This window comes from Anolis carolinensis, chromosome 1 (genome assembly GCF_035594765.1).
Source record: "Anolis carolinensis isolate JA03-04 chromosome 1, rAnoCar3.1.pri, whole genome shotgun sequence".
In the NCBI taxonomy this organism is placed as follows: Eukaryota; Metazoa; Chordata; class Lepidosauria; order Squamata; family Dactyloidae; genus Anolis; species Anolis carolinensis.
Genome location: NC_085841.1, coordinates 291,799,300 through 291,871,388, shown reverse-complemented (window position 1 = coordinate 291,871,388; position 72,089 = coordinate 291,799,300). Strand labels below are relative to the sequence as shown.

General features: G+C 38.5%; 3 protein-coding genes and 1 long non-coding RNA gene across 4 annotated transcripts in view; 2 read left to right on the top strand and 2 right to left on the bottom strand.

Annotated features, from left to right (window-relative positions):
• Nucleotides 1-7,857: 7,857 nt before the first annotated feature.
• Nucleotides 7,858-24,694, top strand: elf5 (E74 like ETS transcription factor 5). The gene is made up of 7 exons (XM_003225167.4): nucleotides 7,858-8,635; nucleotides 11,876-12,003; nucleotides 15,979-16,212; nucleotides 16,588-16,638; nucleotides 18,894-18,962; nucleotides 20,674-20,869; nucleotides 21,546-24,694. The coding sequence occupies exons 2-7, from the start codon at nucleotides 11,877-11,879 to the stop codon at nucleotides 21,640-21,642; spliced, it is 774 nt and encodes a 257-aa protein (XP_003225215.2). The 5' UTR covers nucleotides 7,858-8,635; nucleotide 11,876; the 3' UTR covers nucleotides 21,643-24,694.
• Nucleotides 24,695-31,075: 6,381 nt separating this feature from the next.
• Nucleotides 31,076-45,989, top strand: LOC107983265 (uncharacterized). Its single transcript, XR_010001991.1, has 3 exons — nucleotides 31,076-31,262; nucleotides 39,980-40,082; nucleotides 45,785-45,989. It is a non-coding gene; the product is annotated as an uncharacterized LOC107983265 (long non-coding RNA).
• LOC103279986 (catalase) lies at nucleotides 31,822-60,825 on the bottom strand. Its single transcript, XM_062967864.1, has 13 exons — nucleotides 60,593-60,825; nucleotides 52,767-52,938; nucleotides 51,031-51,141; nucleotides 50,051-50,181; nucleotides 45,986-46,090; nucleotides 44,336-44,461; nucleotides 43,258-43,449; nucleotides 42,977-43,129; nucleotides 40,299-40,437; nucleotides 39,297-39,427; nucleotides 37,332-37,439; nucleotides 36,432-36,518; nucleotides 31,822-33,464 (listed from the first exon to the last, which is right to left on the bottom strand). Exons 1-13 carry the CDS (start codon nucleotides 60,656-60,658, stop codon nucleotides 33,447-33,449), a joined length of 1,539 nt encoding a protein of 512 aa, XP_062823934.1. The 5' UTR covers nucleotides 60,659-60,825; the 3' UTR covers nucleotides 31,822-33,446.
• Nucleotides 60,826-66,631: 5,806 nt separating this feature from the next.
• The window catches only part of LOC100564467 (catalase), a 22,145-nt gene continuing 16,687 nt past the window's right edge, over nucleotides 66,632-72,089 (bottom strand). Inside the window, exons 10-13 of the mRNA XM_062967865.1 lie at nucleotides 71,044-71,174; nucleotides 69,312-69,419; nucleotides 68,520-68,606; nucleotides 66,632-67,144 (exon numbers count right to left, since the gene is read on the bottom strand). Coding sequence (XP_062823935.1) covers nucleotides 67,094-67,144; nucleotides 68,520-68,606; nucleotides 69,312-69,419; nucleotides 71,044-71,174 — 377 coding nt within the window. The 3' untranslated portion in view covers nucleotides 66,632-67,093. The remainder of the gene's footprint in view (nucleotides 67,145-68,519; nucleotides 68,607-69,311; nucleotides 69,420-71,043; nucleotides 71,175-72,089) is intronic.

Genomic DNA, 72,089 nt, shown 5'->3' with positions numbered 1-72,089 from the left:
AATACTTATCACTGACTCCTTGGAGCCACTTAGATGACTTGAAAAGATAAAAAGTAATAGTGGGCCATAAACTGAGAAAATAACAGATGAACCTGATTTTGTACACATGGAACATCTGGTTGAGTCAGTTGAAATCTGACCTATATTTTAATTAGGTCAGAAACCTGGTAATACAGAATTGTAATTGTGTATGTGTATGTGAATACGTATAAACACATAGATATTTCAGCTTTACAGACTCTTGCTTTAGGGATGTGCATTCTGGATTATTTCATACTTCCATGCAATTACGGAACTTTCTCCCCACTTCAGGAGAACAAATATTTTTGTGCAGTGATCTTTCCATAACTGAGCATCTCAAGGTGTACTGGGGGATTTTCTGCTTAGAAAAACATATGGGGCTGGAGGATACACAGCTTCTGTGCAGAAACAGAAAATGTGGTGTTTGTGCAATCAATGTATTTCTCTATTCAGAACTTTTCAGGATGCTAGGATACTTAGCAAAAATGGTCTTGCTGCTTTGTTAGGCTGACTGATAGAATTCCTGATAATGAATAATACAGATTAATAAAGGATACTCTTTCCATTATATTGGCTGGCGTCCCGGTCAATAATTATGTCATATGTTTTCATGTGATACCACAATTTACTATCTGCACTATTGAAAAGGTAGTTTTGGGTCAGGGAACCAGTGAGAGGCATAGTTACAGCAACATAACTTTCTTGCCATGGCTACATATTGACGCAGGATCTCAGTCATCATCTTATTTTAATTCACCATGACTTGCGTAGTCTGGATACCTTTGGTGCAGCTAAAATTAACCACTACTAATTTTCAATGATTACACCAATTGAAAGAACAACCAGGATCAAACCTTTACCACACTGAAATAATAAAGACCCAAAAGTATTTATTTTGGATTTTATCTTAATATTTTGCGTCTTTTTTATTTCAAAACATTGGGATAATTATGGAGCCTCCTGAACCTCCAAACTACATCTTGGTTCATCTTGAGTCACATTAAGGGCTGGATGCAGCGTTTCTGCTGTTAAAGGCTCCACCCTAAACTACAAACCCCAGAATTCTGCAGGAGGCAGAAACCGGATTTTAAGTGGATTTTTTCTCTAGTGCGATGAGGCCCTAAGTCAATTTTATTTGGGCAGTGTAGAAACAACCACAAAGTCCTAGTCCAACATTCAAACCACTGCACCACATTGGCTAAAATACAATATAATAAATCAGCATAGTAAAACAATTTCTACTTTTTCCCTGTATGATGATGGCCTAATTTGAATCACTGCTGCTTTCTCATATGGCTCCAATCAAAGTTTGTAATAATCAAAGACGCTAAGTTTGTAATACTTTTTTCCATCCAAATATATTGAGTCTCTCAGTTGCTGAATTTTCAATTTCTCTAAAGGAAGCACAGAACGGAAAGATCAACTGCTTGCAAAGTTTATAAACAAGGGAGTAAAACAAGTACAACTTGAAACAGTCTCGATTTTGATCCTAATTTCAGCATGCCATCTATTCAACTCCTGAATTCTTGGGAATCTTTTTTCAGATTTATGTGGCATGTTCAAACACAGGCAAGATTAGTGATAGGGACAAGGTTGAAAAGACATTCTTGGAGATATATTTAGCAGTAGGGAGATGGTAGAGGAAAATTCACTTGACTATATTCTCTAGTAGAAGAATCCCCCAAAATCAAAAGCTCTTAATAGTTGGACAACCACAACAAAACTTTCCTAAAAATTATCAAAATAATTGTAAAACATTTTAGAGAGGGGTCATACTTTTCTTTGTCTTCTGCATACTTTACCAATGAATGAATATATATATTGTCAGATTGATTGTTTGTCTTCTTCAACTAATTAACTAAATATAAATATATACCGACTATTAATCCCTCAGTGCTTAAATATTAGGAAAAGTGTCAGGACATATTTAATTAACAAACTCTAACACATGCTAATAACATTATCACATGAAGGCATTATTCCATGACAGTTGTGTGATCATAGATAGTGGCTACATATCAGGATTAGCAACTTTGATATTACATCTCCCTTCATTCACACAATTCAACCAATTCACCAATCCATAATCCTATGATCAATCTTCTGGACACCATCATAATTCTACATTCCCATACTTTCATTGTTCTGAAAAAAAATAGTTCTAATTTTCTTTAAGCAATTTCACAGATTTAGCTACGAAAAATAAACAAACAAACAAAAAGCAAATATCCCTGTGATATATTAAATACATTGAAAACAGATGCCTTGGGAATTGCAGGAGAAAGGGGGAGAGAAGGAGAATCCTGCTCCAGACATTAAACAAAAGCAGAACAGATCCATTACACTGAGATAGGTAACGGGAATGTTGCAGAATTGTGAAAACACAATTTGGGGTGCCTTTAAAATTGTGATCAGAAGAAGATGTATTACAATGGAAAAGGTTATTTTAAAAGAGAGAAGTGAGGGGCTAAAAGAGAAAGAAGACAAATTATTCCAAAATTTCCACACACAAAAAACACCCATCAAATCTAAAAAAGAAAGATGGAAACAGAATAAGACATTATTAGAAAAATTAGAGGAAACTGAAGTAACAAAAATATTTGTTTGCAAAAAAAATGGCTTTTGGATTAACTCTATAAATAATGTAAAGAGACAAGCAAGTTATCTTGAAAAAAGAAAAGGGGTAATACAATAGCAAAATTAGAAGATGGAAAAGGACAAATAAAAACTAAGGAGAAGGATCTGACAAGTGATTATGAAAAACTCTACACAATTAAAAAAATTTGGAAGATCAGAAGGAATAGTTCCAAGACAATTAGACTCACAGGCACAAGCAGGAATGAACAAAACTATTACCATAAGGAAATTGAAGAGGTTATTAATAATCTTAAACCAAATTCTTCCCCAGTCCCGAGAGTTTTACCTCTAACTTTTATAAAATATTCCAATCTGAAATTATTCTAATTTAAAAGTTTTGTTTAATGATATATTAAAGAATAGACCCATCCCTGAAACATAGAAAAGGTATGAAATAATTACAATTTTAAAGCCCAATAAAAGAGACCAACCCCAACTCTTACAGGCCAATTACATTATATAACATAAATTACAAAAATTTTACAAAAATCCTTACTAATAGATTGATAGACATAATCCCAAAGTTAATAGGGGAGGGCCAATACGGTTTTATTAAAAACAGAATATTGAATTGAATATTGAATATTATGGGTCTGCTGTATAATAAATGATATATAACAAATGTTTTAATATTTTAATAAATATTACAAAAACAGAAGACTAGCAGATCCAATTAGAAATATACTTCATGTAATTAACCAAGCCATGAGAGAAAAAAGAGAAACTCCTATTATTAAAACTGGACATTTACAAAATGTTTGACATGGTAAACCACCAATATCTCTCCCAAGTCTGTGAAGATTCTAATTTGGGGAGGGAATTCAGAGAAGTAATTAAGGAACTTTATAAACATAATGAGGCTCAATTACTCATCAAAGGGACTGGAACAAGAACAATTAAGATTAAAAAATGGGACTAAACAAGGCTGCCACCTCACCCCCACCCTCTTTCCATTGGCAATAAAACCATTTGCGAATTTCATTAGAAATGATAACAAAATTTTAAAATTGGGATGGATTTAATCAAAGTCAATTTATATGCTGATGCTGCCATGGTTCTATTGGTTTGTGTCACTATCTCAATAACCCGTGTCAGGGTTGTTGAACTCGTTTTCACATCAGTTTTATGACTGCATTCAAAGGTCCATTTGTAACTGTAAGACTGTATAAATGTAACTATGTTGCCCTGGCGTTGAAAGCTTCATGGGCCACATAAAATCACATGGTGGACCAGATTCAGTACACAGACAAGTGTGACCCAAGTGGAAAATTTCAGATTTTGGAGTATTTCAGATTTCAGAATTCGAGATAAGGGATGCTCCACTCGTAATGCCCAGAAATGTCTACCATTTTGATTTCTATCTTACAGAAATGTTTCTGCATAACTAGTATCCAGGCTTGAATTATCCTTTTCAACATAAAAAAGTCTTTTAATTAGTTTTCCTGGAGCTGCAACCAAGAGTACATCTAAACTATAAAATGAATGCAGTCTGACACCATTTTAACTGCCATTGCTCAATGCTCTAGAATCCTGGGAGTTGTAGTTTGATGAGGCATCAGAACTCTTTGGCCAAGAAAGCTAAAGATCTTCTACAATTACAACTTCCATAGCATGGAGTGAAGGCAGTTGAAATTGTGTCAAACTGCATTAATTCTACAGTGTAGATTCATCACGGGACTCCTTTTTTGATTGAGTCATCAATTTCTAAAACTTCTCATCCTTGCTTCATGTTACCTGGGAAATTGTAAGCCATCACCTATTAGTCATAGAAACAGGCCTAATAAAAATGATATCAGAACAATCTTTTCTCCGGGGCTATGCAACTCTATTAAGGTAAAATTGATACAATTGGAGGCAAGAAACATATTTCTCACTGTTGTTTACATTAACCTGGACAGGTTTGGAGATGCTTTGCCGAGTAAATTATAAGCTTTCAAGGGATTAAGAATTTCTAGTTCCAAGAAAATGTCTATGTTGTGGACTGGTTTCTTCTTTTTCCCATTGACAAAAGATGCCAAGTCCTGGCAAAAGAGGACTTGGAGAAGATGTTTTGCCTTAATGATTTAAGTGCAGGGTTTTTGTTCAAAGATAATGTGTACTCTGCGACTGGCAGTGCACATTTAAAATACTAAGCTTCTTAGCTATTTGAAAATATATTTTTAGGAAAATATTTGGAGCCTCGTGGCTAGGAAACAAAATATGCCAATATATATGTAGAAAGGCAAAATTACCACCTTCAGGCAGCTTCAGGCTTCAGGCAGCTTCAGGCTTGGGGAAAGGGGAGAAAGAGATGAAAGCGAGGAAAACTGGTGTCTTTAATGGTACAACACATTTTATCAGGTCATGCCTTTTGGGTTCTATCTCAGGTAGCAAAATACCATGTAGTAGCATTTAAAATATATACCTGGTTGTTGCTTTTTTGTTGTTTTTTAAAATTATTTTTATTGATTATTTTGCACAAAATAGTGATAGACAAAAACATAAAAAAGAAAAACATACAATAAAATTAAAGTAAAATATAACAAGGAAGAGACAAACAAACCCTTAATACAAAGTATAAACTATGAAGAAAAAGATTAAGAAAAGAAAGCAATCAACATAAACATCTGGTCATAGAATGGACCTCTACATCACCGTGAAGTTTTACAATCCAAAGTAAAGAAAAGATAAGAAAAAAGAAAAAGAGAAAAGAAAAAAAGCTAAAAATATAATGACTTCCATTTCTTTGAATGGTGTATTTGATAGAATTCTTTTTACAGTTGGTTGAACTTTTATCCTTGATGTCTCGGGGTCTCTGTTCTTTATTATCTGGGGAAGTTCTATATTTTCTGTTTCCTTAGCTTATATGGATTATTTACGAGAGAGTAGGAGAAACTATCCATATTCCTAATCTCTAAAATCTTATTAAACCAAATATTGATTTCTGGGATTCCTATTTCTCTCCACTGTTTCGCATAGGTCATTCTGGTCGCTGTTACTAGATAGTTGAACAGCACCTCCTTATTCTTATCGTTTTCAATATCAAACATACCCAAAAGAAAGTATTTAGGGTTTAGGTCAATTTTAATTTGTAGCATATTTTGTATTCTAGAGTGGATACCTTTCCAAAAAAATTTGGCTTTCCCACAGGTCCATCAACTATGGAAAAAGGTTCCTTTGTGGATTTCACACTTCCAGCATCTATTGGACATATTTTTAAAGTATTTTGACAATTTTGGGGGTGTTAAATACCACCTATAAAACATTTTGATCCAATTCTCCTTCACATCCGTTGCATATGTTAATTTTAGTCTGCCTTCTCCAACTCATCAATTTTTATTGGTTTGCCTAAATTTTTAGCCCATTTAATCATGCAGTCTTTTATTAGTTCTATTTCAGTTGCCCATTCTAATAGTTTCTTGTAAATTTTTGTTATAATTTTGTTTTCTGACTTCATTATTTTGTCCCAATCCAATTATTTGTCCTCAAAGCCTAATTTACTATCTATTTTAAATTGTTCTTTTAATTGCATGTATTGCAGCCAGCTAATTTTTTTTTGAATTTTTGGCTAATTTCCTCATGATTTCTAAGGGTATATGCTCCCTTTTCTTTTATTAATATCTCCTTGTACCTCGGCCATCCTTCACCCCCCTCTTCTCTCCTCTGATTTGCCTCTAAGGAGGAAATCCATAATGGAGTTTTAGTATAGAATTTACTTAAAGATGATCGGATAAAATGATTCTCAAAAGTTTTTGTTGTTGTTGTTGTTGTTGCCTTTGCCTACTAGTTTAGCCTTACAAATGTGCAGAACTCGTTATTCTGAACAGATGAAAGTAGGCTGGGGTACATGAAATCCTTCTTCTTGGCTCTCACAGTCTTGATTTCTGAATGTTCATACAATAATAGATTTCCACATAAAAGCCCTGTGGTTTTCCTCACTAGCCTTCATTAATGTTTAGGCTGTCTGACATTCTGTTTCCAGTGTTTTAGAGAATTTCACAGGGAAGACAGAATTACAATGTTCATCACAAACCAGTTGCTGTCCAACCATGTGGTGCTAAGAAATATACTGCCTGCAAACAAAATAGTTTCATGGAGTTGCTGTGGTGTGCCATGAATAAAGTAGAACATTATTTTGTCAATCCTAAATCAATATCCTATGAATGTTAATAAGTGGACTAATCCAGAAGTAAATTTTAACTCTGCTCATTAGAGGGGTGGAACTATGGGGGCATTGCCCCCCAAATAAGAAATCTGCCATCTCCTCCTTGAAATGGTCCTTCAGTCTTCAAATCTCTAGCACTGCAATAACTTACAACTTCATTTTAGCATTTAGAAATACAATTTAGGCATCCAAACTAAGGCACAGGCAACATTACCAAGGGGATATTAATATGGCAAATATGAGTTCTATCTGTGAACAACTTTCCATGTCTCATGCTTTTACAATGCTCAAAATTCAGGGACTGAAGGACAATTTCATGTTGGTGCAGATGTCTTAAGGGAACACTGCCTTCATCTTGCCTCTATACCACTGATAACTGTTGCCCTGCAGCAAAATCCCATATCCTCATGGATTCTCAGGAAGTCCTGGGAGCCGCCTACACACAAGTCTTCTATTTTTTCATGTTCAGCCTTAATTGATTAGCTGTCATTCAGCCCACTACTGCATCCAGTACTGGTCCAGGTTTTGCAAAGCCACACCTATACAATGGAGAAATAAAACTGAGCAGCATCTCGTATACTGATAGTGCTCCACCCCAATTCCCAGGCTTTGTATAGCAGTGAAAATTATTCCTAATAACTTAAACATGTTCAAAGTCAGCAAATATACATGACAGGTTGCCCTAGTTGATAAGGACAAAATGGAGATGCTATCTTCAAAGTTATAAGATGTAACACAAAAGATAACAGTGCAAGTGAGTTCCTTGGAAACACTTTGCGAGTGGGCCTCTACTCATAAGCTTGTCTTACTTTTAGAACTCAACCAACTTTTCCCAGGTTCAGCTGCAGAAGTTCAGTTAGCATGTTTCTTTATCCTTCACAATCTACAAACTTTATTCTGTCTGTCAACTACAAAACATTTCAGCTGTGGGAAACCCTTCAGAATATCTAACAATGCTCATTTACAGCAGCAGCAGCAGCAACAACAACAACAACAACAGAAGGAAACGTAGAAGCAAAGCAGTTCATAGGGATGCTGTGTTGATTAGAGCTTGGTGGCCAAAGCCAAGATTGTTTTGTTTTGTAGTTCACATTTCTCTGTTCCTCAAGTCACTCAGATAATTAAAAGCAAGTGTCTATTAAAGCTACAAAACAAACCTTGCTTACTCCAATTACATTTCTTATTCTTTATACCACACCTTGAAAATCGTGTCTCTTTCTTACACTTTTTGTTCAGTATTGTTCTCAGAGCTAATGGTCTGAGAATATTCTACAAGCAAGTGAATAATATCTTAGGTCTTACAAATTGGGAAAAGTTTTTTCCTATCCTTCACTTTAATAATAAATAGCTAGCATTTTAACAGGTGAATTATTTCTAGGCCTACTGATGACGTATAAATTTTACTTTCTCCAAAAAACAAAAAGACCAGCAACTCCCTTGTTTTTATGTTTCAGATAAATACAGTAGAGAGAGAGAGGACTGACTTGCTAATTACTCTAACTTCCCTCCCCATGCTTACTTTCTGTGAGATTATTTTTTTAAAAAAAAATTGACACAATAGATTTTAAAACTTCTCAGAATTTAAGAGCATTACCCCCTCCCATTCTCCCTTTAGCTGTGTCGCACTGTATATTATCATTGTCATCAAAGGGGGTGTGTATAAGAACCAGAAAAACCAAACAGACCTGTCTGGAAACTGTTCCATATATCGCAGAACCTCGAGTAGCCCTCCTTTCACTGTAAACCTCACAGAGCCAGAAAACGTCTTGACTTTGAAGACTGACTTGTGGATCTACCAGTCCCTTGAGAAGCCAATAAGCTTTCCAGCTTCACGTAAGGTCAATTTACTTATTTAGTCACTGTCTGAAAGTAGGCTCCAGATTGCCAACAGAGTCTGGTGCTAGCAGTGCAAAAATTCAGCACCTGCCTTAATGTTTCTTTCGTAAAACTGCCATGCTTCAGGGAAGGGCAGGAGGTTACCAGATTTGGGACAATACAATTTTGAACAATTAACCTATCAGATAACTACAATATGTCATGACACCAAATCTCATTTGTATAGAACAAGTCTAAGCATTTGCATAGACATGGTATCAAAAACAATAAAGTTGTAATTTGTACCATGTACATTTTCTTGGATATCCATTCCACTGGCATGGTGGGGTGACCTCTCAAGGTAATAGGGACAGAATCAGGGTAGTAAATAATTTTCTAAGGACATATTGCCTTTGCAACTGGACGCTCAAAATAAATTTATCATTCATTAATAAATTACAATACAAGTTGAAGCTGGAAATATCCATCTGATGGATCTGCTTCTTATGGTGATAGGGTACAGCATATTCAAAACGTTTCTTCCTGAAACAGCAGAAATCAATACAGATGAATGAGTGCTTTTGCCTTGGACTATAAATCACTTATCAATTTAAAGTGAACAGTGGGCATTTTGTGACATTTTGTACTGTGGAGACCTCTGGTGGTGGTTAATAGTATGAAACAGATCTGAATGCACAACTTAAGAAATATATAAAGACTTATCTAAAAGCAATAGGAATTGAATTTCCTAAAACAGACTGACTTGATACGCCAGGGTTTCAACAATATCTAGGCAAACAATATTTCAACAATATTCCTATAAACATTTTGACCGGCAAGACAATTGCAGTGTAGGTTAGGATGCCACTGAATTGAGCAGAGAGTATTCTTGACCTCAATACCAAAGATCTGGTGCTGTTAAACCTTGATTGGGTCATGCTATTTCTCCCTTAATCAAATAAAGCCAGCTTTCCAGCAAGCAATACGTTATTACTGATCACTCAGTGACTATGACAATCCATTAGAATTCCAGTTTACATTCATGGATTAAGATTATTTCAGGAAAATAATTTCAGTTTAGAAGAACACCAAGAGCAATGTTTAAGTACATCATTGGCATAATTTAAACTAGTTCAAATGAATTAATTCTTCAATTTTTAAAAACTGTGCTCATTTATTTTTCATGGCTTCATTGTTCATTGATATAATCTTTTCCACTAATTTTTCAAAGCAATGATTTTCAAAGATATATTTAGATTTAGACTTCAAGAGAAAATGTAGTTTAAAAAGGAATTAAATCAGTTTTCATATCTTTACTCCCCAAACTATTATATTTATCTATATTGGCTTTCTCCAAACATTACTTTGTTAGATATAGAAATAAGATTTTGGAATGGAGAAGAAGAAACAGTATACTTAAGCTTAGGGCAGTCAAGAAGAAATCCAATTTTAAAACTGCACATTCTGATGTCTAGTATTAGCTTACCTGAGCAACTGATTTTGTGTTTATCAATGTATTCCTTAAATGCAACCAGGCCACCCATTAGTATGAGAAGAATCCCCCAATCACCACAGTTCCCTGAGTACCCAAAACTCTCCTTTTAATTCACTGAATACTAGACAATATTTTATTCTATACTGAGTTTACTTGGCAGCTGGAGAGCATAAAATTAGATATAGAAATGTTACAAATAACATATTGCAATATACTCAGTTACTTATATTCTCAGAGGGCAGTTTTGTTGTGTTCAGTGGGACGTATTTCTAAACAAGTGTGCAAGCATATATAAAGTAGCAGGCTCACGTTTGTTAATGCTGATTATCTTTTCTTAATGTACTCTTGAGGTATAAATAAATCAAAATCAATCTGTGGTAATTACAAAAAAGATAATAATAACATGATATGAATTATTCCATACCGTGTTTCCCCAAAAATAAGACAGTGCCTTATATTAATTTTTGCTCCCAAAGATGTGCAAGGTCTTATTTTCAGGGGAGGTCTTATTTTTCTATGAAGAAGAATTCACATTTATTGTTGAACAAAAAATTAACATTTATTATATACTGTACAGTAGTTATCACAAACCAACATAACCAGACAAACTGTGAATCCTATCAGAATTTCTTGTTACTACAATTATTTCCATGTACAACTGGTATGTACATTTACCAATCCTGCATGCTCTGGTGTTCTGTTTTGCAGGTGCTGGGCATGCTTCCAAACAAAAACTTTGCTAGGTCTTACTTTCGGGGGAGGTCTTATATTTAGCAATTCAGCAAAACTTCTACTAGGTCTTATTTTTCGGGGATGTCTTATTTTCAGGGAAACAGGGTATATAACATTATTCCCTAGATTGTGCAATACTTTATACAATTCATCTTGTGTATTGGCTGCTTACAACCCTTACAACACTTTGGGAAAAATGTTTTTTTATTTCAGAAAAGCTAGCTCACTGTTGAAATACTGATTAAATAGTACATGCATTAAAATGCTAATTTGGTGAATTCCCTTGTGATTAGAAACTTATTTAGTACTTGACGTTCTGCATCAATTTCATCCACGAGGATGTGTCAGGATGTAAATGCAGCATCTTTTTAATATGGACAGTTTTAGTCTTGATTAATCTCCAGAAGTGAAACAAAATAATTATAGTACTTTTCCACTGAAATTGCATGAATTCATATTCTTTTGCTTTGATCCAGTATTCATTCTTGTATGCGATATATTTTGGAACTGCAATAGTATAGATTCAGTGCAAGAAAGTCAAACATTTGTTACTGACATTTGCAATTAATTCCTATTTTCTTGTTTTTTTTAATCACAAAATTTAATGGGACACACTCATGCTTTGAAACAGACATATCAACATAAATAATTACTACTCTTAAGAACAAACCAGCATATGATAAGGTAGATCATTTCATCCCACCCAACTGCACACCAGAAAAGACCAGAAGAGACTCTTCCACTGAACATTTTGTGAACACCTTGAACAATGTTAGCTAGAACAGATTCATCTTGTCAGTGGCATTTACCTTTTAGCACTAAACCTCCTTCTCTCTATCACTTATTAAATCAACAGATAATAAATCACTTTATGCCAGTTTACCCCAGTTTTGTGTTCTCTAGATTCCCATTGTAATTCCCTCTAGCAGGTTATCAATGTAATGAGAACCTATTTTATTTTTGTTACAGTGTGTATATAAATTAGAAGAGAATACTGTTAATAACATATGCATAATAACATATTATTTTAGAATGATGCTGGATTCTGTAAGCCACAATGCCTACCTCCCAAACACAATGATATGCGAACCTCTGGTATCTTGGTCAGAACTCTTTGGAACAACAGAAGAAAACTACTATTCATTTGATCATCAAATAGGTGGGTACATAAATGCTTTCTTAATGTGCTCCCAACAAAGTAAACAGCATCTAATGTTTTTGATTCAGATTTTTGTCACATTGCGAGTGATTTTCTTTTACCTTTATGGTTTGCATCCTTTCTTCTCTTTCTTAATCACCATGTTGCCTTTTCTTTCGCTCTCATTGTTATCTACAGTGTTTTAACACCACCCAACAAATGTAAATGTTTGCTTTTTCATAACCATATCTCTCTGCTTTGTTTAAATTGTATGCATTTCTTCTTCATACTTCACATTCAGTCTATATCCACATACAATGCAGTCTTTTTACAAATATTGAAGGACAATGATAATATAGATCCTTTTGACAGGAAACCTGAAATTAGTCACAGTTTCCTGTATACAATGAACACTATGCACTGCCAATGCAGTCTGTGACCCATACGTAGGCCACGTGAAAATGATGGAGTATTTGTAAAACTGCTGTTGTTTTTTGCTTTAGGATGGGCTTAGAGACAATTGAACTCCTGTAAGAGAAGACAGAGGTTGGATAGCCACGTGTCGGGAGTGCTTTGTTGTATATTCTTGTATTACAGAGGGCTCAGTAGGACTCAGTAGACCCTTGTAGTCTCTTCCCGTTCTCCTTGTATAATGTTCACTTCCTGTTCTCCAAAGGTCTGATTGAGAATGCCTATGATTAGCAGGAGGGAGTATCCTGCTCTTCACTGTATTAGCTGGGCCAGTATAGAGCTTTTTCACCTAACCCTTTGATCACATTACAGGAGTGGCTGAAACATACATGAACTATTCCAAACACCAAGTACTTAGACTACCATTTGTCTAAGATATTTTTGCAGTTGTGTTGTAACTACAATTAGGACACATTCTTGCATAAATAAAAATACTATTAATCTAACCGTTTGGCATATCTTTGGAACAAAGGGAGTGATCCATTAAATCTGTGTTCACCCTCCTCTGTACTGCAGCAAAAAGTTATGATGCAAAAAAAAAATCTGGTAAGAAACCAGCATTGGATCTATTTCCCCATGTAACCCAGTTGTGTCATGTCAGCCTAACAACATGTAGTGGCATAGCCTTGACACATTGGTAGCATTGATATCATAAATCACACCACGCCAGGATTCTGAGAAAAGCTAGATCATTTTCCCATGAAACAATGGTGAGTGAATAGAGTTATGCCATGCCAATTAAAATAACTAAGTTCATTCTAAAATGCACTGAATACATGGGTCCTATGTTACTGGGCAGGGCTTCAATGCATTAAACAATTGTGTTGAAGGTGCTAGTTTTCACCTTTAAAAGCTTTTAGAATCTGCAATATACATCCCTTGGAAGCTGCCTCTCCCTATAAAAGCCCAGAGTCCAATTCCATTCCACGGAGCAGTCACCAGCTTGAAGTAACCGTAACACAAGGACCAGTCTTATTGTGTCCTCCTTAACCACAGTTGACCTCCCTGTGTGGTTCATAGTTTCTCTTTTTTTCAGTTTCTCAAAGAGGGTTTTGGAAATCTCTTCCAAAAATGTGTTCGGCATGACCATAGAGAATACATTTCTGAACTGGTTGATAACAACAGACTCTACTGAAATGAGCAACCTCCATCTGAAGTTAATATAGAGTCATGCTGGATGACCTAAAAATTCCATGAGGGATATCATATCTAGAAATTTTCTAGGTCTTCCAGAGTGATTCCAGTCCAAGTTGACCAAAGAGTCACCTTAGAGGAACTAGAAATTCCTAAAGAGAACATATTAATTAAATCCACAAATAATCAAATCCACAAAAGATAAAGTCACAAATGTGAAGGGCTGACTTTATTCCGCATTTCCATGGCAGCATTGTATGAAATTTGCAATTTAGGAAGGGGCATTTATATTACTCAACCAGACACTCTTGGGCATCATTAAACTACAAAATGCAGAATTCCACAGAATTCCACAGAATGTTGTCATAGCACTTACAGTGGACCAATAGCTCTTTGACAGTGTAACATAATAGGATAGGACTTTTATTACATATCTCAAAAGGTTGTATTGGGTTCCTTTATGTCATTTCATACAGTGCTTAGTTCATATCAGGTTGTAACACTCTGTTTTTGTTTCTTTGTCATCTCTTCTGACTTTGTGATCCTATGAGTTTTAATGAGAAGGCTGGACATATTTTAATATGTATTTGTAAGCACAATGCTTTATGTGTGTGTTTCCCAAATGTACATGCTAGATGAATTCAAGCTAGGTATACTGTATGTTATTCTGTTTTCTGTGTTTCTTTTTGTTTTCTTTATTTTTTTAAAAAAATATTACTTTTGTGGTACCTATTCATATTTACTTGTTGAGAATATCATGCCAGGAAAACATATACTTGTATTAGTTATGAACTATTTTGTTTCTCATCCAGAAAGTGAGCATTGTCTTCTAGTATAGGAATCTGTGGGGAGTCTCCTATCACGGGAATGGGAGTGTGGTGGCAGACTTATCATAAACAGTTGCCTTAGTACCTCTGTGTAAAGGATGATGGTGCAGGAGCATTTCAGTCTCATGGTATTCAGAAAAGTAAACCATAGGCATATTGTTTCAGATCATAGAATCATATAATAGTAGAGTTGGAAGAGACCTCATGGGCCATCCAGTCCAACCCCCTGCCAAGAAGCAGGAAATCACATTCAAAGCACCCCCGACAGATGGCCATCCAGCCTCCAAAGAAGGAGCCTCCACCACAGTCTGGGGGAGAGAGAGTTCCACTGCCGAACAGCCCTCACAGTGAGGAAGTTCTTCCTAATGTTCAGGTGGAATCTCCTTTCCTGTAGTTTGAAGCCATTGTTCCGTGTCCTAGTCTGCAGGGCAGCAGAAAACAAGCCTGCTCCCTCCTCCCTTTGACTTCCCTTCACGTATTTGTACATGGCTATCATGTCTCCTCTCAGCCTTCTCTTCTGCAGGCTAAACATGCCCAGCTCTTTAAGCCGCTCCTCATAGGGCTTGTTCTCCAGACTCTTGATCATTTTAGTTGCCTTCCTCTGGACGCTTTCCAGTTTGTCAACATCTCCCTTCAACTGCGATGCCCAGAATCAGACACAGTATTCCAGGTGTGGTCTGACCAAGGCAGAATAGAGGGGGAGCATGACTTCCCTGGATCTAGATGCTATACCCCTATTTATGCAGGCCAGAATTCCATTGGTGTTTTTAGCAGCCACATCACATTGTTGGCTCATGTCCACAAGGACTCCAAGATCTTTTTCACACTTACTGCTGTCGAGCCAGGCATCCCCCATTCTGTATTTTTGCATTCCATTTTTTCTGCCGAAGTGAAGTATCTTACATTTGTCCCTGTTGATTATCCAGTATTAATAATAACCAAGAATGTGACATATTTCAAAAATATGAGGAGGGTGAAATATGAATAGAATAGAAACTTGAAACAGAATCTACCCAACATAATGAAAATATGGCTACATTTTGAGGGGGGTCAATTGTTTTACAATATGATAGATATTGCATACATAGGACTAGGGAGGAAATTAATATGTTAATGGTCATTAGAGCTTCTTGCCCCATCATGTGAATAGTTATACTAAATATGGATTCAGAAGCAAATGAATCTCAATATTTGGAGCTCATTTTGATCTCCTTTAAAGGTATGCATAAATGTATTATTTTTCTAAAACAAATAGTACACGCCTCACATATCAATTCCCCAGGCAAAATGGATTTTAAGTGATATGTGTATTGAAGTTCTTTCCAACTAATGGCAACCCTAAGATAAACCAAAATGGGGGTTTCCTGGCAAGTTCAAAGAGGGTTATCTAATGTTGGCTGAGGCTGAGGGGCTCTATTGTCCACCACATCCAGAGGGTACTGGGATTAGAGATGCTACTCTAAACATTATTGGGTTGTATTTCTTTGCAATACTTTGTTCTTTTTTTAAAAAAAATGTAAAATGTAACTATGGATTCCTTTTCCCCCTTATTCCATTGTGGCAGGTTGTAATTCCATCTGGACAGCAATTCACCCAGAGTACTGGACAAGACACAATGTCTGTGAGTGGCTACAGTTTTGCTGTGATCAATACAAATTGGATGCCAATTGCATTTCCTTTTCCCACTTTAACATAAATGGGCAACAACTGTGCTGCATGAGCCAAGAGGAATTTTTAAATGCTGCAGGTGTTTGTGGCGAATACTTGTACTTCATCCTACAGAATATCAAGGCTCATGGTGAGTGTGCAAAAGCTTTCATCAAAATAATTGTCTTGTTCTGGATCTGTCTAATGTGTTTGTGATTTCAGCAGACAGCCACAGAAATCCTTTTGTACTATAAGTACAAAATCCAATCTAGTATTATGGATAGGTGGATAAATCTGGGACATAAATGCAAGTACCAATAGGAACTCCTTATTTAAAATATATATTGGGAAGATGGAAGGAGTAGAAGCTGAATGACTGAATAAATTAATGTACATTTTAAATGCTGTAGTTGCCAACTAGAAAATTAGTTTTAGAAGTCTCTTTTTGATCGAGGTTTTAGATTTTTTACATGCACTTCACTTATTAAACACTGAAATATTGCATTTAATTTTTTCTTCTCTACAGGAATCTCCTTTTTTCAGGACAATGAATATATAAAATCATCTGAAAAAGAATGTAAGTCAACTTTTAAAATGGAGCATATTTCTATTACTACTACTACTATTTGTTTATTTAGTGCCATCAAAGAATACATTGCACTTTACAATATCCATAAGGGAAATCAACTCTTATAATAACTTGATATTTATTCTGTGGCTCTCCAACAAGGGTCCTCCAGATTACATGTTCCAAGTGTCTTGTGCTTACACTTAATTATCTTAGCCAAAAGGCCAAGAAGTGACTCACTATGCTTGGCTGATGGTCTTGCACTTTATTTCTCAAAACCACCAACCAAGCATACTGAATTCTAAGTATTCCAAAAGATCTGGAAGGGCAAAAGCTGGTGACCATTCAATTAGAATTATTCTCCATTCTGGTTTAACAGTATCTGTTTTATGGAGATGGAAGCTGTTTGAATCTAGGCAGACTAGTATCAGCATTGCTTGGTTTTAAGAGCCAGTTCATACTTCTGCTTTTTGAAAATTACATCTGCTATACAGATATGCAGCCTTGGTGGACAGGAACTTTGCCACATTAAAGATATCTTCCAGGCTTGATTTATATAAGATACTTCAAATAGGGTTAGTTTTGAAGATGACCCAAATGGCATTTTATTGTAGCATAACTCTTCGATTCCAAGTGATGGAAGTCTATGCAGCCTTTGCTGTTGTACTTGGTGCAGATCCAGTTCAATAAGGCCAGGGCTGGGAAATACATGGTCCACCAGATATTGTTGGACCTCATCTTTGACTAACCCCTATCATTGGTTATCTTGACTAGGGTTGCTAGACTTGCAATCCAACACTGAACACATTCATCAGTTTTGGATAACAATAGGCCCTCCACTTCTTTACCTGGGAGAATACCTTTCTAGGCATTGCTATGTCCTCCAATTCACCTCTATGGTTATGTTCTGCTGGAAGGTGACATGCTAGAGGACCTACAAATGCCTAGAGTAGAATTATATCTAAGAATCTCTAGGTCCACCAGCGCAACTCTATACTCAAATTCCCTCCGAACCTGACCATAGAGTCCAATGGAGGACCTGAAAATTCCTTGATCTAACATATTAATCAAATCTGCAAATAGCACTATGTAACAAAATTTGGGGAAAAAATTATGCTCCTGATTTGAAAGTGTTATTCCTGTTTAATTGTATAGTAATACTTTGAAAGTAGTTGTTATACTCCAAAAATTTTAATCAGTTTAATCAACCTTTTCCATGTTTTTATGATAGAACCAATTAGGAAATGACATTTATAACCCAGGAACAAAAACCATGTTACATAGTGCAATCAAATCCAGAACATTTAAATACGCAATTTGACATAATAAGAAATCTGGTGCTAGAAACAGAACCTTCATGGTCATGGCCCTGAGGCTATGGAACTACATCTTGGAATTAAGCAGTATTTGAACCCTTTTAGGGAAAGGTAGAGAGGGCAAGTTCTTTTTAAATCCAGAACAGGATCTGGGGATTTCCCTCCTTCTGAATGCTTGAAGCACTTTTTAATTTATCTGGTTTATTATTGTGGCTTTACGTATTCTCTTTATGTTGCTGACATTCACTCTGAACAAACACTGGGAATGTTATTTATGAATGGGACCTACTTTGCGTGCAATTGATATAGCTTTGGTACTACGCAAATCTGACTCAGCCCCAAACCCCCCTGTAATTATAACCCAATTTTACACAGGTTGTGTAAGTTGTCAGCTAGTCAGACCTGTATGTTTACAAAATGTTTGGGTGCAAGTTGTGAAGTAAGACCCACACATGCAAGGAAAGAAAAGTCTTTGCTGAATTTAAGGAAGGGAAACAGGGTAGTACAGAGGTCACAAATTAACCAACTGCAGAAACCCGCACGCAACGTCTTTTCTACAAGCCGTTACCCTCCATGACAATGGCTTTGAGGTCATACTGGAGGCAGAAGTACTATTTACAGATAGATTTAATCAGGACACTTTGTGTTTACAGATTACTATGTTTGTAAAATAATTCAAGTTCAGCCACTGCTGATCCATTCTTTTAATTCTTCATGTTTCTGAATCCAGTTCAGCTAATGAACTAAGTTGTTGGTTAATCATTCACTTTGGTTTATCTTGATGGTAAAGTTGAATTTTAATTCAGAGATAAATTTCAGACTCATGGTGATTCAGTATTGCATGAAATTTCATTAGGTGAACATAGTGACTCCTTCAAATCACATTATCACCAGACCTTGAAATCCATCCATATTTATTTATATCAATTAAAACATTTTTTTTTTCAGATAATGATAAGGCATGTTTGAGAACAGGCAGCATCAAGAGTCAAGAGTTTCAAAGCCATAATAGAACAAGTAGGTATACTTCTGCCATCTAAAGTTTGTGCATGGAAATGCGGCTCTGTTTGCAATCTGTTACCAAAGAACTAGTTATCTGGCTTATATGATTTTTACTTTTAAAAACAAGAATCTAATCCTCATAATTTTACCATGGGGCTTACAAATGAAACAGTTTCTTCAGGCAGCCACTGCACCAGCACACAATTCCCAGGTGATATATAAAACAAACATTTGCTTAAGGTAGCTATTGCAGTGCTATCCTGAAAAGCAGGCTTTGACTGTCCAATAAATAAACTGAAGAATGGACTACCTCTAATGTGGTTTTTAATGTATTTACAAGTTGTTAAACATCTGCACAGTTGATACAAATTCAATAGATTTTTTTCCATAATTGCAGTTGAAAAAGCTTCAGGTGCTGAATTAGTGTCACAGAGGGTTCATGTCGTTACAAAATAAATTGTTATTTTATCATAGAAAAGCTAGAATGAACAAAGGAAGAAAAGGAATATCACGGTGCATTTGAGATGCAGAATCACTTTATACTCGTAACTGGGTAAAAACAGAGTAATGGAGCCAAAGGAGGTTTTGGTGGGCTTTCAGACAAAGAGGAATGAATAGCACATAGAATCAAGAATGGCTACTCAGTCTGACCCCCCCCCCCCCCCACACACACACACACACACATATATCATGGAGGAACACATAATCAAAGCATTTCTGACAGGTAGCTTCTGTTTGAAAACTTCCAAAGGAGACTCCACCGCACTCTGAGGCAGTATATCCCATTGTCAAATTATTCTAGTATTTATTGTGTGACCACATATCTTCATGAATAAGTTTGACATATCAATGACATCCAGAAGATCTGAAGCAGGGCCATTGCTGAATATCTTCTGCTATATGAATATCTTACTCTCCTACCTCTTCACAGTTAAATCCCAAAGGCATGCCTGAATTTCATCTGATGCTCATTCATGTCAGACTCAAAAATCAAAAGGGTCAGACAGACATCATCTGATAGTTAGCATGTAATGTCACTCACCATTTACTTCCTGCAATTCCTAACCTGAAGGAACTCAGAAGCAATGACTCAGGCACATTCATTCTTGTAATCTATTTGTCTAGCAGCATTATGCTAGTTTTCTTCAGATGTTTCAAAACTCAAGCTTCCTGGAAATCAAGTTTTATACTATGGGAATATTATCATATATAAAATGACATAATGCACTTACACAAAGATAGCGAGTGATGGCATTGAGTTCCTTCCATGTCCTTTTTGCAAAAATAAAATAAAATCTAATGATACATGTCACTGTAACCTACCTTAGCAAGTACCAACAGGCTTATCTCCCTTGTGATGTTGATAATAATCACTTGATATATTGTTGTATTTTCCCTACTTGTAAATTAACTTAGGAGAGAAAGAGAAGAGTATGCATGCAATCTGAGGCCACTTTGGACTACTGTCTGGCATGAGATGAAAACAGATTAGATATAGCCATGTCTCCCCTCCAAATTATGTCACAGCAGAGATCAGTTTCAGTATTAAAGAGGCAACATCTCCCAGTTACCTCTAAGTATAGCACCATGGTTATAAATGTCCCCTATAGTGTGTAGGTCTTGTTGTCTTGCTTTCAAAATAACCGTTTTATAAACTTGGTAACTTGCTAATAAAAGGAACTTCTAACAAAGGAAGATCATTAATGTGCTCCGTTTATGTTTGAAGGTCTACAGAGCTCTCACTTGTGGGAATTTGTAAGAGACCTTCTCCTGTCTCCTGAAGAGAACGGTGGTATCCTTGAATGGGAAGACAGGGACCAAGGCATATTTCGTGTCATTAAATCAGATGCTCTGGCCAAAATGTGGGGGCAGAGGAAGAAAAATGACAGAATGACCTATGAAAAACTAAGCAGAGCACTCAGGTAAGTTAATACATAACATAGCATTACCCAAGGTAACCAATTTCTTATATTGCATAACACAAAGATCACAAGAGGGACTTGTGGCTTTTTGTTAGATATTGCGAGGCCATTCCTATGGATCAAGTATACAGACAGAATTACACATATAAATTTATTTATTTATTTATTTATTTATTTATTTATTTATTTCCGATATTTATATCCTACCCTTCTCACTCGAAGAGACTCAGGGCGGTTTACAACACTGGAACAATTAGATGCCTATACAAAATCAATCCACAATACATAAAATCAATTAAAAACTATTAAATACAATATAAAATTACAGTATATAAATTTAAATCAACAGATTATAACCTGTTGGCTAATCTAATAATTATGTGCCAATCTGTCTACATTACATTTGTTTTAGCAAATGTGCTAGAACTTTACTCTGTTCTATCAGAAAAAGAAATGTCCCCTCAGAAATACATTTTCTTATTTTAAAGGGGGAGTAGCATTTCAATTTGGGAAAGATTTCAGGCTCTGACAAGTTTACTGATCTTTGTACTGTAGGTTTGTAAGCTTTCCCCCTTTTCCTCTCTGAAGGAAACTGTTATGATGATTGCTACATATACCTATTACACAATATATGCTAAAGGTAACTCTGAGTCCAACCTCAATTTTGTTGTTGCAGGTACTATTACAAAACTGGCATTTTGGAACGAGTGGACAGACGGTTAGTGTACAAGTTTGGGAAGAATGCACACGGATGGCAAGACAGCAAATTATGAAATGCAATTTACTTCAGATTCACTGTCCAGTACCCAACATGAAGTGTCTGGCCACAGTAAAGGGATCGTGTCTGCCCAATGTCCCTAGTAGGATTACAAGGTGGACATCTTGTCAAAATAACTGGAAAAAATAACATCAGTAGACTTTCTGGGTTGGACGATTCAGTGTGCTGCTTTTGAATTCTCAATTTTTCAATAAGCACCATCACCTGCACAGCACTTATTAAACACTGGTAGACCACTCAAATGATCTTTCTCATAGCTTGAGGTAACATGTGTAGCAATGCCCAAAAGGCCAAGAGTGGCAGTTTGCCATTACCATTAAATCCCATAATTTTACCATTGGGAATTCTATAGGATATTGAAAAGCATCTTCTTGGTTGCTGAACCATGTTACCTCTTGAAAATAAATGTGCATCCTTTGGTTTGAAGCAGGCAGTACTAGGGTTCATTGCCCTTTGGCTGTATCCAAATTCTCTTCATATTCTAGCATGTCTAAGAGTAATTTCACTTTTTATGGAGTAACTGTGTTTGCCATAATTATCCTGTTATTCCACCAGTTTTTCTCATATGCATATGAAGCATGAAGTTCATATATTCTAAAGACCATAGGTTGTCAAAATAATACTTCATGATCAGGCAGAGATTTAATGCAGATGAAGCTATAGTGACCATTAAACAAAATACAAAATATCTTGAAATGTAGGCAGGAATTTGCAACTACATCTCACATTTCATGAGTTTATTGTGGAGGGAAATGAAGTAGAATCAACACAATGAATAGAGGCATTGTTTTTGGTGAGGAAAGCTATCTTTTCAGCCAATCAAAATCAAAAATACAAAATAAAACTGTGTTTAGGTTTTCTCAAAATTCACATCACCAAAAATGTGAAAGCAATGAATGGGCATCATTTGAATCTCTTTCAAACTGGGCCCTTATATTTGCAATGCTGTATCCAGTAACCAGGGAGTTGAACTCAATAGGGCTTACTTTTGACTAAACATGTATGAAAAGGCACTATAAGTTTATCAGTGTTTACTATTAAACATGGTGCTTCAATTGCTGTATGCACTTTAATACTTGTTCAAGTTGGTTCTATTAAGACTGGATCTACATTGCTGAAGAGAATGAAATTTTTATAAATGTGAATGTTATAAGAATGAAATTTTAAGAAAGTTAAAAAGGAAGATTGAGACAGGACCGAGGAGGGAATTGGAGGATTTGAGAAGAGGATCTGAAGCTCACCCTGCCAGTCTCAGCTAGACAAAACAGAGCACAGCAGGAGTCTTACAGACAATTGAAGAGATGGAAGTGGGGGAAAGGTTCAAGAGGCCTTGATGGCCTGCAAGCTAGAAAGGAGGAGGGCTGAAGAGAGAGGGACTGAAAGGCCCTTGAAGGGAAAAATACTAGCTGAAAACAGAGAGCTCAGCAGGAAGGGGGGAAGAGGAGGGAATCCTTGTGCCTGCTGATAAGAGAGAACAAAAGGAAGAAAAGGTTTACTGAACTTTGCACAAGCTCAAAAAGTTATGATTATATAGCACTGAGCTGCATCTCAGATTTGGTGGCACATTTCTTTCTTTGCTGGTCACCCACAATTTTGCTCTGGCCAGAAATAAAGCTGTGGTTTGGATCTCCTGTCTCTAGTGTCTAATTGGGAGAAAAGATACTAGGGACTCACCAAGCCTCAATATTGTCATATAATACAGTTTCAGTATACAAAATAACTTCATTCAACAGGATTATATGACACTGCAGACTTATATAATCTAGTTCAATGAACTTAATCAGCATTTTAAAACTGCATTATATGGCAGTGTAGATCCAGTTTAAGTCAAATGGTATTTGACTTCATAATTTCCTTCATTTTAATGGAGTGAAATATTCTGAGTTACTTGGGAATGGCAGAATATTTCAAATAAGGTATATTTTTAAAGAGATAGTTTACTGCACACACATCTACATCCTTCTATGTCAGGAAAGGTAAATGTGGCTTGTGTAGGGCCCACTTCATTTTTTCAACCCTGATTGGCCCTTGCCTTCATATGTATTATTTTCAGAACCAATCCTTCCCTACCCTCCAATATTTTTCATAGCAAAAAATTGTTTTAGTTAGCTAGAGTGGTAGATTACATATAGGTAGCTGTTGTTATGTGCCTTCAAGTAATTTGACCTTAAGGCAAACCTATATTGGGGTTTTCCTGGTAAGATTTGCCTTTGCCTTCTTCTGTGGCTGACAGATTGGGATTTTCCCAGTGCCGTCCAGCAGGGATTTGAACCGCAGTCTCCAGAGTCTTACCCCAGAACTCAAGCTACTATACCATAATAATTACATGTATTACATATATTTTCCCCCGATACTCAAACCTTACCCTACTCACTGAAAAACCCTCACTGAACATGGCTGAAACTCATATTGTAATGCTATTTCAGAGTGTTATTTTGGGGCAATTTTCAGCTGAAATTGCACTTCAACTTGCCACAGGTCTGCAGCTGGAATATTAGCATTTCTTCCTCAGAAGCTGATGACACCACCCATACTAAAAACACCTCACATAGCTTTATAAAAGCAAGACATTGTGCCATATTGAAGTGGGGTTATCTTTTAGAGGGAGACTATATTTCCTTTTGGTTACACATTTGAGTGAGTCCAGTGGAATCTGCAAGAAACATAAAGACAGGTACTAGAAAGTAAGTGCTACTGAACTCAGTAGTACTGCTTCTGGGTATACCTATATTTAGTTAATTACTAAAATAATACTGAAGGTCTATGAACAGCACTCCATCCCATTAAAGTAATGTATTTGTACTGTTCCATCACAGAAATCATGGCTGCTGGGTTCAGTCATATTTTTTCTACCTCAGATGATAGTTAAGCAGGTTTTATTTTATCTTCAGATCATCTTTAAAGTAAAGGTTGTAGGTCTCACCTGTTTCTCTATCCAGTTTGCTACTTCCATCCTTAATTCATTCTAAACATATGACATGAAAGTAAGACATGTAAGTCAATTTCATAGACTCTTAAAATAAAAATATTATGTATTTTTCATTCTCCGTTGTGTGTTATGTCAAATTATGTCAAGACTAAAGTCCATAGCATTATCTATCCTTGTTTATATGCCTGTAGAAATCCTTTTTTATCTTGCTAAAATACATCCAGTTTTTATTTGATGAATTAAACATTTGGGTGTTGGGTAAAATGAGACAAAAGCTGTGTTAGAGTAGCAAACTATTGTTAACTTTCTTTTTAAATCAACAGAGCAGAAGGGTTATGAAGAATATAATTTACAGCTGTTGTTAGGTGCCAATACCCTTCTGCTCTGTTGATTTAAAAAGAAAGTTAACAATAGTTTGCTACTCTGACACAGCTTTTGTCTCACTCTGGGACTCTGGGAAATGCAGCCCTAAGAATTAATTGTTCCAAGTTCTGGAGCTGATCCAGGGAAACATGCCTTGCCCCACATTGATCAAAGTTGGGGTACAGTCTAAATTCTGGCCCAGACTTTGGATCCATCTAAACAGATAGAGTTACGAGTTGGGTCGATACAGGGAATGCTGTGGATGTAGCGTACCTGGATTTCAGTAAGGCCTTCGACAAAGTCCCCCACGACCTTCTGGCAAACAAACTAGTAAAATGTGGGCTAGACAAAACTACGGTTAGGTGGATCTGTAATTGGCTAAGCGAACGAACCCAAAGGGTGCTCACCAATGCGTCGTCTTCATCATGAAAAGAAGTGACAAGTGGAGTGCCGCAGGGCTCCGTCCTGGGCCCGGTTCTGTTCAACATCTTTATTAACGACTTAGACGAAGGGTTAGAAGGCAGGATCATCAAGTTTGCAGACGACACAAAACTGGAAGGGATAGCTAACACTCCAGAAGACAGGAGCAGAATTCAAAACAATCTTGACAGACTAGAGAGATGGGCCAAAACTAACAAAATGAAGTTCAACAGGGACAAATGCAAGATACTTCACTTCGGCAGAAAAAATGGAAATCAAAGATACAGAATGGGGGACGCCTGGCTTGACAGCAGTGTGTGCGAAAAAGACCTTGGAGTTCTCGTGGACAACAAGTTAAACATGAGCCAACAATGTGATGCGGCTGCTAAAAAAGCCAATGGGATTCTGGCCTGCATCAGTAGGGGAATAGCGTCTAGATCCAGGGAAGTCATGCTCCCCCTCTATTCTGCCTTGGTCAGACCACACCTGGAATACTGTGTCCAATTTTGGGCACCGCAGTTGAAGGGAGATGTTGACAAGCTGGAAAGCGTCCAGAGGAGGGCGACTAAAATGATTAAGGGTCTGGAGAACAAGCCCTATGAGGAGCGGCTTAAAGAGCTGGGCATGTTTAGCCTGCAGAAGAGAAGGCTGAGAGGAGACATGATAGCCATGTACAAATACGTGAAGGGAAGTCATAGGGAAGAGGGAGCAAGCTTGTTTTCTGCTGCCCTGCAGACTAGGACACGGAACAATGGCTTCAAACTACAGGAAAGGAGATTCCACCTGAACATCAGGAAGAACTTCCTCACTGTGAGAGCTGTTCGACAGTGGAACTCTCTCCTCGGGGCCGTGGTGGAGGCTCCTTCCTTGGAGGCTTTTAAGCAGAGGCTGGATGGCCATCTGTCGGGGGTGCTTTGAATGCGATTTCCTGCTTCTTAGCAGGGGGTTGGACTAGATGGCCCATGTGGTCTCTTCCAACTCTACTATTCTATGATTCTATGATTCTATGATAGGTCAGTTTTGGACTGGAACCAACTGTAATTGTGCTCATGCTCACTGCCATCCTGTGTTTCATTGGTTTTGGGTAGCTTGGGGACATGGGATGAAACTTACAATCCCCTTCTGTCCTCTATGTCATGGCTGTGAATGAGAATGACCTGTTAGCCACTGCCTGCAGTGACGTTGGCCAGGGAAATGGGGCAATCGGAGAAATAAGGGGCACAATCCTCCCCTTCCCACTGCCAATGTCATGCCAGGAAACAGTCAAAGAAGTAGGACCCATGTTGTAACTGGATAACATGGACGACAGGAGGAGACAATAAGGGTGGCTGCCCAGGCGCACCAGACAACATTTGACTCCACTGGGCAACCAGGACTCCCTCCGAACTCTGCAGCTGCCATTGCAGCAGCCGGTCTGAATCATCCTGGGCCAAATTAGCCCTGGAATAGTGGGTCACTGTAGATCCACCCTAGGTCATGTTAATAAGCCTAACTTCTTTTTCTCAATCTGTAAAGTGCTATAAGAGCCCTCTGCATATAAATTACTATATACAGTTCTACATCTTATCCTTCACCACCACCCAAAACCACCTTTTTTATAATGTGATTTCACTTTTGGGGGAATACAGGTGGCTGCCCTAACTACAAAACATAGGGGTAGTACTGATGCATTGGGCTGAAGTGTTTTTGGTTTGTAATGTATTTGGCTCAAATTTCCTGGTGCTTTAAAAAAACAACAACATTGAGCTCTTGGAATTAACTGAAATTGCTCTAGTATTTTCTGGATCAGCATGGTCCTTTCATTTATTCTGTATGACAGTTTACCACATGACATTTAAGATTTTTTTTTTTACAGTGATCAACTGTGAACTTTCTGTATTTTTCTGAAGTAACAAAGAAAGACACGTTCTATGTAAATCTATGATGTAGAATGCATGTGATGTTTTATTATGTAAATTTGGTATCAATATTCAGCCCACTGCGCTGTAAAGAGTGTGCATAAAATATTTAATTATAAACTGTGTGTGCTTTAATTATTTCACAATTCATGTAAAGTAGAGCTAGAGGGCCATTTTATTTTCATAGACCTTTGTGGATTTTTTTAAAAAAACCCAACAATATATGCAAAATGTTTTACATTCAAAGTACAGATGGGAAACCATAGTGTGCCATGTTCCTTGCATACAAAAGAATACATTGTTGTTGATGTTGATGTTACAATACATAAAAGTGACATATTTGTATAGGAATATAACTGTAACTGCCATCATCATATGGAAAATTCTACTTACCATCAGGGCATTAAGAATTGGATACATGACAGTCATAGAAGTAAATTCACTAGACAATTGCAAAATGAAGGCTAAGCCCCTTAAGTATATTTATTAAAGCCCCAAACACCTTTTTCTTTTAAAAAAAGTTTTAAATCCTATCTACTCCAAATTATATTGCAAACAAATCAGACCCAACAAAATTGTCACAGCTGTCCTACCCGCATCCTCCACATAATTATTTGGGATTAATAAAATACATTATTTGTAGCTGTCATGTTTATGGAGCAATTGCATAGGGAACTTGAACTTTACTCCATGAGTTCAATTATTGAACTTGACATCAAGAAAACAAAGCTTTCTCTCAATGCATAGAACTTGGAAAGTACAACTATGAATTGCTTTATTATACACCAACAAAGAGCCACTTGGTAATGCCATTTTAGATACGCATGAGTTTGCACAGTCAATTTATTGACAGAGAGGATGTTTCAAAAGTTTTGAAAAAAGATGTGGGTCTTTTCACAAAGAGAATCAACATCATGCTAGACACATGACAAAGTTCTTGGTAAGACCAACATCAAAAACAAGTACTTTTAATTGTGCCTAGAAGACTCATGATAGTCATCTAAAAGTTAAAATATCTACAAAGAACCCAAAAAGCTACTTCAAGATGCAAAAACCCATATTGCAAATGAAAAATAGATGAAATAATCAAACAACATCAAGTATAACAATTTGTGTTGTTTTGTAAAAATACTAATTCCTTTTATGGGCACTTCCAGACAGTGCCAAAATGTGGGGTTAAAAGTGGGGCAAAAAATCCCAGGACCTGACAGCAAGTCCACACAGAGACCTGTGAGTCCCAGGAAATACTCCCTTGCCATCCTTATGCCTTCCTTTAATGCTTCAAGGTGGAGGACAGATGGGGGAAATCTGGCAGAAGTTTTTTTAAAAAAAAAATCAGAGATGCACTGGACCTCATATGCGCTCATGTGCACACAAGCAGATTTCATGCGTCTCTCTTCACCCAACCACTAATTCAAGCTCTATTTAATATTATAAACAGAAGAAAGTAATGGTTGCAGAGAGTTCTAATCACTTTTCAATTGTGCTTCCCTTTAGCCACCTGTGTGTCCATGGCTCCATTTTTTGACAGCCCAATCAGCTGTTTCAGGCTTTTGAAAAGCAGTCTACACAGAGGGAAGGGCAAGTAAACATGTGTTTTGCATGACTGCAGGGATATACAGTCATGCAAAGATGTGAATTTTTGGGACAGAATCGGGTTTGTAGCGCACCTTTTAAAGATGTGCTTTTCAGCTGTTAACCCAATTCCACCCACACGTTGTTCAGCTACACATCCCCTTTTATTCCAGTTACTTCCGGGTTTACTGCATGTGTAGAAGTGCTCCAAGTTTCTTTCCTTAAGATCTGAACCATTTATGGCTAAATGTTTCAGATGCTTTGTTACTGCTTTTCTACTACATTAGTTTCTGTAAATGTGTAAATAAATAATAAAAATTACAAAATGCAAGTTTTGGAGTTTGAAATGTTTATGAGTTCAGTGCATATCTAAACAATTTTTGTTCAGGCCAAAGTCCCAGCTTCAATATAATGTGACATATAACAAATTGTTGTTTTTTTGAAAAATCACAAAGTTTCAGTTACAGATAAGAAGCTGCACTTTGTGAAGCACTCATACCTACAATTCTTCTTTGTATCCAGTATTATCTGCTGTTTAATTAAACTATTAAGAAAACTCCACATACTTAGGCTCCACCTTTGACACTATAATGTGGCTTCAAGACTAACTGAAATGACAGTGGCCACAAATAACACACCACCAAGGCTCTGAAGCAAGCATTAAGGGGGATACAGTGCATGGAAAAAGTCACAAGAAGCTCTGAATTAAGGCATATTAAGGCATATAATGCACTGTTGCTGAGTCCAGTATGAAATCGGAATGCATTGTAAACACCCAGCATTGCTGAACCACAGTTAAAAAAATCCCAAATAGAGCTACTAAAAACATCTCAAAGGCATGGCTGGGTGACAAGGGTTTGTAACACCATGGGAGGAGCAATTAATCACCTCCACTACATTCCCTTTAAAAAAAATCCCATATGCCTCTGGTGTGCTGATGCACATCTCTACAAGAAATGAAAAAGAAAGCCTGTACAGTGGCTTGAGGCCTGGTTCTGTGGTTAATGTAATCTCCCACCTGGCCTCAAACCAGTTCCATACCTGTCTATCTAATTGTCCGTAAACTGAAACCAATTCCCCCCAAATTGGTTTCAAGCTGCACTATAGTGTCAGTGTAGAAGGGCACTGTTCTACCCCCAGGCTATCATAACTACTTGGAAGGTGAGCTGGCTGTGCAGGAAACAGATCGGAGGTTATATAGTTGAATCAAACAGGAATTTATTAAAGGACAATAATTTTAGACTTTCTCTCTTCCTGAATCACACTACAAAAGATAGGTAAAGTCTTTGATAGACACAGTTCTGGCCAAACTGAGGCTCCTTCCTCATTCTTCATGAAAGTGCCTTTCCCCGAAGCACTTTATAATCACTCTATTGCACTTTAGTCTAAATGGCCCCTCCATGCTATCTCCCTCCATCAAATTGGTGGTCCATCTTATTTTATTATATTGTTACTCATTTTATGTTTTAAATGAGCTGTTATGGATTGATGTACTGCATAATGTCATTTTTTTTAATATATATTTTTATTGAAGTTTTACCTTATAAGATAGAGTAAATTAACATTGAAAGAGTGAGAACATTTGATTGTATAGAAAGTGGGAAAACTGAGATTTAAAAAGGATCAAAAAGAGAGAGAGAGAAAACCAAAAACCAAAAACAAAGCTAAAATGTCCATATTTATATAAAAATGTCATTTTATTGTGTTTTTACTCTTTGTAATGTTTTAATTGTTGTACGTTGGTTATTGTTTTCGGGCCTTTGTCCCCTGTTAGCCGCCCCAAGTCCCAGCCGGGAGATGGTGGCGGGATAGAAAAATAAAGTTACTTACTTACTTACTTGCCCCTGGTGGGATTCCTAAAGGGGCAGGGCAACTGAGACTTCAAATGCAAAGAGGCTGTCTAGACTGACCCCCCAGAAACTGTACATAAAATAAAAAGTTTGCTGAAACATGTTGAACTACTCATATTTTCTGTGGATTTGGAATCTACCATTATATCTCCATGCTATTCTTGCATGCTATTCCTGCCTTTGATACCAAATTTTCTTTTAAAGAAGTAATGCACAGGAACACAACTGAGGTGTATCTGTAAATATATTTTATACCATGATAGCTTTCTTTCGCAGATGAATTGACCGATTTCTTATCTTGGTGTGAGTATGTTGCCTGTCAGCTTATAGCGGTCCCATAAATTTCACAAGATTTTCTCTTTCTTCCGGTATTTACTTCCTATCACCAGCAGATGGAACCAGGTAGCTTAAAATGACAGATCTGGGAAAGAAAAGCAGTCAAGAAGCTGTATTTGAACTTTATTATTTGATTAATTGATGGTATTTGTTTATCACCTCTCAACCCACTGCTTTGTGTGCCCACCAGCCTTGATTTGTAGGATGATGGAATATGCCACAGGACTTGTACATATGAGGAAAGGTAAGTCATTCACCTGAAACTGGCTTCAGTCCATTTAGGTTTTACCAAGAGTAATAAATAGATATCCCAAATAACATCTACTATAGCACTGAAAGGAGTAAGTTCATTTTTTAAATCACATGATGGATATGATGCCCCAAGAACTATTGAGTACTGTTTCCCCTCTGTCCAGTTCTTTGACCACCAGTAGGTAAGAAATACCTGAACAGCAAACTGAGAATGCACACAACCGTTTCCATGCTTATTCATTCTTCATAGTCATAGCATTATTATTCCACTTTAGTCCTATAGAATTCTGTAGTTTGTAGTTTGGTGAGGCACTGGGGCACTTCCCTAAACTGCGAATCCCTGGATTCCAAGGGATGTTACCTTGGTAAAAATGGAGTAACCGTGCTATATTCTGTGCACTGAATGGATCTCCGGTCAAACTCGTTATGCACAACTTCAAGATTCTGTTATCCTCTTGTGGTTCCTTACATATAAACTTATACTCGACCTGTCAGTTCTTTACATAGAAAATACATCTGAAAAAATGACAAATCAATTTAACATGCAAATGCATTATTTAAAACAGAAATGTATTTCCACAAGAAATCTTTGGAATCTCCTGTATTCCCTAGTGTATCTCTTTCCCCAGAACAACATTTTTGTTGTACCTAAGACGTTCAGGCTGTTTGCATTTGTTTGTTTGATTAGTAAACTATTCCCCACTCTTGTTGATATACATTGTAGTTCTGGTTACATTGTGTGTAACTCAGACCCCTTCCACACAGCTGTATAAAATCCACATTGAACTGGATTATATGACAGTGTGGACTCACATAATCCAGTTCAAAGCAGATATTGTGGATTATCTGCCTTGATATTCTGCATTATATTGCTGTGTTGAAGGGCCTTCAAAGGCTGGAAAAGCAATGTTTTTGAACTCCAAGCTCAGGTATAAATTTTCATATGCACATATACAAATTAGCATATGTAAATGTTATTCAAGTCCATGTCTGTTTTTACTCTTACCCACATACCCCACCCTAAATTATGCATTCCTTCTGTTTTGGGGATCGAAGGGAACAGAAGAAGAGCCCTTGTCTGCATCTACCATTGAGATACCCTGGTATAATATTCCTTCAATCCTTTTCTAGAACTTCATCTATAAAATAAAAATCCTGGATCCTCAAATCCATTAGATACAATGCTGTGGTAAAATGGTGAGGTCAACTCTTGTTTACAGCTGCAAGTTATTATCTATTTTCTATTCAAATATTGTTTGGTTGTTGGAAGTCTGTATAACCAAACAACCTTTCTCATCAAATGCAAAAAAGGTTTTAAAGTCATTCAGATAACAGCATGATTGGTATTTCATAGTTCTAAGTGTAGTTTGTGCCATGTCACTGTGCCCGGAAAATAGTTGGCCCAATGAAATCACATTAAAAGAAAATGCCTGTAAAAAGTTTCAAGACTATATTAAATGTTAAAACACAGCTGAGGGCCCTTCCAGACAGGCCCTATATCCCAGGATCTGATCCCAGGTTTTCTGCTTAACCCAGATTATCTGGCAGTGGTGACTCATATAATCCAGTTTAATGCTGAAAACTTGGGATCAGATCCTGCGACATAGGGCTTGTTTGGAAGTGCCTGAGATATAAAAATACAAAACTCATTTCATTAGAATATTTTTATTTTAGACTAAGTATTATAATTATAATCCAGATTATGTTTTCAATCTAATGTCTCAAATACACCACCGTAATCAACAAAAAAAAGTTTTAGCACCTATACAATCTAACACTTAAGTATTTAAGTATAGTCCTCCCTAAGAAATTTAGAAATAATTGTTTTAGGCACACAACTGAATAAAATCCCACATTTTCTGCTTTGAACTGGAATATATGGCAGTGTGGATATCCCAGTTCAAGCAGATATTGTGGGATTTATTTGCATTGATATTCTGTGTTATATGGCTGTGTGGAAGGGCCCTCATTTTATATGGTTATATTTGGATTTTTATCACAAATACAAACTTAAATGTTTCTCCTTGCTGTGAAAAGATCATTCTACAAAACATGGAAACATTTGATCAGTTAGACTAGCATTCATTTCATGAGATAATGTTCTGATCAGCAGGAATGGTAATCCAAGATCATGCCATTTAGAGATTAGTTCTTTTCAGTCTGTCATGAAACTTGTTTAGATGTTTACAGTACCCTAGAAAAAAAAGACAACATAAATTACAAATAAGTAGCCAGTGCTTTTTAAGCAGGAGGTTATTTTAACTATTACCTTTTTTCACTTGGTTATTTTCCTTTTTAAAAAAACCCAACAATTTATTCACATTTTTTAAATAGACATTTAATAACATATATGTTGTCTAGTGTGACATAAGTGTGAAATTTATATTCACTGTTTTCTTTAAAAGGTGAATACTGTTTAATGATAGTGTTTGTTCTACCAATAAAAATGTATTTTCACTAAGGGCCGATCTGCATGAGCTACATAACTCGGAACTGATCAAGAGTAAGGCACTGGATCAGTGCGGGTGTCCACACTGTGTGGTGCCAAGTTGGACTAGCGACTGGATGGAGTCCAGCTGCCTTATTCAGCACTGCTGGAACATCACCCTTGACATTCCTTCCCCATCCACCCACCCACCCACCCATGTCCTTGGCTTAGCAGCGACCCCCAGGCACAATATTACTGGTGGTCTTTTCTCATCACATCTACTAATGCGGGCTAGAGCACCAGAGCAATGCAGGAGAGGGGAAGAATAACTCCCTCCTTTCTCCAATTATTCTGGCGCTCCTGCCAATGTCAGTAGATGCAACAAGCAACCACCACCACCAATTTCATGCCTAGTGGTCATTGCTAAGCTGAGGACAAAAGGAAGGTGGTGTCATCCTCTGTCCCTAGCCTGCCTGCGGAAAACCAAATGGCCATGAGAACCAGTTCCAAACTAGAACTCGCTCAACTGTTCACACTGGTTCCATCTACACTGAACATCTAGGTAGTGGTTTCCAACCTTTGGTCTTCCAAGTGTATAATTCCTAATAGCTGGTAAACTGGCTAAGATTCTGGGAGCTGAAGTCCAAAACACCTGGAGGACCAAAGGTTAGGAACCAATGATCTAGGTAGATGTGATCAGTCTGCAGGTAGGTAGCTACACAGCACATGTAAACTGATCTGGTTCAACCCAGGGAAAAATACTTAATGCAGCTGCACTCCAGTTCAATAAAATTCTAGGGTTTCTGGTTTAGGGAAACCCAGGGCTTCTCTGGATGAGCAGTTTAAAGGCTCCTTCTTAATTTATAAACCCCAGAATTCTGCAGATAAGACATTAGGACACATCTAACTAATAAATTTAATAATAATAAACAATCAAAACATTAAAAGCATAAGGCAATTTGTGGCAAGCCAACAGGGCTGAGGTAGTATCTGAGTCAGAATGTTTAATAAAGTGCTAATCCTCCTCCTCCTCCTCCCAATAAACTAGATTACATGAGTTTCTAATAGCTTCTTAAAGGAGATTAGGCCAGTGTTTTTACTGTGATCTTTAACCAGTCTTTATCTCAGTCTATTACTCCATCTTGTTTGAAGGCCTTCATCATTGTTCTAGCACCAAAGAACATCCCTACCGAGAATTTTCAGGACTACAGACCTGGACTTCTTGTCTGGACATTCCCAGAGGGTTAGATTAAGTCACCATACCTCACCAGCTCTAACTCTCAACACCGGGACACCACAGGGCTGTATGTTGAGTCCTCTGCTTTTCACTTTTCACTACATATATGATTTTACCCCCGTCCACCATAGCAATATAATTACCAAATTTGCATATGATACAGCTGTGGTGGAGCTTACCTCTGAAGGGGATGAGTCTCCCTATTGGGAGGTGGATCAGCTGTTCTCATGGTGCAGGGACAATAATCTGGTTCTTAACATCAATAAGACCAAGGAGCTCATAGTAGATTATAGGAAGAACAGACCAAAAATTCAGCCCTTGGTCATAAATGGAGACAAAGTGGAGCAGATAGCCAGTTTTATGTTCCTGGGTGTCACTGTGAAGGAGGATCTGACCTGGGGCACTCATACGGCAGCATTGGTTAAGAGGGCCCAGCACAGACTGTACTACCTGAGACTTCTAGGAACCACCAACTGAATGAAAAACTGCTAGTGATTTTCTACTACTGTGCTATAGAGAGTGTCCCAAATGGGCAGAGTTCGGACTTCTTCATACAAGGCCTTGATAAGTGCCTTTTCAAGACTTACACGGCCTGATTTCCTTTCTTGTGAGAAATTATAAAGTTCTGCCCCTCTTTGGAAGAACTTTATAGTACTCGCTGCCTTAAGAAAGCTCAGAACATTCTTGGGGACTCCATCTCAGCCGATATAGTCCTTTTTTTAATTATTGCCATCTGGAAGACAGACTAAAAGATAGCTTTTCTCCTAGAGCTATAGCTATGTTGAACTCTGTGGTTACACACTAATGTAGCATTGAAGGCTGTGTAGTGGTGGTGATGTAGAGAGATGGGTATGTTGTTTTGTGGTGTGTGCGGAGGAAGGCATGTAATTTTGTTGTGCAATAGCACAATGACAAATAAAGCTATTCTATTCAATTGAGCCCCTGGTAGCACAGTTCGAAAACATGTAAATGTGAGTAGATCAATAGGTACCGCTCCGGTGGGAAGGTAACAGCGCTCCATGCAGTCATGCCAGCCAAATGACCTTGAAAGTGTCTAAGGACAAAGTTGGCTCTTCAGCTTAGAAACTGAGATGAGCACCAATCCCCAGACTAGACTTAATGTCAGGGGGAAAGCTTTATCTTTACCTATTCTATTCTATTCAAATGACAGGTCACAAAGGATTATCCAAGTTGACCTGGCTGCAGTAAACTTTAACACAGCACAAGACAGTGGCCATTTGCAAAGCACAGTTCTGTACAGCCATAAAGAAGCCATGTTGCTGAGGCCTGCAATTCCCACAGTCTCTGCTTGCAAAGGGTTACTGCTGGGGAACCATGAAGGTTTTCTCCACTTTATGGAAGATATGCCTTCTCCTCTATTTATGGTTATGTCTTCCTCATATCAGTCTATAGCAGTTCACATCTTAATGGCTTTAGTTAACTGTCCCTTGTCCTCACTTTCTACAAAGCAATTTGAGATGAAATAGCTCTGATACCTTGTTGGAGCCTTTAGCATTGTGTCTGTCCAAGTGGGCTTGAATGCACGTGCCATACTCAGGATGAACATCAGTAAAGTTCTTCACCTGGATCATCAAAGGAGATTGAAGCAAAGAGTAATTTCTTTTTCGTTTTTCTTCATTCCTACCTACTGTATCAATTCTAGAACATGTGCCATTTGCTACTTAGTTGTTGATCTGAAACTTCAGCATTTCTAGTTTACATTCAATTCAATTTCTGATTGGCTATGGACTAATATTAGATGCAATAGTACCTAATGTGACTATAGCATTATTCAGACAATTTTCTGTGTGACAGTGCAATCTTGTATGTTTCTTTGGTATGTCCCCTTTATTTTAACCAAAATGTTTTCCATGGTGAGGAATGGGACCAAATTAGTCCAAAAATAGATATAGGTTTCACTTTCAAAAGGCACTGTATTATGGGTTATTTAGTTATCTCCAGTTCTCTTCCTATCTGAAGCAGCCAGTAGTAAGGGATTGCCCTTAAATTTTCTTGGAGCTACATTGCGCCATAAACTGATTAATAGTGAAGTGAAGATTTAGTAATCACAAACCAAAAGGCCAGCCTCACCATGTTTTATTGGGGGGAGGGGGAGAGAGAGATAATAAATGCAGATGTTCTGCAGATAGAAAGATTTTGCTACTTATTTTACTGCAACTGAGGCTTTCATTACTCTTTGGCCCTCATGTTTTAAAGATATTTTGGAAACCGTATGACCCTTTATATTCTTAACAATGTATATTTTCACTCATTGGTCCTTTTCATTTCATATTTCTGTGCATTCTGCAATCTGTGTACCCTTTGCCTGCTAAAATTATCACATTAGAAGTGCTTACAGAAAAAAAATGTGAGTAGTTAAATCGTTTACCACTTACAGCTCTCTTTTGAATAAAAAGCTGAGCATCCTTAAGATGGCCAGCAATATTCTCACAGAGTCTCTTGCGCTCTTCCTCTGTCAATACTTTGGTATAGAAGTCTTGTACCTTTAAATAAAAGTTGAAGACAAAATTGTATTACAGATATATCTTGTGCTGTTTAGCAATTTATAGGTTTTCTGCAATAAGAACAAAAACCGTCAACATTATACTGTATCTTAAGAGACACTAACCACTGGCATTATCACGAGAAAGAAAAGTAATGGGAATCAGAGTTATTCCTGAAGATTTGGCTCAGATCGTATTATACTTTTCAGTACATGCCTACAGCTCATACTATTATACTTTACAGTACATGCCTACAATTCATGCCTAGCTTGGGGACCCAGCAGTGCCTGGGTTATTAGAAGAAGGCATTATTTGTTTTGCGATGTTAGGCAATATCACTTAAGTTTGGTCCAGATCCATCATTGGCTAGGTTCAGTGCTGTCTAGATAAGGGTGAATTACAACTCCCAGATCCAAAGTCAATCACCCCCAAACCAGGCCTGTCTGCACAGTTGGCCATGTTGGGTCTATGTGCCATGCTTGGTCCAGATCTGATGTCAGCTGGGGTCAGGGTTCTCTGGATAAGAGTGAACTACAACTTCCAAAATCAAGGTCCATTCCCCTAAATGCCTGCATTATGTTCAGTTAGTCATGGGGCTTCTCTGTGCCAAGTGTGGTCCCGATCCATTGTCGCTAGAGATCACTATTTCTCTGGATGCAGGTGAACTACAACTCCCAGTCTATTGTCTAAGCCAAGTTTGGTCCCAGTCCATTGTCGGTGGGGGTTACAGTATCAGTGAAGGTACTTGAAGTCCCATCATCCATGGCAAGATTGGTTCAGATCCATCGTTGGTTGGGTTAACAGTGCTCTCTGGATGTAGGTCAAGTACAACTCCTAGAAATCATTGTTAATTCTCCCCAAACCTCTTGTTCGGTTGCTGATCAATTCCTCTGTTAATTGTGTGCCATAGGAAAGGTTAGGAAAGGGAGAAGTAGTGGGTTGGGTCATGCAAATTAAGGAACCTTGAGATGTCCATTCTGGAGGAAAAACAGAACATCTAAGATGAAATTGTCTCTGCATGAAAGCCTTCACTTGGGTGGGGGGCAGTATGGTGTTTGTGGAGGACACTGGCAGAGTTTGGACTACATGTTCATGGCGCTGACTCTAACCTGCATGCCAGTGGAGGGAGGGCCATTGGTGTCTCCTGCTTGGTGGGAACTATAGTTGTTTGTGGAGGCGGGAGGCTGTCTGTGTAAATGGACATCTCCGCCACATACGCATTTTTCAATTTTATTAGATTTTTAGATAGATAAATGACACTATCTGCTGCAGTCTCATTTCTGACTCTATCAGTGGCTTTAGATGCGTTCTCTGAAAGAGGAAAAATGCATGAAGAAGGACATTGTACCCTGTCCCGAATTCTAAAAGGAAAAAAATACTAGTTTGACTCTTTAAATACTAGTATGTGGACCATATTCCTAAACCTAGACAGAACAGTTTTCAGAACAATTACAAAGAATCTGCTCACTCTCAATCCCCATGTGCTCCTGCAAGTATGACAAGTCATTATATTTATATTTTACAATTAACATAGTATAAAAATTATTGAACAATATTCAACTGATGGAGTCATATTTTTGTTTGTGTTTACTGCCACATTACTACTGTTTAAAATATAAACAATAACTATAGTAACATACACCATATAAATATATCAATATTTGTTGAAAAAAGAGTTATATTCCAGAGGATAATCATACGTTCACAAGGTAATGGGGGACATGAAAGACATGAGTTTGCAACAATTTCATTTGACAAGCTCAAAGAAATGCTGTCAGTCAATTTACTCCATAAAAACAGCCTATACAGGTATCTTATTCCCAAAGTAAGATAACTCATAACTCCTGTTCTGCTTACCTGAGACACATTATCCTCATTTGCGCTATTGAAGCGCTGTACATCACCTGAAATATATACATGAGAGTTCTTCAAATTGGGATGGTCCACAGGACCACTAAAACTGTTTGGATAATAGTTTGGAGCACCACCTAGAAAAAAGTAATTACTGGTATTTTACTATTACGTATTATGAGAGAGGCTGAAAGGTAAAACAATTATACTGAAGAATATCTGAAATGGTTCAACCAACATCTACACATGGAAAGATTTTTTTAAAACAAAATATTTTCAGCAGTAACAGGCTCAAAATCGTGATGAGCTCTCATTTAAGGAATTGGAAGCAGGTAAATATAATAGACTTTAAAGGAAATTTACTTCTGCCTTCTGTAGAGCTCTTCAAGAAGTTACTATGCATTATTAAAGAATTACTTCTAAGTGCCCTTCCAGACAGGCCCAAAACCTGTGATGAGTTCCAGATTATATTGAAGCCTCCAAACAACACCTCAGGCTATACCGATTTAACCCAGAGTAAACCTGGATTTCCAGGTTTGCGCCATCTTAAAACACCTTTCAATAAGAACCTTTCAATAAGTTTTGGATCTTTGCAGGTGTTGGGCCTGCAGGGACTGACTCGGGTCAACCTTCCAAGATCCCAAAGGCCAGTCCCTACTGCCATTCTGTTTGTTTGTTTGTTTTTTCAGACTCCAGGAGCTCGAAGAACGGGATGGCACTGCCACCCCCAATTGCCCCCTAAACGTATCGGAGATGCCTGCCTCCTCCTGTAGCTCTCTCTGGCACATTTAGGTGAGTATTGGGGGGCTGGGGGCTGGCAAAATAGCCTCCTTGGTCAATCTCTGATCAACTCAAGTGAGATTCTAGCCACCACCATCCCCCCACCCTCTAATTGAGGTGTTTGGGCTCACTGTATGGCCTAAATCCCAAGAGGAACCAGCATTTTAAATGCCAGTTCTTCTCAGGATTTTGGCCTGTGCAAGAGCCCTAAGGATATACCACGGTTACCTTGATTGCCAGATATGCACATTAATCCATCTCTGTGGTAGTTGGCCACTTGAGTTTGGTATGGGCAATTTACAGGAATCTGCAGATAATTAGGTCCCAAGCGGTGTCTGTGAGTATCTTGGTAGGAAAAGAGACGTCCCTAGAATAACACATCAAACAGCCACATGTGGGAGTGGGTGACTTCTGTTTCAGTTAATTTCTATCAATGTCTGGGTTTTTTTTTTTGTTTCACACAGTTTTAATCAATTCTTTAATCTATTGATGCTCCTAACACCTGCAGGTATCAGGTATTAGATATCATTCTAAAAGATCTCCTAGATCAGTAGTTCTCAACCTGTGGGCCCAGCAGTGAGCCGTGAGAACAAAAATCCGGTCCACAAACCTCCTTCCTCTTTATTTATTTATTTTATTAATTTTATTTTCACTCTTTTCTGCAGAGCTGACCATTGCATTGGATAGAACACATCAGTTCTACATATGAAAACATATGGTTTTCTGTGAGCAAGTAGATGGCAAGTACTGGATGGCATACATTCTGTATCAGAAAATAGAGCTGATGTGGTCTATCCAATGCAATTTTCAGAATCAGCACCCAGATAACCATACCAAATTTAAAGTTGACCAAAAGCTGATTTGTAACCTTTTAGGTACAGTAGAGTCTCACTTATCCAACATTCTGGATTATCCAACGCATTTTTGTAGTCCATGTTTTCAATACATCGTGATATTTTGGTGCTAAATTCGTAAATACAGTAATTACTACGTAGCATTACGGCATATTGAATTACTTTTTTTTGCCAAATTTGTTGTATAACATGTTTTGGTGCTTAATTTGTAAAATCATAACCTAATTTGATGTTTAATAGGCCTTTCCTTAATGCCTCCTTATTATCCAACATATTCGCTTATCCAACATTCTGCCGGCCCATTTATGTTGGATAAGTGAGACTCTACTGTACTAATGTTGGAGAGGGACTAATGTCCCTAGTCAAAGTGGTCCCTGGTCAAATTGGCCCTGGTCAAAAAAAGGTTGGGAACCACTGTCCTAGATCAAACCAAAGGTGCTCTTTCATGTATCAAGCACTGTATTTAAGATTGCTAAAAACTATAAGATGTGCTTATTTTGATTAAGCATATTTTTACAGAGGTTTGTATTCTTGCCAACATCTAAGTCAGCCGAACACAATTGCCTGGATCCATGAGAAAATTACAAGGTTTCGTTCAATTTCTTAATCACAAACCAGTTGAGATTTTAAAATATTAAACCTTTAATTATTTTCCTTGGCACTGTGTACAGTAGGACTATTTTTACTAGTAAATCATAATTAATTACATGGATACACTTCAAGGACAAGGCAGCATAAATGTCATTCCTATTTCCCAGGTCACACAACAGCTCTATGGGGTAGTTCAGACTAGATACTTAAGTATCTCTCTGGATTTGAACCTGACCAGGTCCCAGATCAACCAAACACCACACAAGTTCTAAATCTATAAACATATAGATTTCCCACTTCCTGTTTTATATTTTATTTATAATGAATGAAAAGAGCTGTGTTATCTTTTTTATAGGAGAACATTTAAGCAGCTGATTAAACTACTGACAATGATGTCTCTTTTTATAATTGACTTCTTTTTATTATATAAAACAAAAGAAATTACAAACAAGAGTTATATAGTTCCCATATTTTAATGTATTAGTTCTGCTTTCCCGTATAAAACACTGGTAGATTGAAATGCTTAAGGGTGCTAAACACTTGTTATTACTGTTATATAATGTTTTCTCCCTAGAAGATTTCTGAATTCTCTGGTTTATGAGCTTGATAAATGTGAACCAAGTTTATTAAAACTGATCATGTTATACTGGATATCATTATTGGTCGGCTAATGATTAGTAAAAGCCAGGAATATAGAATGATCTGGTATGAAATTCACACAGTTCAGCAGAAATGCAAGAAACTGATATGTTACTTCATGTGGACTGAAAGAAAAGAGAAAGATTGTATGGAAGCATGTCTGTAGCCACGGGGGGTATTAGGGGTTCAACCCCCCCCCCCTGAAATTTTTCAGGTTAAAAAAAACCTGGTTTACTCATGAATTTTAACTGGTTAACTAAATCCCCATGCTAAGTTTATGAGACACAAAAATTTAAGAGTCCCTCCAGGCACTATCTCAAGCAGATATTGACAGGTTTGTAGCTGGGGGTGAGGGGAGAGGGGCTAGGGGTTCAACCCCCCCCCCCCAATTTTCAAATCCCCTCCCGAATTTTTTTTCTGGCTATGGCCCTGTATGGAAGGATGTACAGCATTTATAGGATACAAGAGCAATAGAGACAATCCAAATTAATCAATATTATGCTGGGGTTTATTATTATGCTCTGTTTACTGTACCCAGGGCCAATGGGACATATTACCCTGTCTTCAATATCAGATTCATCATCTTTTTTTATCTTATATGGAGTTTAATAAACTCTATATTTACAATTCCTGTTGATGCAGGATGGGGGCAGACAGAAGAGAAATGAGAAAAGAATTAAACATACAAAAATAAAGTTTTGATTCTTTTCTCATTGATAGTTTCATAGTCATGTAGCATACCATTTTTCTCATTATACCATAGCTTAGAGAACATAAGAAGACAATGTCATTTGTCATGAAGAAATATTAAATAGCCTATACCTGTAACATTTTATCAGGGCTAGGTTCAATTCCTGGAGGCATGTTGCTTGGGTCAAAGGCAAGTTGTTCCACTTCAGCAAAATAGTTGACAGGATTCCTGTTTAGGACAATCTTTCCGACAGGAATGAGAGGATAATCCCCATGAGGCCAAACCTAGAAAATGAGGCAAACATTTTATTCCAGTCTTCTCTGAGATCAAAGTTTCCAAACTTGTAGAACAGAGACATGCTGACATTTCTTTTCTATATGCAGTATGTGAGAGAAAAATATACCATACTTACCTTAGTTACATCAAAAGGATTGAATGGAAAATTCTCAGCTTGTTCAAATGTCATGACCTGAATATAGAAACTCCATGATGGATAATCTCCATTAGCAATAGCATTGTAAAGATCACGCAGACTATAGTCAGGATCTTTAGAAGCCAGCTTTTCTGCTTCTTCAACAGTAAGATTTTTGATTCCCTGGTCAGTCTGCAAATAACAAAATAAATCTGTTTGAATAATCAGATACGGAGTGAATGGCAGTGTAAATATCAGAAGCAAGCCTATACTTACTGCCCTATATCAGTGTAGACCTCATCTTTCTTATTTAAAGTCAGATTGCAGCCCTCCCAAATCCATACAATGGCATGCAATGAGTAGGACAGGGAGCTGTTCTTCAAGGGAATAAGCATATAGCTACAAGGACTTTTTAAAAAAAATGGAAATAGATAATCATATATTCTTTTTAAGTTTATAAAAGTATATGAACAAAGTATGCAATAAATGAAAGAGATTAGCTGCTTTGCGAAATTGACACTGATCAGATTTATTAGTGGTATATTACTACATGAGGCAGCATAAAGCTTCCAAAGTTCAAAATATTGAAGAGGAATTAATAATAAAAATATATGGAGACATTTAGAGAAATTATGTAACTCATTATTGGTGAAGTACGATCCATAGTGTGTCTCCTTGTCATTCTTGAAAAGCCATGTCTCTAAAGGAGGAACTATTGCAATAAAACCAGGATGTTTGGCTTATTCTCATCATTAAAGATTTGTGACAAAAGTTTACAAGTCCATATTATTGCTGTATAAGCCCTCAACTAATTTAAAATCTTACAAAAACAGTAACCACACTCATATTTTAAAAAAATCTGATGTCTATGTCTATGGGGTTTTCTACATCAGCAAAAAAACCAGCTGCCATGAAGCTGCACTGAATTCCAAGCCCACCCCACTCTTAGACCCACACCTACTTGTAATACACTGCACTGACTTTGCACTGATAGCCAAATTCAGATTTTAAAACTAACCCTATGTAGTACATTCTTCAAAGTTAAATTCTAAACAAACAAAAAACCTGCAGTATTTACCTTCGAATGAAATTTGCAGTACACTGCTTCTCCGCTAGCATTCACTAGCTTGAAAGTATGTGATCCAAAGCCATGCATGTGACGAAATCCATCTGGAATGCCACGATCACTGAACAGAAATGATACCTACAAAGCAGAAGCAGCAGCAGCAATAACAAGAACCTTTATTTACATATTTCATTAAAAAATAATTTATGAAAGTCACCTTCCATGAAAACTGAAATCCATAAAGCTCGTTGATTAGGTATGACAGACCAATGGTGTTTAAGCTCTCTGGTGTGGAGGGCCAACAGGGTTTTTTCCTATTGTGCCAAGAACTAGTGCTACAGTAGAGTCTCATTAATCCAAGCCTCGCTTATCCAAGCCTCTGGATTATCCAAGCCATTTTTGTAGTCAATGTTTTCAATATATCATGATATTTTGGTGCTAAATTCGTAAATACAGTAATTACAACATAACATTACTGTGTATTGAACTACTTTTTCTGTCAAATTTGTTGTATAACATGATGTTTTGGTGCTTAATTTGTAAAGTCATAACCTAATTTGATGTTTAATAGGCTTTTCCTTAATCTCTCCTTATTATCCAAGATATTCGCTTATCAAAGCTTCTGCCGGCCCGTTTAGCTTGGATAAGTGAGATTCTACTGTATATTTGAATCCATGACTAGCACTGCTTCTTTTTTTCTGGAAACTCTTCAGCAACTAGGAACTGATAAGTCATGGGCTGATACTCAGATTGCCACTCTGAGTAGCACTGTGATAGACTGATTTTTCCCCCTGTACAACCAAGATATGCTTCCAAGCATATTTTATTCTTAGGCTGACAGTCCAATAAATCTTTATCCTGTCTCAATAATGCAATCTTCCATTTTCACCTACCCGTATATACTCGAGTATAAGCCGACCCAAATATAAACCAAGGCACCTAATTTTACCACAAAAAACTGGGAAAACTTATTGAGTCGAGTATAAGACGAGGGTGGGAAATACAGCAATTACTGGTAAATTTGAAAAATAAAAATAAAATAGATACCAATAAAATTACATTAATAGCAGTTAAATGTTTTTGAATATTTACATTTAAGATAATTTAAGATAATAAGGCTTTAATAAGATAAGACTGTACAACTCTTATTACCTATATATTTGAGTATTAACTGACCTGAATATAAGCCGGCCAGGACTCTCACTCGAGTATAAGCCGAGGGAGGCTTTTTCAGCCCTAAAAAAGGGCTGAATAACTCAGCTTATACTCGAGTATATATGGTAATACATCTGAAGGGACAAAATGGTTGTGCATTTGAGAAGACAAAGGAAAGTATGGCATAGCATGCAATAAGCTGTTTAAATGGCGCAGACATTGACCTAACATATAATAACCGAAATACTCATAGGTGAAGAAATTAAAAGAGCACAAAGACAATATGACTTATTTTCATTGTTTCAGGAACCTGGTATGGAAACCTGACAGCACTTCTTCCATTTTCCTACTTTTCTCCATGAAAAAGCAGAAAAGAAAGAAGGTATTTATTCTTCTTTTCATCTGGGCTACTTCAAGAAGCACATAATAAAAGAACAAAGGGTGGTTGTAGTTTGCAAAGAAAAGAAAGGGGGAAGCAAAAAGTAATTTTAAAAACATAGACCCTACCTGGTGCAGAGACTCAGGAAGAAGACTCCAAAAGTCCCATACCATGTCTGGATCTTTCAGATGGGTCTGCGGATTCCTTTTTTGACTATGGATAAAGGATGGAAACTAAGAAGAACAAAAAAAAATAAGATGGCATTAAATTACAATACACTAATATTACAGTTAGATCTATTGCACATTACATTTGTAGTCAGTTCAGTCTGAAATCATGTATTTGTAAATTTAAATCCATAAAATTATGTGCTCTTCTACACCAGTCACTTAGATCAGCTTGGAACAAGGTTGGAAGAACCCAGGTTTGTTATGTGGAAGATGACAATGACATTTCTGGAACAGGCTCAAGGTCAGGAATGTGGCTGCATTAACCACAGAAGGTGGCCTCAAACTGGTTGCAGAATCTACAGTGTCTGCGAACTTGACATTGCTGGGGAATGCAAATTTTTGTCCCCATATGCTACCCTTGAATCATGGGTGTAATTTAGGAGTACTATTCAATCTATCATTATTCTTAGATTCCAAATATATTTGGCTAATCCTTTAGTACTAGCCACTATCTTTCTCCCTGTCCTAGGAGCTCAGCAAACGGGCTCAACCAATAGGAATCTTATGTGGGCATACTGGAAGAAACAGAATAAGGTGGGCTTTTCTTTTCAATTTAACCTCTGCAATCCAGGAGAATCTTTTGGGATATTTTGTCAGTTTAAGGCTGGTTGTTCATGTGACCTGAGTGGAGACTAGCTTGTGTATGCATTAGTGCTATATTTTTACTTTGTGTGTATGCACAGCTTGTTCTCCTGAGCAGAGAGTCTCAAGGGACATGCCATCTGCTGAGAAGTGGGCCAGAGACTCAGTTGGAGGAGGATCTAGAGCAGTGTTACTCAAACTGTGCTCCTTCAAGTGTTTGGCATTGTATGTAACTATGTCTGGTTGTTATTCCTGGGTACATAAGATTGCAGTTACAGCATTTCTAGCATAGCACAAATGACAGGGCCCACAAGCAGGCTATGATGAGACATCAGCTATTGTCAAGATAAAATTTATCAGGCTCATACATTTGACTCTTTAATTATACCAGCTGCAGCCCTAATCCCAGGATCTTGGAGAAGAGCTCAGAGAACAGGCAAGCCCAATGATGTTTTGCATTAGCTGTAGTCACCTGCAAAAGCTGTGGAATGCTTGTGTTCTTGCTGTAGAATGTGGGTAGCTAGCTACCTCTGCAGTAAGTGCAAATTAGTGCCCTGTTGGAATAGAAGATCTAGCAAATTAAGGACTTTGGGGCTACTTTTTGGCATACTAAGAAGCATTTGGTTTTCTTGGACAGAGACTATGTTGGAAAGGAAAACACAAGGGCTATCTCTGAGGAGATCAGTTCCCAACCACAGGAAGTCACCTTTTAGAGGAATACTAGTTGTGCCCAGCCACGCGTTGCTGTGGCGAAGTATGATGGTATGGGAAATAAAGTATTGAGGAATTGTGGTAGTTAAGGTAAAGGGTAAAGGTTTTCCCCTGACATTAAGTCCAGTCGTGTCTGTCTCTGGGGGTTGGTGGTCATCTTCATTTCTAAGCCAAGTACTAACGTTGTCCGTAGACTCCTCCAAGGTCATGTGGCCGGCTTGACTGCATAGAGAGCTGTTACCTTCCCGCTGGAGCAGTACCTATTCATCTACTCTCATTTGCATGTTTTCGAACTTCTGGGTTGGCAGAAGCTGGGGCTAGCAGTAGGGGCTCTCTCCGCTCCCCCAATTCAAACCTTTCGGTCCAGAAGTTCAGCAGCTCAGCGCTTTAACTCGCTGCGCCATCAGGGGATATTATTTCCTAAAGGTTGTGAATATACAATATTTCTGATTTTTGTTTTGTCTGTTGGAGGCAAGTATGAATGCTGCAATTAGGGAAAATGATTAGCATGTAATGGCCTTGCAGCTTTAAAGCCTGGCTGTTTCCTCCCTGAGCGAAGTTTTTGTTGGGAGGTGTTAGCTGGCCCGGATTGTTTCCTGTCTGGAATTCCCTTGTTTTCAGAGTGGTGTTGTTTGCAATATTTTATGTGCTTCTACTGTCTGTGGCCCTGAGAAAAGAGAGGATTTGCCAGACTTTGGTGATGGGAATACTTTGTTGGGAGGTGTTAGCTGGCCCTGATTGTTTCCTGTGTGCAATTCCACTGTTTTCAGAGAGTTGTTCTTTATTTAGTGTTCTGATTTTAGAGATTGCATTGTTCTGTTTTATTATACCACAGTAATTTTTCTATATTCTGATCTTAGTGTTTTTGAATACTTGTAGCCAGATTGTATTCATTTTCACAGTTCACAGCAACATAATAAACATAATAATAATAATAATAATAATAATAATAATAATAATAATGATGACGACGACTTTGGTAATAGACACTGCTTCACTCCCTTCTCAGCTTCCTTTCTGGAAGAATCCTTTCTTGGGAGATGTTAGCTGGCCCTGATTGTTTTCTTTGTGGAATTCCCAATTTCCCTGCTTTCAGAGTGTTGCTCTTTATTTACTGTCCTGGTTTTAGAGATTGTATTGTTCTGTATTATTCTATCACAGGAATTATTTCATATTACAGTAGAATCTCACTTATCCAACATTCACTTATCCAATGTTCTGGATTATCCAACACAGTCTGCCTTTTAGTAGTCAATGCTTTTGTAGTCAGAGTTTTAAATTCATTGTGATATTTTAGTGGTAAATTTGTAAATACAGTAATTACTACATAGCATTACTGCGCATGGAACTACTTTTTCTGTCAAATTTGTTGTATAACATGATGTTTTGGTGCTTAATTTGTATAATGATGACCTAATTTGATGTTTAATCGGCTCTTCCTGAATTCCTTCTTATTATCCATCATATTCACTTATCCAACGTTCTGCCAGCCTGTTTATGTTGGATAAGTGAGACCCTACTGTATATTGATAATGTTATATTATCTGCTTAGAACTGGATTATATGAGGTCCCTTCTTCACAGCTGTATAAAATGCACACTGAAGTGGATTATATGGCAGTGTGGAGTCAAGATAATCCAGTTCAAAGCAGATAATATAAGATTCTAAATGGGTTATATTGCTGTGTGGAAGGTCCTTGAGTCTACACTGCCATATAATCCAGTGCAAATTAGATAATCTGTGGAAGAGGCCTAAGTAAAGCCTAACTCTGCCTGTTCCCTGGGCTGAGTGGGTTGCTAGGAGACCAAGTGGATGGAGCTTAGCCTTCTAACTGGCAGCAATTGGATAAAAACAATTATTCCTCTCCCTCTAATTAGGACTTTATTTTTCTTTTCTTTTTGTTGTATCAACCTAGAGCCGTGGACAATGGGTTGTGTTGTCAAATTTCGAGGTTGGGGGGCCTGTAGTTTTGTTGTTTTGTCCGCTGCCCTGATGCCATCACTCTTTTATATATATAGATGAGATACCCTGGAGAAGAAATACCAATTTTGTGAATTTTGAGCTACAGAGTTGAGTAAAGCTCTGTCTCTTATCAGTGATGACAAGGGAATAGCAACAAGAGCAACAGTATCAGTCCTCAGAGGCTGCACAGGTGGCTTTGGAAGATTCAGCACCTGGAATGGCTCTTGCCAGTTCCCAGAGGAGACATGTGGTGGTGGTACAGGGCTGCTTGATGAGAAGGAAGTTTGCTGGTCTGATAGGGTGTCTCAAGAAGTGTGTTGTCTCTTTGGGGCAAAAATCTATGATGCTACAAAGAGGCTGACAAGACTTGTCAAGGGAACCAACTGTTACTGGCATAGCCTTAAGGATATCAAAAGGAATTATGAGGCTCTGTATAGAAAGCGGAAGCACCTTAATGTACAGGTTGTCATTTTATTTCTCCTCTCCATTGAAGAGCATGGTTTAGGGAAGGAGAGAAAAATAGTCAAGATAAACAACTGGCTCTGCAGATGCTGCCACTGGGCATGACTGGCTTTTTAGATGATGGTCTGTGGTTTTATAAAGATGAACCTCTGGCATAAGATTTTAAACTTGGTTTTTAGGAAAAATGTCTTATGGAAATAAGAGAGCCAAAATTTCATAAATAACTTCTGCCTTAATTCACAATACCAGAATTGCATCTCTAATAAAGAAGATGGGAGTGTTGTTCCCTACAAGGTCCCAGTTTCCCTCTTCTGTATAGAATTTCATTGCAAAGCCTCGAGGATCACGAACTGTGTCAGCTGAACCCGATTCACCAGCTATAAAACAAAAGTTTACCAACATTACACACTGGGAATTGCATTCTGCCCCGACAAATGATTCAAGTCACATCATTATCTAACTTTTTAACCTCAGTTTTACTGGACTTTACTACAGAAACAAGCATGCATTTTAGATGCAGGTGATTTCACTGATACCATTAAAGTTCTAAGCATGTATCTTGCAGTTTATCTTGGGAACAGATTTGTGGAGACCCTATTTCATAAATGTATTGTCTTCCCAGCCATCACTGAACAATCCCAAAATTCAAAAGTCTCCCCTTACTGATAGTGACATTTACAGTATTTGAGGAAGAATTGAATCAAGAGAGAATGTGCACAATTTCCTGTTTTGATCTGCTGAGGACTCTATTTCATCTGCACAGGAAGGGGATCTTTCCCAGAAAATGTGCAAACACGAGGAGAGACCTATACAAAAGCGCTGTTACTTATAAAGTAAATCTTCTATATATGTGTGTTGAATATCTTTCATACTATCACAATTACACAGAAGTATAATAAACAACATATCTCAGATCAACAATGCAGATATTCCAAAGTATAATGCAAACCTATTTAATACAGGCATGTGGCTCAATTTTTGGTTTCATAAATTTAAATAGTATTACCATTTAGTCAAGGAGCACGAATATGTGGATAGAATGCAACACACTTTCAACAGAAATTTCTGATATATGTTACTTGTAATTATGTAATTCTATGTAATTATGAAAAATTAAAGACTTTCACACTGAGGAAATCAGTGAGGATAATTGATCAAATTATCGGTGGATGGTGCATAAAATCAAATGTGGTGAAAATACAAACCAAGATTTGTAAAAGCCTTACCAACAACAGAAAATCGAATAGCAATTGGAGTTCTTTTACCAATATGCTCAAATACCGTTGCTTTGCAATATTGGGTGATATCATGAGTCACTTCAAAATAGCCAAAAGCACCTGAAAATATTTTAAAATGTTACTTTTCTGTGAAAACAAAGAGATCAAGAACTTAGGGATAATAATATCTAATAGAATAAGTAAACAGGCAATAGATATTGCAAAAATAAAGGAATTGCAAAAACCCCACTCAGCTGGTGGAAAAATCTAAAGGGTGCCATTCAAGTCGTGGGCCACTCCTGCCAGTCACAAGCAATTCAGGATCCATGACTTTGCTTGTCGCTTCTGGCAGTAATCTAGAGAAAGTGGCCCTTACATTCCCTAAGAGCAGTGGTTCCCAACCTTTGGGTCTCCAGGTGTTTTGGACTTCGACTCCCAGAAATTCCAGCCAGTTTACCAGCTGTTAGGAACTGTGGGAGCTGAAGTCCAAAACACCTGGAGACCCAAAGTTGGGGAACCACTGCCTAAAAGGAAAGGCCTGCATTGTGGCACTGAGTACTGTCAGAGGGGAATGCAATTAAATGAGAACAGCAAATTATTTTTAATGCAAAGGGAAGGTGAATGGAGGTGACAGGAATAAAGCCCTTCAGCATGATGAACACATTTTCATTCATGTAACAATATACTCTGCCTTGCATATTTGTAAATAAAATCATGGACAGTGCTGTGGGCTTAAATATTAAGGCAAAATCCAGGGCAGGTGGTCTATCCATAATTTCTTTCTAAAATATGTATTTGATACATTTGAAAATATATACTCTATTTTGTGTTCTTTTAAAAGGCATGTTGCTACAATCTTCTGTTTCAGGCAATATACAGCAAAGAATTGATACCTGCCAAGAATCTGACTGGGAGGTATATCTCACATGGAATACCACCTTTGAAATAGCAGAAATAATTCATATTTTCCATATTAAAATAGCCATTGATCTAATAATTAATCTTTAATGTATTTTTCTCATCCTTGGAAAGAAATAGTCTTGCTTTAAGAAGAACAAAGCATTTGCAATTCACAACCTATTCTGACTCAATATCTACAGTATTTTAGGATAGCCCAATCCCTGAATAGGATACATTGAATGCTTCCCTTTGAGCATTTAAAAATTCCACTCAAACTTAAAAGGTTTTCCAGAAACCCAGGATCAAAACGTTCTTGGACATACTAAGGCCTTTTCTACACTGCCATATAATTCAGATTATCAAAGCAGATAATCCATATTGTCTTCTTTGAACTGGATTATATGAGTCTACACAGCCATACAAGCCAACTCAAAGCAGATAATCTGGATTTTATATGGCAGTGTAGAAGCGGCCTAACTTACATTCACAATTCCTTGGCTCCTATCTACACCACATATTTTCCCACATTTTCAATTTTCCATATAGGTAATTCATGTATACTAGTAATAATGTGCAAAGAGATGGCTTGTGTTTTTTAAATTTAAAATTCTGCATTAAAATATCAGTTATACAACTATGCAAAAATTATCTCTTCAGACAATAAATTGTGGAAAACTAATGTGCATTTCTCAACTTTCCATGGGAGAGGGAAATGCTATGATGAACCCTTTTCTTGTTCCTCCTGTATACAAAACGGTGTTCTCTACAATCCTGTAAGTAGCTCACAATGTTGATATTCTATGTTTTACAAGAAACAAATATAGAACATACTCTTTAACACAAACCTGCTCCTTTGGCATGAACAACTCTTTCAGGAATCCTCTCTCGGTCAAAATGTGCCATCTCATCAATGAAAACCGCATCCTGAACCAAGAGAGGACCTCGTGGACCCACAGTCAGGACATTTAGCTTGTCTCCCACTGGGATTCCGGCTGCTGTAGTCACAGCATCTGGCTCCTAGATTCAATAAAAGGTGGGCCAAATTAAACCAATGAAAGGTACACATAATCATCTACGTTTTTGGTGGCTTAGTGGAAGGAATCGTGTTGAGAGACACCTGAGGTAATTGTGCTCCTTATGCTACAGGAAACATTGCTTTTTTGAATTTTGTTTCACAGGAGGAATTACACCTTAGAAGACCAATATATGTATAATTGAGGGATATCACTTCTATTTTTTTTTAACCAGGGATAATGCTGTACTTCTCTAGGAATTGACAGATGCTCTGGTACGCTAGGATCAGCTTCCAGAGGAAGTTGCAATGAAGGATCTAGAGCAGTGCATCTCAACCTGGGGTCCCCAGATGTTTTTGGCCTTCACCTCCCAGAAATCCCAACAGCTGGTAAACTGGCTGGGATTTCTGGGAGTTGTAGGCCAACAACATCTGGGGACCCCGGGTTAAGAATCACTGATCTAGAGATTCATACAGAAACATTGCATTTTAATTAAATCTGAATAATTCAATCTGCAAAAGGTCAAACCTGTAAATGTGAAGGGCCAACTGTACTTTCATGAATCAGCATATGTAAGCCTTTGAAGGGTAGTTCCAGACATACATTAAACCTACTCTGGAGCACGTTTAAATCTGCACAGCCGGGGAAAAATGGGCTTTGCCCATTGGATATCCACATGCTATCCAACCCCCCCACCCCCCCCCAAAAAAAACCTTTAAAATAAAAAGAAAACTTACTAGGCACCATTAGGCCTCTCTTCAGGTCTGATGGAACCTATCAATGTTGCGCGAGGAGATGGGGGCCCCCAAATCACTCCTGGCTCCCCCATCTCCTCACACATCACTGGTATGTTCCATCTGACCTGAAGAAAGGTCTAATGGCGCCCAGTACATTGTCTTTTTATTTTTAACGATTTTGGGGAATGTTTGGGAAGGGAGTGCGTGCCATCTGCATTTTTGGGCTCCAGGAGCCCAAAAGGTGTGAGATGGGTGTCAGGACTGACCCCCAGGCAGTCCCAGGACTCTCCGTGGGCCTTTTACCACAGGAGATCCACGACTTTCACAAAAGCCCAGGTCTAATGGGCTATCAAATTAATTCAGGAAAAGCAGGATTTCCTGCTTTGTCTCAAATTGATCCTCTTTTACTCGAGGTGTTGTTTGGGCACCTCCAGTAAAAGTGCAACATTGCCAGGGATTTGGGCCTGTCTGGATGAGTTCGAAATACAGTAGAGTCTCACTTATCCAACATAAACGGGCCGGCAGAATGTTGGATAAGCGAATATGTTGGATAATAAGGAGGCATTAAGGAAAAGCCTATTAAATATCAAATTAGGTTATGAATTTACAAATGAAGCACCAAAACATCATGTTAGACAACAAATTTGGCAGAAAGAGTAGTTCAATACGCAGTAATGCTATGTAGTAATTACTGTATTTATGAATTTAGCTCCAAAATATCACAACATATTGAAAACATTGACTACAAAAATGCGTTGGATAATCCAGAACGTTGGATAAGCGAGTGTTGGATAAGTGAGACTCTACTGTAATGGGATTTAGAAACTGCATGATACCTAAGTAGTTAACAATGCTTGTGTTTTAACCTGAAACTTTCAAGCTAACATTAACAAAATAAATGACACAATTTACCCATATTAAAAAAAAATCTTGTCTCAGGAATTTAAAATTAAATTTCATGTGTTTTATTTAATGTATAATATACTTATTTGTCATATGTTTTAAAAAGATTCTAGAACATAGATGTTTACATCTGCTTTTGTCAATTAAGATAAGACTGGTTCGGGTATTTATTTGCTTTTAAATTACATATGTTTTTAAATTATTATTTAGGTATCCCTTTTGTGTGGTTGGTTACATACTGCAAGTCGCTTCTGGTGTGAAAGAATCAGCCATCCTCAAAGACGTTGCCCAGGGGACGCCCGGATGTATTATCATCCTGTGGGAAAGCTTCTCTCATGTTACATTATAATCGTATTCTCAATTCGCTTCTGACACGATAAATAAAAGACCTCTTTTATTATTTTTAATATTTTGTATTTTGTAACCATATGTTAGCATGAAATTATTCTTGTCATTTTATTGAATCAACCACATCAAGTGGACCTTTTGGCATTAGGTAATGGTAAAGGTTTCCCTTGATGTTAAGTTCAGTCATGGCTGACTGGGGGTTGGTGCTCATCTCCATTTCTAAGCCGAAGAGCCACCATTGTCCGTAGACACCTCCAAGGTCATGTGGCCAACATGACTGCATGGAGCGCCGTTACCTTCCCACCGGATCAGTACCTATTGATCTACTCACATTTGCATGTTTCCAAACTGCTAGGTTAGCAGAAGCTGGAGCTAACAGCAAGCGCTCACTCCGCTCCCCGGATTTGAATATGCAGCCTTTCGGTCTGCAAGTTCAGCAGCTCAACGCTTTAACACACTGCACCACCGGGGGCTCCAATTTGTTTAGCATTAACAGGTGCCAAACAAATAAGTAAAATAGATATTACTCAAACCATTCTGTGACAATGGCATATGTATGTAATCACAATTGCTTGTAGAAAAATACAGATTATGGCACTAAAACATCAAGAATTCATGCGTAGCAGACAGAATTATGCTTCCAAAATGAAGCGGAAGTTCTTTACAAAAGTAATAATAAAAGTAACTTGAAGCCAGACTTAAAAAGGAAAATAAGCTATTAAGCAATCATGAAATTCTGGTGAATATTATCCAATTTTGCAGATAAATCAACAGAAGTGTTATTGCATGAATGTTTAAGCGTCTTCCACTACAGCCACTGCTCCACCCACTTAAGCACATGAGCCTTCTGCTACTCATATATGTTTGAGTGGGTTAAGCACTTTTAATCTTTTTTACACCCTCTATATAGATGCATTCAGATGATAAAAGCTTTGTTTTTATCTTCAGGTGCTTAGTTGTGCACTAGACGATGCATTTAAATTCTTGATCAGATAACCACAAAGAAATGGATGTAATCTATGAGCATTCAAAGTCAGCAATTTTAAAAACTACTATTTCAATAGAAACAACTTGTTTTTATCTGCAGCTATGACTGTATTTTATGAATGTTAATGTTTTACATTGTAATTATGTATGTGAATGATTGTAATTTACTGGTTTTATTGTTTGCGATTTATGTATTATCTATATGCAACACTTTGCTGTATTTTGTTAGCCGCCCCACGTCCCTTCGGGGAGATGGTGGCAGGATAGAAAGAAAGTTTTTTTAAAGTTTATTATTATTTCTAACCCTACATTTGTCTCTCATCACCCCCTTGTATCTGACACTGTGAGCAAGTTTATTCAGTGAAGCCTTTTACAACACCTGTTGCAATAAGACATATCGAGACAAACAGAATCTGAAATCAGTTTATTTATCTGCTCTCCAGATGAGACAGGCATTATGAGACTCAATTCAAAGTGAAGACTGCTTAATGAACTAACTTGACATGCCCGTGGAAAGCTGTTATGAGATAAAGAAAAAGCCTAGCCCAGATATAAATATAAATATCACTTATTGATCTTTCGCGTCCTACTTGAGCCTTCAAAGGCTCTGCCAGCTCAATGAGAACAAGAGCATGTTTTGTTTTGTTTTTGTTTTTTGTTTTTGCAGTGTTTGCAGTTTATTATAATGACTAAACTGGAGATGAGAAAACCATGGTTTCCCAGGAATTTTGTTTTTACACTCTCATACCTTGCACTGCAACCTAATCATTTTGGGGTGGGGCGGGGCATAAAAAAACCCCAAAACAGTATATAGCAGCTCCCAAAGGCCTGCAAGAGAAGGAGTTGACATTAATATAGCCCACTAATGCAGCCCCAATTTAAAACAACAGGTCAACCCAAAATTTCCAATTTCTTTCTAGTTAAAAATTATCCATGAACCTTTCAATAGGAAATTTATTTTATCTAATAGTTTTGGTGATCAACATGAATATTGCTCTTACCTAAAGTGCATATATAAGAATTATAAGCAATCTATATATCCATTCAGTCATACTTAAATTAGTATCAAATAAAGTCACTTGATTAATTCACACCTATTGAAAACTGCTCCTTCACTGCAAGCACATACAGCCTGAAGGTTCAAGATATTAAGTACAGAAATAACATGGCCTACATCTTCCCGAGCATCAGTTGAATGTAAACTTGGGCAGGTCCTATTATGGCTTCCAAGACTATCAAGTTATGCTTACATAGAAAGGATGCTTTCACAGTTCATGTATAAAGTGACCTTTGAAGACTTCACATAGTTTGCTCAGTTCATCCTTTTGCATGGTGCATCAAGAAAATGAATAACTGGCCAATGTGTAGGCTTTTCACAACCTGCACAAAACTTCCAAATGTTAGCTAATCATCATGAAGTTTAATTTCCTTCCATGAAGTTTAGATTCCCCCAGGCAGGAAGAAGCCAGAACATGAATCAAGGTGATTAATTACAGCACTCACACTGACCTCCAACAGACAAGAGTTCCTTCTCCCACCCTGGACCTTCCACAGATATATAAACCATCCTTGCTTATTTTTTTCCAATTTACTTCACAACCTCTGAGGATGCCTGCCATAGATGTGGGCGAAACATCAGGAGAGAATGCTTCTGGAACATGGCCATACAGCCCGGAAAACACACAAAAAACCAAGGTTTGTGTTTGCTCTGAATCTGATAATGTGGGACTTGACCAAAGTGACCTAGATAGCTATAAAACAATTTCTAGTCCTTTCCTTTTATTCATTACATAAACGACCTCTCACTACAGCAAGCATTGCTAAGCTCAGTTATTTTCTTCATGTGAACTGTAGTTTATCTGCATTCCATTCCAACTACAACATCATCTCATGACACTCTCTCTTAGTCCTACTCAGATAATAGATAACTGCCCTGCCTCGATCTCTGTCCTGCCATCCTCCTCTGTTAATGAGCATCAGTATTATTTGCAAAATATGAGACTATCCTGGGAGCAGCAAGTATCCATAGTGTAACAGTTGGTACATCTAGGCATGAGTACTTAATCCCATGAAAGTAAGTGGGTATAAATCTCTTCTATTCAAATCAAATGTCTTAGGGTCCTTCTACATCTGCACTAAAATCCAGTTGTTCTCAAGGTTGTGTCCACAAAATGTATACCCCCAATGCACACTGCAACATGAATCCAACTGGAAATACTGTATTGAAAAAACTCAGAGGAAATTCCAAAATAAGACATAAAAGCTGCTTAAATCCACCAATGTAGATTTATCCCATGCAGAGCAGGAACTCAAGACCAAAATACAGAGTGCTTCTGCAGGCAGGGCAAGTGCTGAAGTATTTGAAGAAAGAAACCAGATACACAGCCCTTTCTCGCTTTGCAATACTTTCGTCCAGCACTGATTTCATCGGACATGATACTTTTTATCAGGCAAGGTAGAAGAAAATAATATTACTTGCTTCAGATTGATCTGCAATCAGCAAGTCTTTCCAGATGGATCTGGGGTGACTGTACTCCAGGATCTGTGGAACCGGTTTTCTTTAGTCCACATCCTGACCTGGTTTAAATAACTAGAAATGCTTGACTTTGGCTCCATTGTGTCAGATTATGTACTTGGACAATTATCCATGTGAAATGGTAAAAAGCAAAGAACGACATCCAGAAACACAGAGGGTTAGTTGTGTGCAGAAAAGTCAAAACAGAAGCATTGCACAAAAAGCAACTAATCCATTACTTCCCCCCCACCCACCCCTGAAAAAAAAGTCTATGCCAGTCAAAGAAAGAGTTAGATAACACTATGTAACAATTTTTTAAAAAAAATCCTGATTTGAAAATACTATTTCCTGTTTAATTGTGCGGTACTTACTTTGAAAGTAATTGTTATGCTCCAGAAACTTCTTTTTGTGGCTGCCACAAACTATGTTGAATTGGTTGAGACTCTGAGTTATTGTCAAAGGCTTTCATGGCTGGAATCACCAGGTTGTTGTGAGTAATTGTGCTATATGGCCATGTTCCAGAAGCATTCTCTCCTGATGTTTCGCCCATATCTATGGCAGGCATCCTCAGAGGTTGTGAGGTCTGTTGGAAACTAGGCAAGTGAGAATGTCTAGGGTGGGAGAAAGAACTCTTGTCTGCCTGAGGCAAGTGTGAATGTTGCAAACTGGCCACTTTGATTAGCATTGAATAGCCTTTCAGCTTCAACGTCTGGCTGCTTCCTGCCTGGGGGGATCCTTTGTTGGAAGGTGTTAGCTGCCTCTGGTTGATTCATGTCTGGAATTCCTATGTTTTTTTTAGTATTGTTCTTTATTTACTGTCCTGATTTTAGAGATTTAAAATACTGGTAGCCAGATTTTGTTCATTTTCGTGGTTTCCTCCTTTCTATTGGAAATTGTCCACATGCTCGTGGGTTTCAATGGCTTCTCTGTGTAGTCTGACATGGTGGTTGTGAGAGTGATCCAGCATTTCTGTGCTCTCAAATAATAGGCTGTGTCCTGGTTGGTTCATCAAGTGCTCTGCTATGGCGGACTTGACCCACAGAGCCAACCTAATAGAATATGCGGGTCAAGAATAGAGCTCCACAGTCACCTACGTATCCACCGCCAAGACACCCCACCTGGAAGACAATCATACTCGGACAAGGGATTGCCTAAGGAAGGAAGGAAGGAAGTATGGCTGACTTCTCTGGTTGGATTAGTCTGCAGTGCCTTTCATGTTCCTTGATTCATGTTTCGGTGCTGTATTTGAGGGGACATCTTTCAAATGTGCAGGATGTCCTGCTCTGTGCAATAATGTTTTTACTGAGTGTTATGTTTAAATTTATTGTTTTTTCCAATTTTATTATAATGAGTATGTTATTGTCATGTTATACTTTTGATATTAAGTGAAGTAGTTGTGGCATTGAATGTCGCTGTTTATTGAATGTTTGCTATTAACCACCCTGAGTCCCTCTGGGGAGAGAGGGCAGTCTAGAAATAAAGTTATTATTATTATTATTATTATTATTATTATTATTACAAAGTTTTTGCAATTTAATTTTAAAAAATCCATGTTTTTATGATAGAACCAATTAGGAAATGACATTTATAACCCAGGAACAAATTTTGTGTAGTGTAATCTTCTATATAAAGAGTCATATTAGGAGCTTGGATCCTTAACTATCCACTTGCATTTGAACCTGCACTTTGCACCCATTTGAGTGAACCACCCATTGGTTCTGCAGCAGAACCCCTCAGATGCCACACGTGTCATGGAGATCGGGGAAGGATGCTTGCTTTTTAAAGGCAAAATGCTAAGCTCCTCTGGGATAGAAAGTTGCACGTTTGCCTCCAAACCGCTGTTAAAGCTCCAAAGGCCTGTCCTCAGATGCAGGGAGCTGGGAGAGGGATGCTGTCCTCTGGCCAGTCCAAACGAAAAATCTTCTTCGCTAGCACCATTCCGTCCTTCTCATCCACCTCAGACTGACCATCCCTACTTGGTCGCCCAGAACAAAAAAAGATTTGAGCCCAACCCCACCCCACCCCCCACCCCTTTTAGCGGAGCGATGGTTTTGCCCGCCCGAAAGGCTTCCAACGCATTCCTAGTGCGATCCGAGGCAAACTAGGTACTCGAGGCGGGCAGAGCATACCAACAGGTTGATTGGGGAGGGGGGGGGGGTGTCTGGTACCTGAGATTCGCGCTCCTCTTTCCAGCGCTTCAGCTGTTCCCTGGCACAGTCTGGCCTGCTTGCCATTTCGTGGGAATTAAGCCGGACCCGACGTGGAGAAGGACTCCTCGGGAGGATGCGAAGAGCCGCCGGAGAAAGAGACTCTCTCCCAAGAGGTACCAAGTCGGCAACACAGAGAGATGTATATATACATCTCCCCGCTTCTTGCCCAACTCCGACGGGCGGAGAAGATGCAGATAAGAGACTTACGAAAGTGTTTGCTTCATCGTCCTTGTCCTTCAAGGAAATGGAGGAAGGCACAGAACTACAATAATGACCCTTCCTGGTCCTCCATATACTTTGGACTTCAGTTACCAGAAGCCCTAGCCAGCTTGGCCAGAGGCCAGGAATGCTAGAACTAAAGCCTCGAAAACTCTCTCTCTCTCTCTCTCTCTCTCTCTCTCTCTCTCTCTCTCTCTCTCTCTCTCTCTCTCTCTCTCTCTCTCTCTCTCTCTCTCTCTCTCTCTCTCTCTCTCTCTCCCTCCCTCCCTCCCTCCCTCCCTCTCTCTCTCTCTCTCTCACACACACACACGCAGAACACTTTTTCAAAGAGCAACCTCCTATCATTTGCAATTTCAGTGCACACAGAGCCAACCTAACTAGAGTTCGAGACAAGTTGTAAGTCTTTGCATTTTTGTGGGGTCTGTATTCCATTTAAGAAGCCACCTAACAATCATAGTATTTTTAGTCTTATTTTGCAGGCTGTCAAATGAGTCTATGCACCTGTAGCAGAGAGATGCTCCTGGTTTCTTTTGTATAGTAGAATCTCAAAACTGGAAAAGACCAGAAGAGCCATCCAGTCCAACTTCCTGCCAGGCAGAAATACACAAAATACTCCTGACACATGGCCATCCAGCCTCGATTTTAAAAACCTCCAAAAGAGAGACTCCACAACACAAGATGCAGGCTATTCCATTGTCAATCAGCTCTTGCCATTAGGAAGTTCTTCCTCATGTTTAGATCAGGGGTCCTGAAACTAAGGCCCATGGGCTGGATGTGGCCCTCCAAGGTCATTTTCCTGGCCCCTGTCTTAAACTTTAGACTTAGGGTTGACCTAAGTCTGAAATGACTTGAAGGCACACAACAACAATCCTAATTTTGGACTATTTCATTATAGTCCAGCCCCCCAACAGCGTGAGGGACCGTGAACTGGCCCTCCACTTAAAAAGTTTGAGAACCCCTGGTTTAGATAATATAATCTCCTTTTCTGGAGAATTTCTTGTTGCATATCCTACTCTCTGGAGAAGCAGAAAACAAGCTTGCTCCATCATTTCAAATACTCAAACATAGCTCTCATATCCTCTCTTAACCTTCTCTTCTTCAGGCTGAACATACTTAGCTCCCCAAGCTTCCAGAGACCAATCACCACTTTGACCATCTTTCTCTGGACACTTCTAGCTTGTCAACAGCCTTCTTGAGTTATGTCAGAACTGTACACAGTATTCAAGGTGAGGTCTGGCTAAAGTGGGGTAGAGTGGGACTATGACTTCCCCCGATCTAGACACCATATTCCTATTGATTCAACCTAGAATCACATTGGTGTTTTAGCTGCTGTGTCACACTGTTGACTCATGTTCTCTTAGGGGTCTACTACAGCCCCAGCTACACTGCCATGTAAAATCCAGATTAACTGTTTTGAACTGGATTATATGACTGCGTAGACTCTCATAATTCAGTTCAAATCAGATAATGTGGATTATCTGATCTGATAATCTGGACTATATGGCAGTGTGGAAGGGGCCTAAGACTCCTAGATCCATTTCACATGTACTCCTTTCAAGCCCAGTGTCATCCATCCTATATCTGTGCATTTAATTTTTGTCAAAGGCTTTTGTCAAAGGCATTTCATTTTTATTGTCAAAGTGTAGTACCTTACATTTCTTCCTGTAGAAATTCATTCTGTTAGTTTTGGTCAAGCTCTCTAACCTTTTAAAGTCATTTTGAATTCTGATCCTGTCCCTGGAATATTAGTTATCAATCCTATTTTGGTTTCATCTGCAAATTTGATAAGCATCTATACCACCAGACGTTAGGAATTGAAGTCCAAAACACCTGGAGGACTGGAGTTTGCCTATACCCAATCTATATTATCATTTAAGTAATTGATAAAGCTGTTGAATAGCACTGGGCCCAGGACAGACCCTTATGGTACCCCACTAGGCATTTCTCTATAGCACGAAGTTAGAACCATTGGTGGGCACACTTTGGGTTTCATCACTCAGCCAATGACAGAGACACCTTCCCTTGCCTAATCCATATTTTACTAAGTTATCTGTAGGAATATAATGGGTAACCTTGGCAAAGGCCTTAGTGAAATCAAGATATGTTGTATCCACAACAATTATCTACCATAGCTGTGATTCTGTTTTATCAAAAGGTAAGATTAGTCTGTTGACTTGTTCTGGGGGAATCCATGTTGACTTTTAATGACTACAACATTCCTTTCTAACCGCTTATTGACTTTATAATAATTTGCTCTAGAATCTTTCCAGTTATTGATATCCGTCTGTATGCTAAAGAATACCACTGCTTTAACTATGCAGACCTTCGTTGCCAGTCTAATAGGGTCCCTATGTGTGTTTTCGTTTTACTTTTTTCAAGATGGGAACAACGTTGCTGGGACTTCTCTGGTTCTCCAGGAATTCTCAAAGATTATTGCTAGTGGTTCTCAGACTATTTATTCCATTTCTCTTAACACCTTTGGATGTAGTTCACCCGGAGATAAATGTAGTTCAATTTATTAAGATTGGCCAGATATTCCTTACTACTTGTTGCATTTTCCCTATTGCACCATCTGGTTGATTTTTGAGCACAGTAAAGACTGAATGAAAGAAGGCATTGAGTAGTTCTGCCTTTTCTTTATTGTCAGTTAGCATTTTTCTATCTTCTCCAAGCAATGGCCCTACCACTCCTTATTCTTCCTTTTCTTGTGGACATAAGCAAAACAGACCCTTTTTTTAGTTTTTGACTTCCTTAGCAAGCTTGCAAAAGAAGCTCTTTAGCTTTTCTGCCTTTCTACCTACAGATGATGGCTCTTTGTTTCCCCTTTTTTCTTGGTTATATGGGATTTTACTGCAGCATCCCCCTCTCCAAATAAAATACATGACTACAACTGCATAATAAAAGGCCAAAACTGGATTTGGTTACAGCTTGCCCAGGGTTGGCATCCACATAGGTCTGGCTTCTAGCATCGACCAACCCAAGTATTGGCCAAAAATGCAGCAAAACCAATCCAGTTCCACCTCCCTGTAGGACTGATGTGAAATCAATCTGCCAGGCAGCCCTGGTCTGTCTCTGCCACTGGGTTTGGGCATGGCATGGTCTGTTCCTTGCCTCATGGACAAGACTTCTGCTCGACCCCAGCCTATGGAACCCCTTATCGACAGGTGCCCAAATACACCATGCCTCTCAATTCTGCATCCAAGACCCATGCAAACCCATCCCTCAAATTGTGACTATGTAGCTGAACCAGACCTGAGCCAGTCTCTTAAAGACGTCCACTGAACTTAGTGGAAACCCCATCTGTGTTCACGGCCACCCAGTGGAGATCGCACACCAGCCAGTGAGCATGGTACACTGAGCAAACACCTACTGGCTGCCATAGCTTCCAATGGGCAAGCAGCCCCTACATCCAAAGAGAGAAATGGGAGATACATGGATGGCAGCTGCCAGGGGAGCTTCTCTTTCTGCCACTCCACAGGAACAAGCCACCCAGTAAGTCAGACATTATTTTTCCATTTCCTTGTACATCAGCCTCTTCAATCTTAGCTTAGCTGAAAGTTCTTTAATCCTCCATCTTGCTTTCTTTAGACACCTCATATTTCCCCTTTTCATTGGAACTGTTTGAAATTGTGTAAATTAGCATAAGCTATATGTATTTTAATGCATGTGCAGTGTTTGTCTTCTTGTTAGAAACTTTCATCAACTACAAGTGCAGCAAATACAAATTGGTAACTTTTTTGAAAGAGAAGGTCAGGTATATGTTGAGTCTGTTTAGTGCATCAGAAAACAAAAACATATGTTATGTTAAACATATATCAAAGTATTCAATTAAGCAGCTCAGTTTCTTGACAATAATTCAAAGAGAGCTTGAGGTTGATAGCATCAACTTTCTTAGACTAAGGCCTCTTCCTCACAGCTGAATAAAATCTCACATTATGTGCTTTGAACTGGAATATATGGCAGTGTGGACTCAGATAACACACTTCAGATCTGGTATTGTGAGATTTTCTGCCTTGATATTCTGGGCTATATGGCTGTGTGGAAAGGCCCTAAACCTACTTCCTCAGAGACATCCAAGGAAATATACTTAGGTTACAAACAGGACCGGCCCAAGGGAATCCTCAGGGGTACGCAAAAAAAATTTTGCGCCCCCCCCCACCGCGCCGTGGGAGGCGGGGTCAGATCTGGCCCCGCCTCCCACACCACGCGCGGGTGCCCTGACCCCGCCCCCACGGCGTGGGGCAGCGTGGGAGGCGGGGCCAGACCTGGCCCTGTCTCCTACGCTGCGTGCGGGCGCTCTGACCCCGTCCCCCACAGCGGGAAGCGGGGCTGGCCACGCCTCCCGCGGCGGGCACCCTCTCCCAGCCAAGCTGCAGCGGGCGTGCGCTGCGGCTTGGCTGGGACAGGGTGCCCGCCGCAGGAAGCGGGGCTGGCCACGCCTCCCGTGGCGGGCACCCTGTCCCAGCCAAGCTGCAGCGGCCGTGCGCTGCGGGAGGCGTGGCCGGCCACGCCTCCTGCAGCGCACGCCCGCTGCAGCTTGGCTGGGACAAGGTGCCCGCCGCGGGAGGCGTGGCCAGCCCCGCTTCCCGCGGCGGGCACCCTGTCTCTACGGCAGGCGCCGCAGGAGGCGGGGCCAGACTTGACCACGCCTCCCGCGTCGCGCAGCCATGCCTCCCACAGCGCGGGAGGCAAGGCCTGGACGCCGGAGGCGGGGCCAAGTGTGGCCATGCCTCCCAGGGGCTCGATAGCGCCCCTGGGAACATGGCGCCCAACGCGGGGGCATGGCTAGCGTCCCGTGTTGGGCCGGGCCTGGTTACAAAAGTGTATATTTCCATGTTCAGTTAATCTCTAAATTGCTACAAGCTTTCTTTGTTTACTGACATTCCAGACTTAAACAGCTATGTTTTTAAATTCTTGATCAGCACTGATTCACTAGGAGATTAGTGGCAATGCAGTTATTAACCGCCCTGAGTCCCCTCGGGGAGATAGAGCAGGATAAAAATAAAGTTTTATCATTATTATTATTAATGCCACCAGCACTTACCAATTAGAGCTCTCCTGAGTCATGATATGAATCTATACTTCATTTGATTTTGTAACATCTTCTTATGCCAATTTGGAACTAGGACACATGAGTAACTTGTCTATGCAGAATTAGGAAAGAGCTAGAACTGAATGTAATGATACAATTGTTAGATGAGACTAAGATATGTAACCAGTGCCACTACCAAGCTGGGAAGGAATATAAGGTTGGTTTTGTGTGTGTGTGTATGTGTGTGTGTGTGTGTCAGGAGCGACTTGAGAAACGGCAAGTCATTTCTGGTGTTGAGAGAATTGGCCATTTGCAAGGACATTGCCCAGGGGACGCCCAGATGTTTTGATGTTTTACCATCCTTGTGGGAGGCTTCGCTCATGTCCCCACATGGGGAGCTGGAGGTGACAGAGGGAGCTCATCCACTCTCCTTGGATTCAAACCGCCGACTGCCAGCACAAGGGTTTAAGCCATTGCACCACCAGGGGCTTCTAGATGTATATCAATTTCAGAAGATTTACTTATAACCATCTCATTTTCACCAATGAGGGAACCATGTGCAAAAATTACATCCAAGGAAAATAGCACACATTGTGATTAGATATTACTGGTTAAAATACAATACTGTAGAATAGGTGTTAATAAAAGAGCCAAATGCTACCACTGAGAAAACCTTGCTGTTTCCAAAATGCTGGTATTTTGTAATTAAGAGATGCCATCACAAAATAAGAACCACAATGTTAAGATAATGTGCTTGATTCAAAGCTGGTTCTAATCTGGCAGGTTATGTAACAGACTGCATCTCCAATAATGAATCATCAGTTTTAAGCCTACTTCACATAAAAGGGGTATAGTAAATTAGTACACCAGGCAGAGGTATTACAATTAAAAAGTTGTTTTTCCCTAGCATATGAACATGAAAAAAATACTGCAGACATCCAGCCAAGTGTCTGGGTGTCTGCAGTTAAAGGTCTTCCTAGTATTATGGATGTTCTCCTTAATAAATAAGTGAAAGATTTGTTAGAAAACAAATTATTTTGCTTGATCTGCAGAACTTAACAAAATTTTACTGCTTGGTGTTAAAAGATATTTCAGAAAACATGGAAACATTTGTTAAGGCACTGCATGTATCATTTTCCAATTAGATTGATTGTAATTTCATGAGATAATGCTCTAATCAGAAGAACTGGTATTTCAAGATCATGCCATTAGTTCTTTCCAGTCTTAGATGAGGCTTGTGTGTAACAGTGTACTGAACCCTAGGGAAAAAAAGACAGTATACATTCAGAATCTTTGCTTTTTAAGTGGAAGGGGTTTTTAGCTACTAATTTTTTAACTAGTCAATATTCCTTTTAAAAAAAAGACAATTTACTCCCATTCTTTTTTCAAATACATGTTTAGAAACAAGCAAGTTATCTAGTCCAAGTTAAGTGTGAATGTCATATTTACCACAGAAATAAATACAGTTCTCTTTAAAACATTAATACTGTTTAAATTTAATTTAAATTAAGGAGTTTCTGCCTTCTGCTAAGAGTGTATTTTCATTTGGTTAAACATATACTGTTATCCCTGAAAGAGAAATGTGTAGTAATAAAGCTAACAATCCTTTTAAAGTGGAATCTTATTCAACACTGCAGAGTTCCAGATACTAAATGATGTTAAAGGACACACTCTAAGACTTGGTGTTCAGGTGTGCCATCAGCCCCAACATCAACTTGTTTGCTTGGGTTTTGGAAATGTATAATTTATTTCAGTTAATTCTTGTCCCCATTTCCACCCCAAAAAACCCTTAGCCTGAGGAAATAGAGGAGAACATGTCACAAGTCCCACATCATTTAGGTCAGCGTGGGAGCAATTTTTCCTGTATGTGGCCACAAAACACACCCAGGCTGATCCAATTTTACTTGGGGAAAACCACTTAGCACAGCTGCCCTTCAGATGCAGGATTCGGGCTTTCCCCTGGGTTACTTATGATACTCTAGAGACCTGCAGCTGGTCTCTATGGCAGTCCAGACACCCAACAGCCTGGGCCGACTCCTCCCTCCCTCCAGTTGCTCCTCCCAGCCTTCTTTGTGAGTCACAAGACACAAAAGGGGAGCTTCTGAGCAAATGACATGTGCATGCAATGATATGTGGGGACAGGGCTCAGCAGAGCTGGGAAGTGTGGATGTCACCACTGAGGTGGTTCAGCACATCCCTTTAAGCACATTTTATTGGACTGTGTAGAACCACTGCCAGGAACAGATATGGGGGCAGTCAAAGACTAGGTCTTATCCCACAAGATACAGCTCCAAATGACAGATAGCTCACATAGATTTACTGAGATACTGAAGATGACTTGGATGAACTTAGCTTTAATGCAGTACGAGACAGTGAATATTCACAAAACACACTTGTGTGCAGCCATAGAGAGGCCATCTTGAGGGGATCTGCAATCTCTACTTGCAGAGAGTTACTCCACGGCAACCTTGAAGGTTGGGTTTTATGGAGGGCGTCCTTTCTCCTCCATTTATAGTTTTCTCTTTCCATTTTCCACTCTCTCCATCTACAGATATTCATATTTTAATGGCTTTTGTCAATATTTCCTAGTCATCTCTTTTTACACAGCAGTTTGAGATGAAATAGCTCCCATACCTTTTTGGAGTCTTGAGCATTGTGTTTATCCAAGTGGGCCTGGATGCGTGCACCATAGTCAGGATCAACATCAGTGAAATTCTTCACCTGGACCACCAAAGGAGGTTGAAGCAAACAGTTATTTCTTTTTCATTCCCAGCTACTATATGGGCTCTAGAATGTATGCCATTAGCTATGGAGTAGTAGATGTAACAGACTGATTGAATGTTAATTAATGTTGTTCCCTATGTTGTTCCAAATGACTATACATAATTCAGATTTCCAGTTTTCTGTGTTTCAGTGCAGACTTATGTTTCTTTGGCATGCACTGCTCACAGTTAATCAAAGGCTTTCAGTGGTATGGAATGGGTTCTTTATTTTAGCTAGTTGTCACGAATCAAAAGAGAAGTTTTGCCGTACTTTATATGGGAGACTAGAAAATAATTAAGAATGGTGTTAATTTTTCTGTGGAAAGAAAGACTACTTATTCTACTGTTATTTAATCTACTGCAACTGAGGTTTTCACTATTATTTCATCCTTGTGTTTTAAAGATGTTTCAGAAACAGCTTGAACCTTTATTGTCTTAAGACCTTTTTTCTTTCCACTCATGCATCAGTACTTTTGCATTTTGTATTTCTATGCATTTTATTGTCTTAATACCTTTTTTCTTTCCACTCATGCATCAGTACTTTTGCATTTTGTATTTCTATGCATTCTGACATCTGTGTGTATCCTTTGCTCTCGAAAATTCTCACAATAGAAGTCTTACCAGAAAAATCAGAACTAACTGAATGTAATAGTTTACCACTTACAGCTCTCTCCTGAATGAAAAGCTGAGCATCCTTAAGAAGGCCAGCAATGTTCTCACAAAGTCTTTCACGTTCTTCCTCTGTCAATACTTTGGTATAGAAGACCCGTACCTTTAAATGAAAGTTGAAAGCAAACCCTCTATTACAGATCCATCTTGTTGCTATTTAACCATTTATACTTTTTCTAAAATAAGACTAGAAACTGTGGGCCTCATATTGTATCTTTGGGGGTTTTAATCACTGCCATTAATAAAGCAATGGGTATCAGGTCTATTCTTGAAGATTTCTCTCAGGTTTACTATTTGAGATATGTTGTTTCCTTTATAGCACTGACCCACATATCAAACGGCATATATTATTTTAATGCATGCCTACAAGCAGCAGCTAATCTTCTTCTGGCACAAGATGAAATGTTGAAGCAAAATATGACCTCTAAGGGTCGTTCTACACACCCAAACACAGTAGAATGATCAGGAATGGGGTATCTAGATTTGTGCCAAGGTAGTACTCACAGCAAGCCATGAAGTCAGGTCGGCAGCTGGCAGCTGTCTGCATTGCACAGCACCAAGCAGAGTCCAAATGTCTCATTGGCTCCAAACCGATTCAGTGGTTGTCACTGGGTGGCCACCCTTACTGCCTCCTCAGCCTAGTTGCAACCATTGGGCATGAAATTGGTGATGGCCATCTCTTGACACATGTAGTGACACTGGGCAGAGCACCAGAGCAACACAGGATAAGGAAGAAGAAAGGAGGAGTTGCTCTCTCTTACCTCCTCCAATTACTTTGGCACTCCAGCCAGCATACCTACATGCTCCAAACCACATCCACTAGCAATTTCATGCCCAGTGATCACCAATAAGCTGAGAATACAACAAAAAGATGGATGTATAAACAGCAGTGGTCAACTGTTCACATGTTCCGAAATGTTTACATGTTCTAGCCTGCTGCTGTACCAAAAAACCTGGTGGGCAAAGCCAGGGGAGATTAACCCCACTAGCATCGCCCAACCAGGTCTCGGTAATACATGCCAGATCAGCTTGTTCATCCATTATCAAGTCCTGGATGATAGTTGTTTTACTGTTAACTGACCTGATGTTTAACAGCAGCAGTTTCAACCTGCCACCTTGGACATTCAGGTTATTTACCAGAGGAGACAATTTGGAGGCAGTAAGAAATCTCCTATGCTCCCCATGATGATAATAATATTGTCTCCTCCTCCCATATCTCCTCCTGCTCTGAATCACAACCCTCTCCTCCCTTTGTAAGTGCATCTCTCCACATTAAACAGACTAGCCAACTGAGATAGAAAGCTCATATATATATTAAACATCACATTAGAAACAAGGAGCGCATTAGAGCCAATCCAGACATCCCTCCCCATCCAGCTCCCTCCTTCTTCTTCCCACCCCTTATGACCCTTCAGTGGTTTCCCCGTATTACCATGTTACGCTGCATGTATATCCTTAAAAACATAAGTGATCGCAGTAATAGAATACATATAAATATACAAATTTTATTGTTGAAAACGTCTTATATTCTTGAGGATACATGTTCTTTCACAGAATGTTAACAGGTATATGACATATGGGAGATTGCAAATCACTTAGAGCTAAAAAAAATATGCTCTGCATTTAGCAGATATCTCAAGGGAATCAATTTGCCCCATTAAAAAAAAACAGTTTATATAGGCATTCATTCCCAAAATAACATAATAGACCACTTCCGTTCTGCTTACCTGAGATAAATTGTCATCATTGTCATCATTGAAGCGCCGTATGTCGCCTGAGATATTTTCACAGGATTCCTCCAAACAGGGCCAGTCCTCAGGGCCACTAAAACTGTTTGGATAATAGTTTGGAGCACCACCTAGGAAACAATATGTATTTTACAATTACAAGTGAGGAAGAAATATAAAATATTTTAAGGAGAAGGTCTTAAATAGTTCTGCCACCATCTTCACTTGAAAGGATCTTTGTGTGAAAATATTTTCAGCAGTAAGAGACTAAAAATCCTTCAACCAAGGAAATCTGACAGTGCCTTCTGTAAACTCTTTCTAACGTTAATGTGAATTATTAAAGGATTATTTCTAAAAAGAGATATCACAATTACCTTGATTGCCAGATATAATATACCCATTAGACAGATGGCAAGCTCTATAGCAGGGTGAAAGTCAAAAGTAGGATAGCAATGTTATTTTGTAGAACTCCAATATATTCATGATAATTCAGAAGACAGCCTACATGCCGTTTAAACACCTCCGCAGAAGCAAATAAGTCTGGCCTTTCACTTAATATTGAAAAAATGAAAGTGCTCTACCAGCAGACACAAACCAATCTCTCTACAATGCCGGCAATTCAACTTAATGGTGTAATAGTAGAAAATGTTGACCATTTCTGCTACTTCTCCACAAAAGCCAACATTGATCCAAAATACAACACTGTCCGAGCATTGTGCAGTATTTTTTCTCCCAAATGAAGCAGAGAGTGTTCAAGGACGGGGACATTCATAAGGATACTGAGGGTGCTTCCAGACAAGCCTAAAATCTCCTTTGACATGAATTACCGTCCACACTCCCCAGGCTTTCTGGGTGGTGGGGGGGTATAGCTACATTCCATCCCGATTACAATTGGGATGGCTTGCAGCCACCCTAAAGCCCCCCAAATTTCCCTATAAAATTAAATAAGACATATCTGGGTTCCATAACTTTGCTCCCTGCTCCCCCCCCCCCCCCCCCCCCGTCTCCTGGTGCATTATTTTCTCATGCCAGGAGGGCACGTGGAG

What these genes read in the sequence shown, in the direction of transcription:
- elf5 (XM_003225167.4), top strand. Translation starts at nt 11,877, where the DNA reads ATGATGCTGGATTCTGTAAGCCACAATGCCTACCTCCCAAACACAATG. An exon ending in TTCATTTGATCATCAAATAG is followed by an intron (nt 12,004 to 15,978) that starts GTGGGTACATAA and finishes CCATTGTGGCAG; the next exon opens with GTTGTAATTCCATCTGGACA. An exon ending in AAACTAAGCAGAGCACTCAG is followed by an intron (nt 20,870 to 21,545) that starts GTAAGTTAATAC and finishes TTGTTGTTGCAG; the next exon opens with GTACTATTACAAAACTGGCA.
- LOC103279986 (XM_062967864.1), bottom strand. Translation starts at nt 60,658, where the DNA reads ATGGCAAGCAGGCCAGACTGTGCCAGGGAACAGCTGAAGCGCTGGAAA. An exon ending in ATCCTTTTGATGTAACTAAG is followed by an intron (nt 43,130 to 43,257) that starts GTAAGTATGGTA and finishes CTCATTTTCTAG; the next exon opens with GTTTGGCCTCATGGGGATTA. An exon ending in GTGCATATCTGGCAATCAAG is followed by an intron (nt 39,428 to 40,298) that starts GTAACCGTGGTA and finishes ACTTTTTTCTAG; the next exon opens with GTGGTGCTCCAAACTATTAT.